The 71734-nt window shown below is 41.7% G+C and overlaps 2 protein-coding genes and 1 long non-coding RNA gene across 7 annotated transcripts in view; 2 read left to right on the forward strand and 1 right to left on the reverse strand.

Annotated features, from left to right (window-relative positions):
• Positions 1-3690: 3690 nt before the first annotated feature.
• On the forward strand, positions 3691-20637 carry TNFAIP3 (TNF alpha induced protein 3). 5 transcript variants are annotated; one of them, XM_015623323.2, is made up of 9 exons: positions 3691-3883; positions 7341-7653; positions 11843-12033; positions 12257-12404; positions 12598-12768; positions 13606-13786; positions 15269-16179; positions 18052-18284; positions 18906-20637. In XM_015623323.2, exons 1-9 carry the CDS (start codon positions 3854-3856, stop codon positions 19185-19187), a joined length of 2460 nt encoding a protein of 819 aa, XP_015478809.1. In that variant the 5' UTR covers positions 3691-3853; the 3' UTR covers positions 19188-20637. The 5 variants fall into 5 exon arrangements, with proteins under 5 accessions (XP_015478809.1, XP_015478810.1, XP_015478811.1 ...); XM_015623324.2 differs by lacking the exon at positions 3691-3883 and adding an exon at positions 4093-4278; XM_015623325.3 differs by lacking the exon at positions 3691-3883 and adding an exon at positions 4500-5433.
• A 22627-nt stretch (positions 20638-43264) lies between these two features.
• Positions 43265-57354, forward strand: LOC107201111. Its single transcript, XR_001520007.2, has 3 exons — positions 43265-43613; positions 53134-54417; positions 56285-57354. It is a non-coding gene; the product is annotated as an uncharacterized LOC107201111 (long non-coding RNA).
• A 5347-nt stretch (positions 57355-62701) lies between these two features.
• LOC107201114 (p53 apoptosis effector related to PMP-22-like) overlaps positions 62702-71734 on the reverse strand; it is a 16195-nt gene continuing 7162 nt past the window's right edge. Inside the window, exons 2-3 of the mRNA XM_015620308.2 lie at positions 64925-65068; positions 62702-64672 (exon numbers count right to left, since the gene is read on the reverse strand). Coding sequence (XP_015475794.1) covers positions 64458-64672; positions 64925-65068 — 359 coding nt within the window. The 3' untranslated portion in view covers positions 62702-64457. The remainder of the gene's footprint in view (positions 64673-64924; positions 65069-71734) is intronic.

The raw sequence follows: 71734 nt of genomic DNA on the forward strand, positions 1-71734 counted from the left end.
GCTTTCCTAAGAAGAAATAATGTTGGTCTTCCCCTTACTTGTTGTTGGGGCCTTGTTAAAATTCTCTGTACCGTGCACGAGAGGGTCAGTAACACTGGGTTGTGCTGCTGTCTCAAATGAAGCTGTACATAGCTATGCCTGCAGTTATTTGGGGCCCTGAGGCTTGCTGCAGTATCTACAGATATCAGAAGAATACAAAACAAGTTACAAAAATTTTATCATCATCTCTTAGACTATTTAATGCATTTCACAGACAACAGTGCTGAAATTTTCCTCCAGACCAGGAGTTAAGTATGGCTAAGGCCAGGCTTCTGTGTGATTAATGCCATATTTAATCCCCTTACAGGTAATAAAACCTGTTCTTAAAAATGTCCAGTGTTTTCTTCATAGCTCATTTTTCACACTGTTTCACCAGCCTTAATGGGAGAAAACCACCCTTACAGTTTAACCTTCAGGTTAACAAAAGGGGCTAAGGCAAGATTTGAACTTTCAGCCTCTTTGAACCCTCTGCAGTTCCAGCCCTTTACGTCTGACACTTCTATCACAGATATTGAAAAGAAGAAGAAAATGAGCACACACACACACCAAAAAAAAAAAAAAAAAAAGCAGAGTAAGCTTTGACCCAGGGGCATAAATAAGAATCCATACTTCCAGTACAGTCACTTGCCAGTATACCCTGGTAAAAGTCTTCTTGGAAATCTGTAGTTTCTTTTACTGTATTCAGATTAGTATAATGGAAAAAAAAAATCACAAAACCGGTTCAGCTCTGGCTTTCTAAATGGCAGATGTGATTTGGGGTTTTTTGGTTTTTGTTTTTTTTTTTTTTACTGTCATTACTTGATTCAGTAATAAGCACCATCTTTCTATCTGATAGATGTTTAGGGGATTTTCCCCCCTCTCTTTCCTTTGCACTGACAAGCTCTTATCACTTCTCCACCAGGAAAAGAAGCAACTGAACGGCTCCTGGAAGACAGAAGTGCTGAACTCAAGCATGACCTCAAGCACTGCTGTTGCATTAAAAGTGATTTCCCTTTAATGATCCTTTTCCTCCCTTCTAGATTAATCACACCTCTTACAGAATTATCTGATGTTAAGACGCAGCAAATGATTGAACTATTAAAAGTCTGAATGTTACTAACCATAAATATTACTATAGTCATCATCCTAGCATTTAACATTATATAAGTACTGTCTTAACAATGAGTCTTTCCTAGTGCAACCTCTGAAACATTTGGCGATGGTGTTCTGAACACTCTGAGGTCTTGGTTTAATTTAGTGAGACTGAGCTACTCCTTCCTGAACAGTAAAAAGAAGCAAAGTAATTAAAATAATTTAGAGATACAGAGGTGTTTGGGGCCTTGAGAGATTTCTTCTTTTTCCCAAATACAATAAAGAATTGTTATTGATTGATGCGCATGAAACTGATTACTTAAATTTTCACAAAAAAATGGATATTCTGCAATTCTTAATGACAGCTTTCTCCAGGGTTATGTAAACATTACCACTTGCAAGGGTGCACTGTTTCATCCTTATGCTTAACCAGAATGTAGATAGCTGAAAATTAAAGTATTTCATATTCTGTCCTTAATGTCAAGAACTTCCCTCTTCCCTCCAGAGATACAGACATGCATATATACCTAAAAATATGTGTGTGCATGTAAGTAGTTACATATGTGTGCATGTGCACATATTTACACACACTTCAAAGAAGAAAATCTTCCTTTACTTTATACATATGTATATATTTTTATGTTTCATGTAATATAAGCATTATACCATAAATGATGAGATAAACTATCAGGTATAACTACAAAAGACCCAGAAGTCATTCAAAAAAGAGGAACGTATATTCATACACTGTGTAATTACTGATGTTGCTGATGTTTTTAATGTATTCCCACATTGCTGAGGAGTTATGGTTGACAAGACAGAACTTCATTTTGTGCTGTGCAAACTCAGATCAAATAAATTCCTGCCATCCTGCTCAGACCTGTTTGATAAACATCAGCTGTAGCAATGTGTAATCAACTTTCAGTTTATCAAGGTAAACAGTAATTATTAATATTCAGACGTGCTTACCATGTAGAAAACAAAAATAAGCTGTTGTCTTTTCAAGTTTTCCTGGGTCTCAGCATCTTCATCAGGGCTAGAACTACTGGTTAATTTATTTGCTGCAGTTTCCTATACAAAGCAGGGTACAATTCAGCTCTCCTTTCCCTACCTCCTACCTTAGCTCATCATTCCTACTCCACAGCAAAACGCTCCATCACTTCAAGTACTCTCTGTAAAACTCTCTGAGGGGCTGGGCTTCATATCACGTGAGAAAAATGTTTTGGATAAAAACTTTTTTTTTTCTTTTTCTCTAATCAGATCACTTCAGTAATCTGCTACCTCAGTCCCCATGAGAGGACAGGGGAAAATGCCCAGGAGAAGGGAACGGCAAGATGCTGACAGAAACATATACTGTGGAAATCACAGCACAGATGCTGGCTACTGATCATTAAATGTGGATCCTTCCTACACAGCTATACTTTCCAAGGCAGCAGAGAGGCTAGGGGGACACAAAGAAAAAAAAACAACAAACCAACACACCCACAAAACTCTTTAAAAGAAACCTCTCCAAGGAGAGGAGGAAAAACAATTAGAAGGGATTATTATTTTTCCAGCCACATCCCTGACTTCTTTTTGAACAAAGGCAGAGTAGAAGGATGGCCTGCTGTGCAGAGCCAGCACAGGCCTGTAAACCCTGGGAAAGATCATGTTGCCACGTAACCCTGCTGTGTGACACAAGCGCATGATCTGCGCCAGCTGCTGCTACTGGAGGTGAGGTGAAGGAGTTCAAAGCTGAATTCTTCCAAAATACACCTGTTCTGAAGGAGTCAGCATTTAAGACCTGATTTCAAGGTGTAAGCAACCCTGGCTTCTCATCCTGCCAGTGGGAGGAACAGGCAGAATCTTATCATGTGAGAAGATTAAGTCTTTTAATAATATAAGAAACTTTGTTGCACTATGTTTCATTTCTGCGTGCCTTCAGGTTGTAAGGCTGTTGAGAAAGAAATTGCCCCTTTTCCAGCATAAATCCCACCCACAAATCATATTAACAGGCCTTAAATATTGGGGATTTATTCAGTGAGTTTTTTCACTGCACAGATATTAGCACATTGTTTAAAGGTGTGCATTGTTTACAATAATTAAATTTAATGATTCAAACAAACTGCTAGTTGCAGCCAAGAATTTACAAACATATTCAGACACTAAGATCTCCCTGACTTGATAGTTCTAGCTCAAGGTTCTGCCCTTTACCTGCAACAATCCAACCTCGACCAGGGCTGGATTAAAGCACATTTAATATCTCCTGCTGAAAATGCCAGCATATTTGGATTATGGGGTTATACACTGGCCTAACCTCTAATTTGAAGAAATGAAGTCACTTGTGGTTACTTACAATACGGACCCAAAACTGTGGAGCTCATACAAGCTAAACGAAAAAAATAAATACTTATTTGGTCTGAAAACCGTCTGGAAGAGCAATACTTTTCCCGAGACGGGCTCCCTCAATGTCCTGCTGGGACGCTGGGGCAGGGATGTGGGCATTTACAGCCTGTGTGCGAGGGCAGGCGCTGCCACGCGTGCCCGTGTGGGTGAGGCCACGGCAAGGGCTCCTGGGGCAGCCGCCTCCCACAGCCGGCCTTCACAGCCTGCGGGCCACGGCCTGCGCGCCGCTCTGCGCAGGGACACGGAGCTCTTCCGGACACAGCCACGCGGCACCGCGCCGGCCCGTGAGCGGAGCGAAGCCTGCGGGACGCAATGGGCAAGCCCCAGGCCGGGGGGGAGAGGAATAAGGAAGGAAGAAATGACATCCCGGCTCCCGAAAATCCCGCGGGTGAGTCACGGCCAGCGGGGAGGCGGCGGCGCCCCCTGGTGGCGGCGGGCGCGGCGGTTGTCACAGGCCGGAAAGTCCCTGCGCTCTGCCGGTGGAAATCCCCGGTGGGGGTTTCTGTGTTGTGCTTTCAACCTCCTTCTTTTTTTTTTTTTTTCCTCACCCGGGCGCTTAAACAGAAAGGGAAAAAAAACAAGAGGCTGGGCTCAGCCCTTCATTCCGCATCGGCAGCAGCAGCAGCAGCAGCAGCTCCGGCGGGGAGAGGGTGGAGAGAAGGGAAGGAAGGAGCCCCGGCGCGGTGGGCTTTGATGGATCCCGAGCGCGGCTCCGTCCCATCGCCTCAGCCTCGCTGCTGAGCAGCAGCCGGATCGGCCGGAGGAGGAGCCCGCCGCGGAGAGGTGAGCGCCGCTCTGGGCAGGGCTCGGCGGAGCCCGGGCACTTGAGGAGGAGGGCGCCGCGGGGACCAGGCGGACTGGCGGCGGCCTCCGGCCTGTCCTGCCCCGTGTGCCGGCCCCCGGCCGGGCCGTGCCGCTGTGCCCGCTGCTGCCGGCCCAGCCCGGCCCCGCTGGGGCTCGGCGGGCGCTGGGGCTCGCAGAGCGGGCGGGCTTGCTGCGAGTGCCGCGGGGAAATCCGCTCTGGAGCTTCGGGCTCCTTCTCCTGGGAAGCTGGCGGGCCGTACTGTGTCCTTTCCATGCCCAGCCTCCAGCGGAGCAGCAGGTCAGGGAACTAAGAACGCGGAACGTTTACTGTGTGTAAACCAGTCCTGGAGGATTTAAAAGAGCCTCAGTCCTCATCTTCTGATTTGGTGTAGTACTGTGTTTTGGTTTGTACCGGGCAAAGACCCAAGCAGAAAAATCTGTTTGCTTAAAAGGGTGTTTTAGAATTTTTAGCAATTTATGGAGAAGTTTATTATTTGCTGTTCTTCAGATAGAGGACAGAAAATGAAAATAATTTTATGAAACCATTGGCAGATCTCAGAACAGTATTCAGCTTTCCCGAGCCCAGCATCCTCAGCATTATACGTTTGGAAAGGATGCTGTCCCTAATTATTGTTTACAGCTGTTCCTTTCTGGGAATTCCTAGTCATTACTTGCCAGAAGGTTAAAGTAGCATAGCACACGGCAAAGCACTATAGACTAATAAAACTGTAGCTCAATTTCTACTTTCAAATCTCCGGGTTAGTTGGCTATTGAGTTGTGTTTGTTTCATCACTTTGATTTTGAAAATAAGGGTTGCTTGGCTTTTGTCTTGATTGACATTTATGACTGTAAATAGCACAAGCTGTAATTTCCACGTGTGGAGGGGAAAAAATGCCGGTAGAACATAGTATCGAATAATGTAGTTTCAGTGAGTGCTTCTGTAAACTCAGTACTTTTTGTTACTTAAAGCTGGAAATAACCATTTCAAGGGTCCATGCCGGTAGTGCTTAGTCATGTGATTAGTCTTCATTCGTGTAAAAAAAATCCCATTGACTCAGTGTTTCTACTAACATAAGTAAGGAATTCAGTGTTTTGGTCATCTCAGAACAAAGTACAGCTGTGGTTATCATACAGGTAAGGGGTTGTTTATATTTCCTTTTTAGAATAATTCATACATTTAAATACAGGATTGCATAAATAGAATGTGTAAAACTGTATTGGTGAGGAGAGTGGATAAGTAAATGTGTTATTTTCATTTTAAGGCTGTTTGCTGCTGGGGGAATGGTAAGAATATGCCATCTTTATTACCTAAAGGAAAGCTTTACCATATGTTGCAAGATGTGACAGCTCTGAGCACAATCCCAGGTGCTTTTAGGGTGTGTGAATGACACCAACCTAAAGTAGGACTTCATAGCATCACCTGTTTCATCTGCCTTTATTTAGGGCTTGTTGAGATATCCACTGCATCTCTCCATCAGCTGGTTCTCAGAGTGGTTATAGAAGTCAGCTCTTGGCACCTGGAGTTTGAGGTCCCCTCTCACCCTGAGAGGGTTTTGCTGAAAACTTTTGGGCGTTTGGAGGTGCATGTTGCCAATGGAAAAGTCTGGGTGAAGAGGAGAGAGCAGCTGTTTCCCTGTGGGGAAGGGGATTCTAAAGCCTTCCTGTGCAAGAGGGGTCTTCTTCCTCCATAGACCAGGAAATGCCTTCCTGGTCAGTCTGTCAGATTGGAGTTCTTCTTCCTCTCTCTCTGCCTCCTGACTCCCACCTCCGTGAGAAAACTTCCTAATAGTTGCATAAACAATTTTTAGTTGCTTCTTGTTTCCTTGTACTTGATATCCAGAGATTGATACACATATATGGCTTGATACTTGTCCCTAGATTCACAGTCACAATGGTGGGTTCTCCTAATGTGACTACTTGTACTCTAAACATTTTAGGCATGCATACTTCTGTCTTGATACAAAAATTTTGCTTTGTTTTTAAACAAAGCAAGAATGTTTGTGGACAGCATGGAGAGTCTCTCCCTGTAAAAATTTGTATTGTTGTTATTTTATTGTTGTTCTTACTGCAGTGCACAGGGGTTTTGAGGCTTTTTTTTTTTTTTTTTTTTTTTCTTCTTGCTGTACCCATGAGGCCAGAGTTACTGAAGAAAGGGATGCAGGGCAGTGAACATTACATGTCCTACTGTGGAAATATTTTAGGGGTTTTGAGCCAAATGGAAATGCTTTTTCAGCTCTGTTGACTTACCACTGAGTAATAGTGGCACTGCAGGCTTCACCCCCACACACAGCAGAAGCACTTCTGAGCCATAGCTCTACCACTCACAAAATACAAAGAGCTTCAAGAAAAGTAACCTAAGTCTGTCCCCAAGTGACAATATCCTCATCTACCATATCTGGCCATTGTAAGTATGTGACTGATGCTAGCACAGCTTTCAATTCTTTGTGCTCTTTCTGTACTCTACTGACCATCACTGCTCAGAATGTATGGGCTGTGGAAATCTGACATGGTCATTAACTGCCTTTTTTTTTTTTTTGGGCATGTTATCTATGCAAAAGCTTTAAATGTGCTTAAATTCAGCAAGTGCATATGGGATTACATTGTGCAATTATCAATTAGTTAAGTTTCCAGGATAATTTTCTCTTCCCTTGATCCTGCCTTCTCTTACGCTTACTTTGATTTAAATGCTTTTTTTGAATGATGATGGAGTTTCCTTAGTTATGCATAAATCCTCTTTAATATCACAGTAAATTATATCAGCAAATGAGTGGGATAAACTGATCAGTGTCTGTATCTGAGTAATGCAGAGAAGTTAGTGAATATGAGCTTTAAAAAAACTTTATAGTTACTATTTATAAAAACTTTATATATTCTTTATAAAGGCTTAATTGGATTGTATTCACTCCGTGCTTGATTCAAGCAAAACTTCTTCCAGAATCCCACCCTGAAAGTGCTTTCTCAACCTCTGCAGAAGTGTGATAGAAGGGAACTGTGATAGAAGGGAACTAACATGCGAATAAAAGGATCCTTTTTCATTTCAGATGTCTTCTAGAAACATGGCTGGCCAACACATCCTTCCTCAAGCTTTATATCAGAGCAATATGCTGAAGGCTATGAAGATCAGAGAGAGGACACCTGAGGATCTAGTCAGACCTCCCAGTGGAATAATTCATCACTTCAGGACTATGCACAGATACACCATTGAAATGTTCAGAATGTGCCAGTTTTGTCCCCAGTTTCGGGAAACACTTCAGAAGTCCCTGACTGACCAGGCTACCCAGACATCACTGGAGCGCCAGAGGAAGCTCAACTGGTGCAGGGAAGTTCGGAGACTTGTTCCTTTGAAGACTAATGGTAAGTTACGAGCAGGTCTTTGCACTCACAGTAAAACAGGTCATACTAATGTAGCATCTTTATTTATAGCATCTGAGTTCACATTACTGAAACAGAAGCACATGGCTTTAAAAATGTGCTGTCTTGTAATCTTAGTTTTGAAAATTAAAATTCTTTCCATGTGATGTATGGTCCTGAGGCTGTAACAGACCCTTGCCCATACCACAGTATGTGAATATTGAAAAATTTCACAGATATTTTCATAATGTCAGTAACCTGTGGCTCTTCAGAGTCAAGAACAAGGTAGGGAAATTTGATTTGGAACCCATTGCCTTCCCGTGAATCTGACCGCTACATATCAGCTGCTTTATCGGAAGTGCCAAACATCCTTTAATGCCAGTCAAGAGGAGCCTTCAGATGCTTTGAGTGACCAGGGATGCATTTCCATGTATATTTAGCAGAAGCTAATATCCTTCCAATAAGCCCTGCTGTTGTAGCTGGCAGGCAATGCTTGTGTGCTGATCCAGCTTTAACAACAGTGACAGCAATAGCACTCAAAACATGGAGTCTCTGGGGACCCTGACACTGCTCTTCCTGGGGTCAGCACCCCACACTGGGGCTGCTCCCTCATCCTCAGCTCCCTGCCTGGGTTTGCCAGCTCTTGCCTTCCCTCAGGGCCCACCAGTAACTCCTGTGTTGTGTGACTGACACCCATCTTTGTGCAGCAAAAATTTTGCAGTGCTCTTTTCTTTCAACAGTCATTGCTGGTTTCAGGACTTGGCTTTTGGGTTACTGTGTGTGTATTGCATCAAGTGCTATAAATGAAAATGCACAGCAGTAGAGCAAAGATTTCCTGAACAGGTTATGTTTGTCCAGAGTCTTGAGCAGGAAACCTTGGCACATGACTGTAAGAGTCACCAGGCATTTCACATTCAGTGGAGAAAAGATTCGGAAAGATTCTGTGACTTATGGTCATGCAGCTGCAAACTTGGACTCGGGATTCCTTACAGTACAGGTTGCCCCTAACCAGCAAGAATAGACTGGGACAGCGAGGACTTTAAGAAGATGAAAAATACGTACACTTCGCTCTAGGAGCAGATCACAGCAGTTAGAGCAACACTGGGTGTGGTGGACCTGTAACATTGTTGAAGTCCATGTTGTGTTCTGTGTTTGCTTCTTTTCATATCTGCTTGTATACACATCGCCCTTATCTTCCTAGTCCACACTTTTCCCTTTCCAAGTTCTGCCATATTTCTTAGTCTGACTGAGAAACAACACAGATGTGTTGTACAGAAACCATAAAAATAGACCCATTGGGTAGATGTCACTGCCCAACCTAAAGCCTGATGTTGATGTGTGTGTCTGTAACTGTTGCAGAGGCACTGAACTTCTGGCAGGCTTTTTGGGCTGCCTCTGCTTTGGTGTACAATTCTCATGACTGCAATTAGGGGTGAGCACGGAAGTCGTGGAATCTTGAGCTTTGAAAGGACCAGAGCTGCAGCTAGGGCAGGCATCACTTTGCAGGTACTGGGAAGGTAACATCGCTCCAAGTGTTGCATCTTAAAAACTCCACTCAAACGGATTTTCTAGGAAAATGGACAATGCGCACAATTTTTGCCCAGGGCAAAGAGTAGCAGTTTTAGAGCCCCCTGTCTCCAGTCAATACAAATCCTGCAGGGGTTAACACTGCCTTGGGCAGACCCTTGTTGGTGACCACATAACATTCAGCAACACTGACCTCCTTTGTCTGATGACCATTGGCCTGTGTTACACATGGGAATAGTGTGGACTTGGATCCCACCCACGAGCAGGCGTACCAGTATATGAGATGCTGAAATATTAGGGCAGGTTGAGGGAAGGGAAGGCAAATCAAGGTTTGTGGTCTCCCCATAAACTGAGCAGACAAAGAACTTGGCTTCATTTCATTGCTTCAGGGTCATTAAGTGCATGAGTAGGAGTGGCTTTGGAAACCTGTGAGTTATGCAAAGTAGTTGCATTGAAAGACCTGTGCAGGAGAAGGTAGATTGGACTGTAGGAGAGAATCTCTGAAAGAAGTGCAGAAGTCTGGAGAAGCCCTCTATTATTCCAGAAAACAACTTTTTTTTTTTCCTCCTATGTGGTATAAAAAATATTTTTTAAACACTTAGCTGCTTAACCCATAGATGTGGGAGGAATATGTTAGTTCTCTCAGTCAGCAGTGGGCTTGCTTCAGAAAATTCTGGGGTTTTTTCTGATTAAAGTTGTAGTTGTTGAAAAGAGAGAAAGTATCTCCTACAGGATCTTTTGATGTATATTTTACTTAATATGTTTGTGAATCTGCGGAGTGATGGGGTTTTCTTAATTAAAAAAGACGTTTTGGATCACCACATATTTCTTTGCAGACATTTGAATGGATGATAGAAGGAAAGCAGTAGGAGGTACAAAAATCAAAACTGTTTGGGATTTTTTCTTTTTTTTTTTTTTATTTAAAAATTCCAGCATCTATTGGCTGTAGAGATTTCACTTGTATAATGAACTGGCATTCATTCCAGCTCGCCCAGCCACACCCCCTGGGAAAGTCCGAGGGAGGCCACACTTCACCCGCAGAACAAAAAGTACAACTGTTGCTCAATTGCTAATCAAACGGTGTGGGGGAATTCCAAGTGCTGTATAAGGAATTTTGGGCAGTGCTTCTAAATAAAGAACCGAAAGTGAGCTCTCAGAGAGAGAAAAATTTTAATCTTATCTTTGCTCTAGATTTTGCAAAGGGAAAATTTTAATGGGATTAATATGTCATCTTTCTTGGTCAGAAGGAGAAACCCCGTCAGTTTTTCTGTCTTTTTGGTTGTTCCCTGATTTTTGAGTTCAAGTAAGCAACCTGCAGAATTGAAGTAAACTTTGCAAGACAGCATTCAGAAAATAGAAGGCAGTTGCAGGAACTTGATATGCACCAATCCCATGACAATTTATGAAGCATTGAGTAGATTTCAAATGGTGTCTTATTTGGGAACTGGAGTCTGTTGTAGGCTTTTCCCTGCAATTTCACAGACTAAATAGCAGAAGTGTTCACAAATGGTATAATTGAACTCAAAATGTGTGTGGCAAACTGGGTTTAATTCTTTTGTGGGAGTTCTTTGGGTGGATTTGTTTGGGTTTTTTTTTCACGTGAGAAAAATCTACTAGCTTTACCAGGGTTGATGTCTTCTATTCCAAGAAAATTGCTATGGTTTCTTAGCATTGGGTAAATCTGTTTACCACTGTGGTAAAATATCAGAGCTAGTTTTGCCTCTGAGCACATGACAGTAATGATTCTTGATGTCTCCCTTTCAGGGGAGGCATTTGCTTTTGAAGAAGGTGGCTAGAGATACAATTTGAAACCCAGGCATAGATGTATTTTTTTGTCACGCCTTTTAATTAAGTTATCTCCTCTGAGTCTCAGTTTCCCCTCTGAAACTGCAGAATATCACAATCCTTCCTATCTGTAAAGAGGAATTTTTCAATGCAAGGAGATTGTGTAAATGAAAATCCAATCACTGTTTTTCATTTACTCAGTTTTGATTTTGTGTTTTAAAAACCAGTCCTCTAAATAATATATGTAGCAAACCAATTTGCTGTCATTTCTGAGAGGAAGGCCAGAGGTGTTCCTATGATTGCTTTACATAAATCACCTCCCATTCCCTTTCTGTCTCCTTTTTTTATTACCATTCCTCGATCAAGCACAGCCAAGTGCCAAGCAGTGCTCATCATGGATTGTGAGGCTATAGTTGGTGTTACTATAATATTTTCTTAGTGGTTTCCATTATCTCAGTCATTTGGTGTATATTTCTATAAACACCAATGAGGGAGATTGACATCTTTTTTTGTAAATTTAAGTTGACTTTGTTGTGTTTAAAAAGCTATTTCAGCTGTGTTTGACATTTAGAGTTGACATCAAAATTTAGTTTGTGGTATCAGTCAAAATTAAGTAAGATAGGTAAGGGGCATTGCTGGATGGCAGCTTAACTTGGACTGGTACAGAGACAGAAACAGTAGGGAGGGAAGTTTTCTTTTTCTGTCTCTGAACAGAGATCATAACTCTGATCTCCTTCTTCACAACCCTTCTGTCTGAGGCTTAGAGAGAAGTGCACAGGGAATATGCTTATGTGCAGTGTAATTCTACATCTCACAGGCTTGCGGCGTTTTATGTAAGTAGCCATTTGAAAATAATGCACTCTTTCTTCTTTTTTTGCAGGTGATGGAAATTGCCTTATGCATGCTGCCTCGCAGTACATGTGGGGTATTGAAGATATCGACCTTGTCTTAAGAAAAACATTGTTTAGTGCTCTCAGGGAGATTGACACACGGAACTTCAAGCTCCGCTGGCAGCGGGAGGCTGTTAAATCCCAGGAGTTTGTAGAAACGGGACTCCATTATGATACCCGGGTAAGGCAGCCTGAGGGAATGGTGCTGTTTTCAGAGTTTTTCTGCCTTGCCTTGCTGATTCTGTTTGCTTTGTGGCTTCATGGATTCTGTCATTAATGGAGAGCAGAAATAGTCTTCCTTTGGAGGAAATGGGAAAATGTGATTATTTGGGCACTGCTGTGCTGCAGCTGGCTCCTGACCTCCATGTCTTTGAACCATTGGTGACAGCTGTTTCTTTCCTCAGAACTGGGAGGAGGAGTGGGAATACCTCATTGAAATGACCTCCCCAGAAGTATCTGGGGCTCGAAACAGGCTTCCCTATAATGCACTGGAAGAAATCCACATCTTCATCCTTGCTAACATCCTCAGAAGGCCAGTCATTGTCCTTGCAGGTGAGTTGTCTGGCCAGTCATCCCATTGTGTTACTCTTGTGCTGTGTTAGTAATCTTAGTCAACAGCTGTTGTTTTCAGGTGGATGCATTTCAGAAAACGGTGTTTCCAGCAATTATTCCAAAACCGCCAGCATACATTTTCTCTTCCCTGTAGCACATACTTATTTGTGTTTTCTTTTTCTTCTTCATGTAGATAAAGTGGTTAGAAGTTTAGAGTCAGGCTCCAGTTTTGCTCCTCTGAATGTTGGTGGTGTTTACTTGCCTCTCCTGTGGCCATCTGAAGAATGCTACAGATACCCAATTGTGCTTGGCTATGACAACATGCATTTTACACCACTGGTGACTCTGAAGGACAGTGGGCCAGGTATTTTTCAAGAACTTCATTTGGTATTTATGTTCCTTCTTCAAAACCACTGTGTTGGTAATGCATTTGAAATATGATCTGGTTTAGATTTGCATTTTTAAAGTTAAATAAGATTAATTTGCAATATATTTGTAAAATGTGAGCAGAAAGAGCTTTGATTTTTTGAGTCTGTGAATCTGAGTAGGAACTAAAGGTTACCTTTAAGTTCAACCAACTAAAGGTTGAAAGTAGAGTGCAACTCACTGCAGGCTGGAATTGGTCGAAGTGTAGCCTCTGCTTTATTGTGTTCTGGCCTCCTTTCTACATCATGAGAGAAGAAGCTTTGAAGGATGCAGTCTCACTGCAGGTATCACTGGCTGGCAGGAATAATGAAATATATGCTTTACCATTTTTAATGCATCTCTTCTGAGTGGACAGCAGTTCTCTAGATTCAGGTTACAGCATCGTCCCACCAAAAGGCATAACAAAGATCTACAATCCTGTTCACATGGAGAAGATAGTTGCTATGGGGACATTAAAACTACTGTTGGATTGGGCTAAATTTGTGATGTAGCTGTGTCTGCAACCTCCCTCAGTGGTACCACATAGAAACTGATTGCTCTCCCCAGCCGTTCTCCTTTCTCTCAAAAATTTAATGGTGATATCTCCAAGTATTGCATTTTATGGTTATTCCTAACTGCCTGGTCATGTGTGTGTGTATGAATATACATATATATATGTGTGTATATATATATGTGTGTGTGTGTGTGTATGTATGTGTGTATATATATATATTTATCTATACATATCTATATCTATCTGTGTGTGTATGTGTTAATCCGTCTTGTTTCCCCACAGAAATCCGGGCTGTCCCTCTGGTTACCACTGAACAAGGCAGATTTGAGGATTTGAATGTGCACTTTCTGACAGATGCAGAAGAGAGGGAGAAAGAGCAGCTGCTAAAAGACTACTTGATAGTGATAGAAATTCCAGTGCAAGGCTGGGATCATGGTACAACTCATCTAATTAATGCTGCAAAGTGAGTGTCATTCCTGTTTCCTCAAAGTTATCTTGTTTACAGGGGTGAGACAAGCTGGGCAGCCCAGTGAGTTCTTTTGGTCTTTCCTTCCTTCCTAGGTGGCCCATGTGTTTACTATCTGAAATATGAAATATTGTCATTATTGCTGATATGTTTTGAAGTAGTATGAGCTGAGGCCAGTCTCAAATTTAAAGGCAAAAATGTGTTCAAACTTAACAAACTGAAACTAGCATTTTTGAAGAAAAATCCATTTTATCAGTTTCACTGACTTACGGATTTCACAGGAAGGTGGCTGAAAAGTAGTTAAATGCAGGAACTAGTTAGCCCAAGCTCTTGTGCTTTGTGTAAGGGCACATTGCATAATGGGCAGTTGGTGTAACTTTAGCTGCCCTGGGGAAAGTACTTGGCAGTATGTTCTGAGCACAGATGCTTCAACACCCTGGGCTGTTCTGTGTGGCAGCTGGCAGGAAGCTGTGGCCGGTGGAGGAACTGGTGTCTCTGCTTGTCCCCCTGATGGCTGAGCATCAATGGCATGGCAGGGAACAGCTGGCAACACCCATCAGCTTCTCATATTCAATGGACGGTGGCAGTGATGCCCAACCAGTCCCCTCAGAACTGATGGAGGGAAGTAACTCCCTGTGTCCCCTGCCTTTGCTTCTACTACCACACAGAAAGGAATCTTTATGCTGTTGGCTAGTTCTGGTGTAGGGGCGTTGAAAATTGAAGTCTTTCTATCCAGAGGATATATGCACATGTGAAGGGTAGCACTGGAGCTTCCCTAGTTGCTCTGCCTAGTTGTGTTCTGGAGCATTGCCAGAAATGTTAGCTCCTCATCCTACCAACTATGGCATGGTGATACTCCAGTGTAGGGTTTTCCCTGTAGCTGTAGGCAGAGTAAGGATGGTGTGAGATGGGTGCACCACACTGAAGCCCCACAGTTTGTTAGAAGAATTCTGCTGTTAGATACAGACCCAACAGGGCAGAACCAGGAGCAGATTTCATGATGAACTGTCTCATGAAATGCTGAGCCCATTGTAGGAGGGGCTTGTTCTTCGTGTGTGTTGGTAAAGAAAGGGGTCTTCTACTCTAACCTCTGCTCAGCTGAGCACTGTTTCTGAGAAAAATTCACCATTTGTGGGACTTTCTGCTTCTGAGAGATTACACATATTCTTTGTGCAAACATCTCTTAGAAAACCTTCACCTACAAAGCCTTTTAAAAAGACTACTGTTTAGCATTGTTTCAGGGCATTTATTTCAGATGTGAAAGTCTCCATCACTGAACACCTGCTTTTAAAATAATTTCCATTTACAGCAAAAGCGTAACATCGCAGATCTTCTGTCTGAGTAAAATTAAACTTGTATTAAATTGCATAAAATTGCATTAAATCTGTATTTCCTTCCCACCATTGCTTGTATTTGCTTCCACTCCCACCATCTGCTCCTTTCAACCACTGATGCAGTCTTCTTTTTTTTGGCTGTCAGGTTAGATGAAGGCAACCTACCCAAAGAAATAAACCTCGTGGAAGATTACTTTCAACTGGTACAGCATGAGTACAAGAAGTGGCAGGAGAATGCTGAACCTTCAAGAAGAGAGACATGTTCCAGGAACAGACAGGAACTGTCACTTTCCCAGCTCTCCCTCTTACAGATGAAATGTGAAACGCCAAATTGCCCTTTCTACATGTCTGTGAACACCCAGCCCTACTGCCATGAATGCTTTGAGCAGAGATCCCAAGGGAAAAAAGGCAGAAAGCAGATCTCCAAATCAGCACCTGAGAAGCTGAAGGCAGCTGGGTCAGGCTCCTCCCGTGGGGATATTTGTGAACCTGGGGCATGGACATCTGAAGGGCCTGTAACAGAGCCTCGCTCTGCACCTCCGACCGCTCCAAGCCTTTTTCTGTACAGTGAAACCACAGCCATGAAGTGCAGGACCCCAGACTGCCCCTTCACATTGAATGTGCAGCACAATGGGCTCTGCGAACGCTGCTACAACTCCAGACAGCTCAGTCCCTGCAACAACTTGGATGACCAGAGACACTTGGACTATGCCACATGCAAAATGTGCCGTCAGAAGGCCAAGAGGACCTTCAATGGTATATGCAGCACTTGCTTCAAAAGGTCTACAGAGCAGTCCTCAAATGGCAGTCCCGCTTTTCTGCCCACCTGCCACCAGAGATCAACATCTGACCCGTCCCAGATCTCACAGATGCTGCACCAGCACTCCTGCCATCAGGCTCCCAACAGCCATGGCAAGGAGCCCCCGCCACCAGCACTGCCCCCAGCGGAGAGCAGGGAAGGCACCCTCTGTAGGAAACCTGGTTGCAAGTTTTTTGGGACATCACAAAATGAGGGCTTTTGCACGCTCTGTTTCTTTGAGTACAGGGAAAACCATGGTAAGTGGAAATTGAGTGAGCTTTGGCACACTTTGGCTGCAGATGAGCCTCCTCGAACTGTGGCGTTCTGTGTGTACTGGGTATAGAAGGGCGGGGGTAATGAAAACAGTGTGAGGAGAAGGTGATTTTCTGTCTGTTATTATCCCATTGTCATGGTTAACCCCAGCCAGCAACCAAGCCCCACACAGCTGCTCGCTCACTCTCCTACCATTGGGCTCAGGTAGAGAATCAGAAGCGTAGAAGCTGGAGAACTTGTGGGCTGGGATAAAAACACTTTGATAGGAAAAGCAAAAACTGCATACACAAGCAAAGCAAAATAAAGAACTAATTCATTGCTTGCCATGGGCTGGCAGGTGTTCAGGCTGTGTCTTCTCCCAACCTCCCATGCACCCTTGCCAGTAGGGCAGTGTGAAGATCAGGAAAGGCCTTGTCTTTGCGTAGGCCCTGCTCAGCAATAACAAAAATATCTCAATATTTTCAACCTTGTACTCAGCACAAATCCAAACCACAGCCCCATACCAGCCACTCTTTTTTACCCCAGACAAAACCAGCATACCATAAAGGGGCACATGGCAGCAGTGTGAGAAAGCTGTGAAATCTCATGTAAAACTACATTTCAGCTTTGATGGAAGCAAAACCAACTCAAGAGGGGTTGGCTTTTGATACCTCCCTGTCATCCACTGCAGTCACAGTTTGGTATGAATTTTCTTCACAGCTAGACAAGTTGTAGAGGCCAGTGAAGGAACTGCTGTAAATGTACGGAAGTTACTGAAAATCAGTTATGTTAGCAAGGTGTTTAAAAAGCCTTGAAGAATCAGTAGATCTCTATCTGTTCTGGGTGTAACAGGTATAATGCTCTGGAGGAACCGCTGTAGTTACCTTGACAAGCAGAGCAAGTAGAAGTTGACTGTAGATAATTAGCTTGTATTTTGGAGTAACTTAGGAGTGTGTTGTTATACTCTACCTCGAAATCTTCCGTGGTAATACCCTGTGTGTGCATGCACGTGTGTTTAAAGACTGACCTTCAAAAAGGCAATAGTCTCTGAATAAATCACAGCATGAATTCTTCATCTTTCATGCGACTGCCCTGTTTCACAGGTAAAGAGCCCTTAGGTATAGAGCCTGAAAGGCACATGTAAGAAAGAATTATTATTTATCTCTTCAGACTATTTTATTGCTGATAAGTTTGCTGATACAAATAAAGAAACATGGAATAGGTTGGGTTGGAAGGGACCCTTAAAGATCATCTAATTCAACCCCCCTGCTGTTGGCAGAGACATCTTTCACAACAATGATCTTTCCACATGTGTTCAGTTTAGGGAACTTCTGTGCCAGCTTGCAATAATACCTTATTTTCCAGCATTGCTCATAATGAAATTTTTTTTCCTTCTGATTCTGGAACATATAAGATTGCTTCATGAGACTGAAAAGTATAATGCACTTCTTCCCCTTAAGCTCTGTACCACTGTACTTCAATTATCTGATGTGACTGAAATGGGGGAGGCTGAAATGGGGGAGGCTGAAATGGGTAGGTCACAGGTGACAGTCAAAACAAAGTCACAGGTGAAATTTGTCTTGACTTCAGTGGGATCTAGGCTTCCCACTTAGGGCAAGTTTTTCCCAAATCATCTGTTTCAACAACTTTCATGAAAATCAGGCTGCATTGGCACTCTTATTTATGTAACATGAAGGAAGATGTACCAACTGGGTTGGGAGGGTGGTCCTCAGGATTGTCAAAAACCGATGTTTGAGGCTAGTTGAGCTTTTTAATTTATTTTCATTTTTAGAGGTGGGGAGCTTTTTATAGCTGCTTTGGGTCATCAGATCTATTGGGCACATTCAAACTGCTCCTGTTCACGCTTTGCATTACAGACAGTGTTTTGCTACGCCACCAGAGGAGATCTCAGAGGAAGTCTTCGGCAGCAGATCAGGCAGGGAGCTCTGCTGCCGGCTTCCGTAACACTGTGTCCTGTCAGCGGCGTGACTGCGGCACCCTGGGCAGCACCATGCTCGAGGGGTACTGCCAGAACTGCTTCATTATAGCCCAGAACCAGCGATTCCAAGAAGCCAGAAGGACAGAAGAACAGCTGGTGAGACAGCCAGAAGTAAGTGTGAACTTCTCAAAATCTTCCTCTTGTTTAGCACTGCATGTTCTTCCCTTGTGGGAACAGCTTGGGATCCATACTAGAAAAACCTCAAATGACTGCATCTTTACTATCATGGAAAGACGAACATAGAGCATATGATTTTTTTTCTGCTGTAAAAAGTCATTCTTAGTTTATGTTTGTTATGGCCATGCTCTGTTTTACCTCAGCTAGGATTTTACCAGCAATTTCAGTGGAAGCAATTGGACCAACAGCTAGGTTATTTTGTTGATTGGGCAGATTTTCATTCTTACCCTTTGAGCTGTGCAGCTGTGTCAAGGGGTTCAAGCTGCATTTTTGATTGAGTCCATCACAGAGATAAGGCTTTTTAAAATTTGGTTTGTTTTGGTCCTTTTAGAACTGAGGGTTGCCAAAGATAAAAAAAACTATATTTTTTCCTAAGAAATGACAGAATTTCTTTGGTAAAACTCAACTTGGCTCTTGGTATTGCACTTTGTAGGAGCACCTGTGAACAATCCCCAAGTGGTTACCTATACAAACCACGAACAGACTAGAAAGGAAATGAAAGGATGTTTGTGCTACCGGCACCGTGACTGACAATGTGTTTTAATATTTTTCAAGAGAACAGGGCAGCACAGAGATGTGCAGCGAGCAGCACTGAGTACCCAGAAGAGACAGTGTTCTGTGGCTTCGTGTAGAAACAACATGGCCTGCAGAAGTGATGATCTGTGCCCGGAGTGCCGGCGCCTTGGTCAGCTGCCACCATCGAGGAGTGCCAGGGAGCCGGTGGCACAGGAGCCTCCCAAGCAACGCTGCCGAGCCCCTGCCTGTGACCACTATGGCAATGCCAAGTGCAACGGCTACTGCAATGAATGCTACCAGTTCAAACAGATCTATGGCTAGTGGGGAACAAGAAAGCAATACTAGCTACTTCCTTCCCTGAAATGGTGCTACATCCAAAACACTTAACAGTCCTGGGAGTGGGAGGGTGGGGGGAATCATAAGCTGTCTGCTCAGATCATGTTTATTCCCAAGAATGGGAATAAATTTCTACTTCCTCTAAACACTGCATACAAGGACTGCTGAGAACGTCACGTTGCCTTCTGCACAGAGCTCTCGTTCATGACTAAGCTCCTACAGTGCCATATTTAATTCTTGGACTTCCCAGGAGGAAGTGTGAAGCATTTGAATCCAAAGAACTTCCCAGTTCTGCCTCTTTCTCAATACATCCCCTCTCCCAGGCAAGGAGCCATGTCTACTGTCGGAGGTGCAGGACCTTTTTATGTTTGCATACGTCAGTCAGGGGCAAGTCCTTCCTGAATGGGAATTACCCAGGACAGACTTGCACAATTTCCAGCTGGCATCTGAAGAAAAGTGGTTTGATTTGCCCGTGTCCTTGCTGTTCCTACAGAGCTCGCCAGGGCAGGAGCTTCCGTGGGGATTTAGGGTGATAACAGCAAGCAGTTCTGTGTTTGCAGAGCCCTCAGCAAACCACAGCCAGAAACAAGACCAGCACAGGTCTGCTCCATGTGCTTTAACATGCTTAACCTACCCAGCATTTAGACCCTTTCCCCAGATCCCAAGACAACTGGAAAGACAGAAGCTGCAGAAGAAATGCATGTGATGGAGAAAATGAATCCTGCCATTTCTCACTTGAGTGGAAGGAATTACCTCCAACAGACAGGAAAAACCCCAAAGCCCTTTGTCTTCACTTCTGAAACAAGATTGACTCTTGTCTCTCTTGCACTGCAACTGTCAGGAGTACGTGTGTGCTGTTCATACCCTCCCTCCCCATGTCTGTCACACTTTATGTCATCCTTAATGTGATTCTGTTACCATGCAAACAGCTGGGAGCTCAGTAACAAGAGTTCTTCAGAGCTGAGATTTTACTTCTGAAGTTTATGCATCCACTGAGCAATCTGCAATACTTTCTTTAGCAACCTCAGCTTTACCACTGTGCCTGTTACCTGCTTCTCTCTTCTCCTTTTACACCTTTTAAGTTTTCAGCATCTGTTTTGCTGCTATGATTTTGGAGGTGATACCTCTTCTAATTTGCTTCTCAAGTTTAGAAGCTTTTTCTTTTTCTAGTTACTAAAAAAAACCCAGTTACTAAAAAGAAAAAAAAATTAAATAACTCATGACTTATTTCTGTTAAATTTTATATATTTTGTGAACCTTAATGTGAACGTATGTTTTATTAAAATATTTATATTATTTGAAACAATGCAATTTGAAATTTGCACAGCCAGGTTTTTTTTTACATCTATTTACTCTAGTGTTGAAAGTTACAGACTTAAATGTATAATAGAAAAACTTTCTCTGGTAAAAAGAAATAAATTATTGAAGGATTGAATTTGTTATTTTTATATCCATGCGAGAAAGCACAGCTGAGGATGGGACACCCCCTGAAGGAAGCATTCCTGTTCAGCTGTACCATTCAGCATGCTACTGTGACTGCTCCTTGGTGCAGATGATACAGCTTTGAAGAGGTGATAACTTGCTGAAAGTGGTTGTTCTCTCAGGAAGGCCTCTTGGTTCTGTTGAAAGACCTGGGCATAAGGAGTTGGCTCCTGTGGGTGCAGAGTATTTTCAGTCCCCAGAAGAATGAGTGTGGGAGAGTATGGATGGTGCAGGAGCAGACTGCAACAAAACCTAAGCTACACTGTCTTGCCTTGGCTTTCTGTGTTAATCCATCCGTTATTCCAGGAATTCCCAATAAGTGGTACTTGAGTGCCACCCTGGGAGGTGGTGATGGCAGCACACTATCCCAGCCTCCACAGCTGTGTGTGCAGCCCCAAAGGCACAGAGCAGGCCTACAGCCTTCCCTCTGCCAGGGACAGCAGGGAAGCCTTGGCATCAGAGTTGCTCAGTAGTTCATGAAGAGCAAGTTGCCAACTGCTGTTTGAAAAACTACATGAAAGCAATGTTTTCGTCTCATCCCGAGCTCAGCCCAACCAAGCCTCCCTGCCAGGGGATTTCTGCACTGTAACTCCTGTACTGGCACTCAGGTGTTTCAGACCACTGCCTAGACAGGCAGTACTGTGTACTATCATGGCTCGTAGGTGTTGCTTGTGACCTGAAAGAAAAATATGAGTCAAGGCTGCAAACATCCCTGTGCAGTCGAGGACACTTTCCTAAGAGGCTGACCTCTCAGCTCAGTTGCTGTCTATCCTGGTTAAATCTTTAATCCATAGCCCAGCTCCCTCTGCGCTCACAGAGCTTACCTCTGCTTTCAGAGCATAAAACCTCGAAGTCAGCCTACATCCCACAGATCAGAGCCTGCTAGACCTACCAACCTCATCTCTACAGCATATTGCTCTTTTACAGAATCTGCCTCTGTTGACCAGAGATACCCACCTCACCCTTTCTTTACAGCTCATGCAGCTCACATGTCCCTGTGATTCATTTGCACCAGGCAGGCACCTCAGCAGTGAAAGAGCAGGCAAAGATTGGGAGGGATGTCTGCAGCCAGGTAGCAGCGATGGAGGCAGCTCATGGCATCCACTCTCAGCAGCCACAAGCCCCTGCTCACTGGAAAGACAGAACCTCCATCATGTCAATGCCATCTCCTCAGTGTCAGGAGGCTGAATTACTCCACTTGCTGTTAATTGCAACTTCTGCAGAGAGGAAGGGTTTCTGATCGAATGCCCCAGATCCCACTGATTCTTGTTGCTGTTTTCTGGGCCCATTACTCATAACCCTTGTGTCACATGAAGCTGGTCTCATTCTGAAGCTCCCATGTAAATGAATGCCCAGCCTATCTCTTGTGATTTACTTGTGTGGGAACATTAAAGCTGGTGGGGCCTTTTTTTTTTTTAAATACTTTGGTATTTCCCTTATGTCCTTAGGGGATTTTGACCCTCCTGATGCTTTCTGCTCTTTGCCTAGACAGCTCTTCAAGTTCATATTTTTCCTTCCTGTTCTGCATGAGAGAACTTTTATTTGGAGTGTCCCTTTTTGTGACCACTTCACTTAGGAAGGAAGGCTTTTCTAAGTCTTTTCTAAGACACATATATTTGATAACTAGAGATTTTTTTTCTTAGCAGAAAGGCAAAACTAGTAGAGAATCATAGAACTGTTAAGATTTAATGAAATCACCAAGATCACCTAATACCACTAAACCATGTCCCCAGGTACCACATCCACACCTTTTTTGAACACTCCCAGAGATAGAGACTCAAACATTTTCCTGGGCAGGCTATTCTGATGCCTGATAATCATTTCAGTGAGGGAATTTTTCCTGTTACCTAATCTGAAACTGCACTGGTGCATTAGAAGACATTTACTCTCGTCCTGTCACTTTTACCTGGGAGAAGAGACTGACTCTCAACCTGGAGACAACCTCCCTTCATGAAGTTGTAGAGCATTTTCTCCAGGCTAAACAGTCCCAATATAAAACAAATGGCTTAATGACTACTTATATTATACTGGAATTCCTTGTAATATAGTGCAGGAAGGGGTTGCTGTACAGGCTTACACATTCATTTTATTTGGGGAAGGGATACTTCAGATGAATATAAGATGATCAGAATATTATCTATGTTTCTGGATTTCCCAGGGATATAACCACTCAATTTACAGATAACATGATAAAGAAAGCACTTAGTACATTTTCAGTGTAGAGAGTACATAGATTTATCTTTTGATATTTCAGTGCTCTGCCTGGCAAGTCTTTGGCACAATCTGAACTGCTAGGCCACTTAACAGGTTTGGGATCATGAAACAACATGTGCTGTGTTAGATTGAAACATTTAACACTGAGCTACTGACCTGATAGCTGCTCTCTTTCATCCTGATGTCCCTGCACTTGCTGCAGACTGTCCTAATCTCTACCACTCCATTCCTCAGTGTCTGAAGTCAACTAAACCACTCTTACCTGGCAGCTATGGCCTTTATACTGCCAGTGATAGGCATAGGAGAAAGGGTAGTTCAGTGATCAGGATAAACACACAAAAATAGGTCCCCTTCACAAGACCAAAGCTCTTGGGATATTCTGAGGTGTTTTTCCCACCTGGGATTGGGATACTGGATGCTCAGCTCTTCTTCTGAACAGGCACGGCAGGGACTTTTGAGCAGCTATGTCAAGAAGATAGTCAACCTACTGAACAAAAATTATAAACTTACCCTGTTCATCTCTACCTGTCTTTTGGAGGCAATGAGTAGGCAGGGATATCTGGTAGAACCAAGACCTGGCAGTCCATGTGTCCAGGTTGATGCTTGGTTTGACAGCCTTGCTGAGACTTTGGCAGCAGAAATGCTTGTGCAGTCTGGGACACAGACCCACCACAGATATCCTCCAGATACCTGGAGATTTTACTGACAGAGCTGATGAAAGACTTTTGGAGCTGAAGGCAGTATTTGAGAGGATTCATGGAGACTTTCCTAGTGTTTAGATGTTGACTATGTTTCAGGTACAAATCCCCCCAAAAATAATGCTAAGCATAATTTTGTGCACATCAGTTCATCATGGTGATATAATGTATGGTTCGTTCAGACGGGAGCCACAGGGGAGGAGTGGCTGCACAATCTTATCCTGCATACTTGAGTAGGAGGTTGTAGTGTAATATGTACACCAAAAGAGAAAACCACAACACAAAAAAGTTATAATTTCAGACTATATTAAACTGCAAAGGCCCTTTAAAATCTGGAATTAAAAGTACACTGGAGTGGTCCATTCCTTAGGCACCACATCTGACATACAGAGCAGCAAATGTAGTTCCCTGTCACTGATAGGAACAGATTCAATGGACTAAACTAAACTTGTTCAGTCATATTCCTGTGCTGACCCTTTCTCCCACATCAGTGATAAATACTTTTAGCATCAACCCTTGCCTGGTTCAGAAGGGTTGTTCTACCTGAGTAGTAAGAAAGACAAAGGGTTTAATTGAGCTGCTGTTTCATTAACTCCCCGTTCCTAGACCATGCATGGTTATTTTGGAAAAGACTGTCTCTAGCTCTCAGAGGTGGGTTATTGATCTAGCTGTTCAATGCAGTAGGACACACGTAGGTACCTCAGAGCCCAGTCCTGCACCTACACAAATGTTATCACTTCTCAAGCTGTGGTCAAGCCAGCTCAATGAGGCTGCCCATGTTCAGCAGCTGCCTGCTGCTGCTGTCTGGTCAGAGCCATGGCTGTCCATCCACTGCCTCCCAGGCAGCCCAGCACCCTTGCCAAGGGCTCTTGCAGCCCTTTTCCACCAAACAGCCGCTGTAGGAAACCTGGTCAGCCCCATGTGGTTACATCTCCATTTGTCAAGATGAATGTCAATTGGAAAAAAGCCTCTATGTATGTATACATATATCTATACTAAAAAACCTCTTGTACTGTCAGTCAAAGACAAATCTAAAATTAGAGCAGGTAATTTTGCTTGGGAGTTTTATGATGATTTCTTTTTGTACTAATCTTAATTTTAAAAAACATTCCCTCTGTCTAATACTGAAAGACAGTCTACAGCATGATATCCAGACTACCCCCTCCTCCAGCCTCACCAAAGTGAATGTTACGAATGCAAACTCTCCTCCCTCCCACCACCCCTGATCTCTGACAGAAATGATGCTTTTTGTTACTGGTTTGGCTGTTTTTTCCCCCAGAAGAAGTTTTTTTTTTGGGGTTAAGCTCTAGTACACATTCATATTGTTGGGCAGGAATTCAGATTTCCCCTGGTAAATTACCAGGGAAGGGGAAACCTTAGGTTTTGTTCTCTGTTTGTGGCTTGATGTCAAGGGATTCATATGAGCTCATAGAAATGCACATGATGAGTTAGTCCAGCTCCTAGCCAGTACTGTTTTCTAAAAAAGTCACTACTGGCTGTCATGACAAGACAAGGAGTCAAAATCCCCTTCTCATTTACAATGTAAAGCAAAGCCAGTGAGCTGGGGATCTGCTAAGAGGAGCACAGCTCCGTGTGATGCTTTGTGCTTTGAAAACAATGCTTTTCCTACTGACCTCTGTCAGATATGCTGCTGAGCACTGTGGGACAGAATTTGGTAAAGGCATGAAGTATGACATAGCATGATATTGTCTATTCAGAGATCCCACATGCTAACATTATTTTCTGCTGGACTCATTTAATTTCCTGTTGCCTGACACTGGTGAGAGAAGAGTGTAAACTGCTGGATAAATGTCTTGCTGCAAAGTCCAGTAACATTCGTATTCATGTAAAGCTGTAATAATTCAATTTGTTTCTACAACTTTACTCCAGGTGTTCTGCTGGGGATTTGGTCAGTTGTTGTACAAAAATAGTCTGTTATTTCTTTTATATGTTCTGGAGTGAAAATATGCACTCCCATTTACTCACACCTTCACAATGGGGAATAGAATCAGAAAAAAAAATTAAAACTCAAAGGTTGAGATAAGAACAGTGAAACAAATAATTCATAATATAACAAATAAATAATATCTAATAAATGAAACAAAATAAAATATACTACTACTACCAAAAAACAAAATAATAATAATAATAATAATAAATAATAATAATAATAAAAAACTTAAGAAAAGTAAGTGATGCACGATACTGCTCACCACTGACCAATGTTCAGCCAGCCCCTGAGTAATGAGATATTCTGTAGAATAAATACGATGGAAATTTGGTCAGATAACATTTAAAAAATAGTCTCTTACTTCCTTTTCTACATTCTGGAGGGAAAAGATACACCTTTTAAATTTCTGCTGTTGGTACCCTCATGCCACAAAGGCATGCCTACCTGAACAAGCCTCATTCTTAAAGTCATTGCATTTAAATAGATGCATGTCTTGCTGGATTGCTACAGTTTAATGGGAACTAGGTGTTTTAGCCTTTACTGTGGTCCTGAGTGCATTGCTACTTAAAAGACAACAAAAGTAGCTGAACTGATATTTCAGCATGATAGATTAAAGTTTATTTATCCTGTAATTTATTACCTGCAATGAGGACAAAGCTCCTTTTTTTTGGTGGGAAATTATATTGCATAGCTTTTTCACAATTATGGGTATGTCTAGATCAGCCTACATTTGCCTAAAGGAAAAGTCATCATTTCCAGAGACATTTTTTTTAAAAGGGAAGTTTAGGCAGTTGTGATAGAACAATAAATGATAACCCCTGGCAGAGCCCTTCTCTTTGAAAGCTCGTGCCAGATCAGGTGCTTGGAGACAGGAAAGCCTGCGGTGCTTGCTGGCACTCCTGTGCATTTGAGTCATATCAGAAATGTGCACCATTAAAGTTCAAAATGCATTACTCACACCAAACATGTAGCTCAACCCCATCAGGCCCAGCCAAACTAAGTCTATATGAATGTCAAATTTAACATATTCATCACCAGAATTTCTTCCTCTCGCTTTTTCTTTTGTGCACTCAGCGAAGAGGACCTATCAAGGTAGAATTTCTTGTCACCGGGCTTTCATGATTTAATTAACCAGCTTTCAGTTCAGATATCTTGGTTTTGCATCAGACCTTTATCTTTGCTCATCTCCTCTGCAAAGGGGCTGCACCAGCTTTCCACCCTGAGCACCGTGATACACCGAATTCTCCTCAGAGTGGTAAGATTTTTTCTGAGGATTTGGTTGGTTTGTGCACCTGCACACTGTAAATTGACTTCCATCCACAATGTTGAGCTGTATCACTGCCACATGTCTGTCCTCTGATACAAGCTCACTTTCCCCTCCCAGAAGAGAAACTTGTCATCAGCTGGGATCAGGAGCAGTATGATCTTTAACATGCAGAACTTTGTTGTATTTTCCACATCTTCACGTGCTAAATTGATGACACAGCATTTCCAGCTTTAGCCAACTTCCCAAGGTACCTGTGACTGCATTTTGCCTGTTTTCCCACTATCATGCTGGTCTAGGTGCATCTTTGTTTGCTCCCATTGTTGAGCCGGCTCCTAGGACATCATGTTCTTCTATTCCCTGAGGCTTTGGAAAAGATGAGGGTCATAAATGCAGCTTCCTGAAAATTTCTAGTCCCTAAGGCTCCTCCTTTATGCTTGCCTTCTTTGTCTTGCAGATGGATTTATCTGTAGAAATGCAGAAGTCTGGCCATACTCTGCAAAGTGCTGACATTCCCAATTTCACAGTATATTCTTTTTGAGTTAACAGTAAACAACTTCAAATGAAGCTCTCACCGAAGTCCAGCAGCAAACACAGCAGTTGTATCTCTTTTCTTCTTGTCAAGAATGAAATCTCAGTCTGTAATAATATCTGTATTATAGCTGCCAGAGGTGTGCTTAATATTTTATTTTAAGCTTAAACTTAATCTTTTAAATATACTTTTATTTTAAATTATGTTTTTAATAACAGATATTTACAATATATGTTGTAATTCAGGGTGTAACTCAATATTTTCAGCTCCAGAGAAAGTTCAGCTAGATCACATTGTGATTTATTTTTCCCCAGCCAAAAAGACATATACTATTTAAAAATACTTGCTAATGCATAAAAGATTGACTAAATCTCTATTTTAATTCTTTAATGATGAAAATATCATCAGCAGATAAAGTTAATCCAGAAAAGCCTACAGTAAATGGAAGATAAGCACAGGACATCAGAGGCATCATGGAAATGAGAAAATGATGAGTTTATAGGCACATGGAGCCAGTATATGTTTAAAATCTCTTTGTTTTGAGCTGGTTGAAGCAGAGGCAAGTAGACACAAGAAAAAGCACAAATGAGTGCTTTATTCTGAAACTGAATTAGAACAGTAGAGATAACATCAAGGGCTGTGTGGAAATCCCCTGGATATGTTTTGTCATATTTTCCAGTGAATTTCTGTATATCAAGGGTAAGTGGATGACCACAGCTGGGGAAGGTTGTGTTTTGGTATTCCGCTTTTGCGGTGCAGACACACAGGGTGGAATTCATCTCTGTTGTCTTACCCTTCCTTGACTGCCAGGAGTGTCCAGGTGATTAGTCCAGATGCAGATATTTACACTGTAAAAGTGACTCGTTTGATGAGCTGAATCTCTCAACCCATTTCTAAGAAGATGTTTCATCTTAGAGAAAGTTAGAAAATCAAGGCAATACACATTCCTGACTAATCAGTTTGATGCAGCTAATGACAGCCACTCAAAATGTATGGCAACGAGCACATCCTGAAATCAATGGGTGTTACGCTTTTTTAAATGCTTTGCATTTCTGGGAAACTAACCTCTGACTTTTTCCATTTATATCTGGAAATAAAATTGGAGAAATAGCGCTCAGCTCTCCTCAGTAGTTATGAGATTAAATTAATTGGTGATTACAATGTGCATTGGCATTCTGAGGTGAAAGGTCTGATATGTAAATTACAGTAATTATTTCTATCTGCATTGAGGATGTACTCACTGCACACTAACAATCCCATAACTCTGGGATCAACTGAGTCTCACTTTTTGGAGACAATTCCATTTTTCAGAAGTCACTTTGTCTTGTTTTCTTTCAGGTACTCCATGAGATATAGAGGAATCAAAATTAAATTTGTCCAAAGGGAGCATGCGAAACCACATGCATGTCTCTGAACTGGACAACATCTAAATACTAGTGAATTACCATTCATTACCATTGTTTTATTACCATTCCCTTGGTTATTTTCAAGGTCTAGAAATGTATTTGAATTCTCAAAAAAATTCCTAGTTCAGGGCCAACATGTTCTCATTGTAGAAAATCAGACCAAATGGAGGTGTATTCAGGACAGGACTGTTTGGAATAAGTGTTAATGGCAAGGCAGTTGTCAAAACCAGTATATCCTCCATGTGCATTAATAATGCATTCAAGAAAATAGGGGTTTCCTCTGTAGTGAATGGAATTGCATCAAAGATCTACCTGGCTCCATTATCAGTTTCTTCTCTGAAAAAACAAAAATCTGAATTTTTTTCAAAAAGCAAGGAAAAGTACTGAGTCACAATTTTCTGTACACCACTTGCAGCTGGCTGCAGATCAGTGTTCAGCTTATTTGAATCATAATACAGTTGAGATGTACCAGGGAATTTGTATCCAGCTTACACTGTGATTAATGTTATAAATTGGGGCAAATAGAGGACCCACTTGTTTACTCTGAGGTTTTCAAGGTTATCAAGGGAGATGAGAATAAACCACTGTGGCATGAACAAGGAAGTGAAGAGAGAAGTTCATCTAGCTGGCTTTTTATCTGTTTCTGTTTTGACTTACTGACATAATCAAGGGATAAACACCCTCTTTGTAGTGGAAAAATATTCTTAATAAAGATAAAATTGTGATTTTAGTGAGACCTGACAAGAAACAGTTAAAAGTTTTAGAATTACTAAATTCTAAGCATGGGGAAAAAAAAAATTCAGCAATGAGAAATACAGGGGCAAGAAACATTTTTTCTGTTAGCTTACCAGGACTTCCCTAAACAGTTTTACCCCTGTAAAACTGTAAGCTCATATTGTGCTATTTTCTCACTGTGCCCCCAATTCTCTTTGTTGCTCTCAGGATGTACCCCACTTTGTACTTTCCTGTACTAAAGTGCATTTGTTTCAGCAGGTCTAGTTTGCTAATCTAGTTATTTTATGCTGTCTGACTCCTCTTCCTCACTCATATTTAGTTTTTCCCAGTTTCTTGGGATCTTTGGTTTGTACCAAAAAATATCAAGTAATGACTTGATATTTCCTTCCTGGACAGAGATGAAAATGTAGAATGAGATCAAATCTGGCACTGATCTTTGCAGAAAATAACTGAAGAAATCATGTGGTAAAGATTTCTTATGGCAAATGTATTATTAATTATGCCAGGGTATCAGTTCTCAGTTTAATGGGCATGGGGTTTTTTGCCAGCAAGTTTCTAGATATTTCTGTCCAAGCATTCTACAACACCAAAACAAATTCCTCACAAAAGTCTATGTATTTGCTTTTATGAACCAGGCCAGAAATTGACACCAGCAAAGCATTGAATCGGTTTATTAAAGGAATTTTTTTTCCTAATAATTAACATGGAATGACACTGGCTGTTTTCCTTCTTCAAGCAACTCTTGTAGGACTTGTGGGTGTAAGTTGCATTCAAGAAGAAGTGATGTTATTTACTTGTACCACATATGAACAATAATTTCCATTATATTTTTATTTAAGGGAAATGTTAGATACAGAATCAAGATGTTTGCTGAACATTTTCTCCTATGCTTAGAATTTTATTATCTCTAAAGGATAATGACTGATATTAATTGGATTATAAAAATCCTTTCTTGCTTTTACATTTCCCTCCATGTGATGCAGGCACAATTCAGATTTGGGAAGATATACAAAATGTTCCTAAAGTCATCCTTGAACTAATATTCATGTTCTGATAAAGAAGAATTCATTGAAAAGGTTTAATCATTTTACGCAGTCCATCAACCTTCAGTTCTGAGCTGTAAGAAGTTTTGACTTCAGACAAAAATTTACCTAGGGAGATCACCTACAGTATAAATGCTCTCCAGTGTCATTAATCTTCAGTTTACCCAGTGTACCTATCTAATCCACAAGAAAAACAAGCAAAATCAAACCCTTGAAAAATTTTCATACTAGGGAAAATTTTTTACCTACCTCTGTGGAAAAGGTGTAAACCACCCTATCTCTTGGCATCTGAAGTTAGACTTCAGGGAGTTTCAATCCCCATATGTGGGAGAGACATGTTCATGCTGTAAACAAGTCAGATGTCAAAAGAACAAATGGATGACACACAGGGTGCTGCTCAGGGTTCAACCGTCAAGTTTTGGCATTATGTGGCAATGGAAAAGTTCCCTACTCCTACATGTCTGCACCCTCCACGCAACTCCTCTGCTGAGCTGCTCCAGCACAGCTGAGGGAAAGACATTTTGCTCCTTCAGGCTGGAAAATGTGATGCTCTTTATTTTTAATTCTACACAATTGCTGTGTTGTATCAGGGCTAAATGAACTGAAAGCACAATATGAGAAAATGGTGTGATGTTAGTTTCCTCCATCAGATCACTGCAAATTTTCAAGAAGACAGCATTAAGTTGGAAAAAGTACTAAGATTTAATAGAAACACAAGTAAAGAACGTAAAGTATATTTGCTACCAGAAGAAAAAATGCCATGTAAGTGAGAATTAAATAGTTATTGGATTATCTTATATGCAGAATGAGAAAAAAAAAAAAGCTTAAGAAAAAATTAAATATTTTTATTTTTCTAATTAAAATAAATAAAATATGACAAATTTAGTAGAGCAATAAGCATCAGCCACTATGCTATGGGGTGCTCTGTGGTGACTAGAATTCAGTATGACTACACCTACACTTGTCTATATGCTTGCTGAATGCTGAGGCAGGTGGCTAGGTTCCCCTTGTCCAGCACAAAGACTCTTTGTGAGCTCAGCCCAGATTCAGGCTGTGTTCAAATGTCATGAGTCCCATCAGCAGCCCTTCCTGTCAGGATCCCAGGCATGGTGCTGCCACAGAGCAGGTGAGATATGTGGCAGCTCACCTAGACAGAGTATAGGAAAGCCCATCCCCAGAAGAGAAATGAAAACCCCTTCTTTTACAGGGGATATTTCTTTCTCTGGGAAAGAAACACACCCTAGCCCCACTCAGTGGTGGGCTGGTGTTGGAGCTGGCCTTGGACATAATCTGGCCTTGGACATAATCCAAGGGAAGTCTGTTAAGACTTTAACTCAAGAGAAACATCCTTTTGGAGTTCCCTGTTACTCTCAGCTCCAAGAACTTTAGTTTGCAGCTTGGAGGGCTAAGGATACCTCAGGAACATTTTTCTTCATCGCATTCATGCCTGATAAGTCTGAAGAGGAATCTTCCCCTTTGGAGGCTCTGTCTGGGGAGAGTCTTGAGAGGTGCTTTTACAAGGTGGTATGCAAAGAGGGGGTTTCCCACTTGTGACCACAGGAGATTACCATACTGCCTGCATAAAAATAGTTACAACAACAGCACCTATTGACTCAGGGCAGACTGCTGGGCAGAATCTGAGTGAACCAGCTGGGGGTCCACACCAGCGCCCAGCTGCTTGGGCAGTGTGGTGGTGCTGGGAGAGCACAGCACACCTCTGTGCACCTGGCACCCGGTCACCTCACCTTTTTCCATGTGAGGAACTTCCTCATCCAGGAAGCAGCAGGTCCTTCTAGGCAGGACTTCCATTTTTAACTCATCTTCATGCATTTTGTATGCCAGCAGACACCAGCACTGCCACTTTACTATGAAGTCCCTATGTTTTTAAGTTGAGGCATTTCCTGGCAGGGTACTCAGGCAGGTCAGGGCATCCATACCTGTCCAGCAATACCCTGAGTGATCCCTGAGTGCAAGAGACAGAGCATTCCCCTTGGGGTCAAAGCAATATACAAAACTGGGAAAGTCAGCTCATTGAATCCTATTTTTACCCCAAGTTCAATGAAGCTCCCATCAGTTCCCCTCATATCACACAAAATAACAGCCCAGGGTCTTTAAGGTACATGGCAAAACCTCTTGAAGTCTCTTCGCTGCTTCCTTAAACACAGTCTTGGCTGAATCTGCTGGGGTTGTTTTTAGGTTTTGTCACATTTTCTGTGAATTTTAAAAGCATATGTCTCAGAAAGTCCACAAACAAGTGTGTTTCCAGCATGGGAGGAAGGAACACTTCAGCAATGTTTCTCCTGCCCAACACAGCCATCTGCCCCAATCCAAAATGTGCAGTGAAGCATGAGTTAGATCTTAGTTTCTAATCACTGACATTGCCCCAGTCATCCACAAATAGACAAGCTTTTTTGCCATTAAAGTCTGGTTCATCCATTCATCTCTTTTCAAAAAGATTGTGTAGAGAGCTGGAGGCATGAATGTGGATGGACACATTTACACTGCACCAGACACTTGGGGCAGACCAAGGTGCAGAGCTCTTTCTTTGCCTTGCTCACAGCAAATGAATCAAGATATCTGTGCCCTAAATAATTCCAGGCTTTGAAATTTCAAGAGAACTGTAATTACAAATTTAAGAGGCAACATTTTGCAGAAGTAACTTTTCCTGAAAAATTCTGTTCAGGGTGAAGAAAGAGAAAGCAGACCGTTTTGTTGCTATGCTGTTTTTTGGAGGTTTTTTTCAGACTGCAGATTATCATTGTAAAGTTATCTCTGTCAAAGCAACATAAGGTTTTTCCAACACCATTGTACATAATGTCAAAACCTTAACATTAAGTCCTTGCCTGGCACAATACAATATTACTGAAAGGCTGGATAAGAGGACAGGGTATATTTGCATTGTACCTTGCCTTCCTCCATAACTAACGTAAGTTACTTAAACCAAAGAAACCAGTAACAGGAAAATGAGGTCTTGCTTACACCATTATTTATCTTGTCACCAGAACCAAGTTTATCATGTCAAGATTACTTCAATTACAAAGCCATCATCTCACTGAATAACAGTGAGAAACAGGAAAAGATAAGTCACACCACACCCAGAAACTTCTCTTGCAGGTGATTTTTTTCCAGCCTTCAAACATTCACTTTAGTCCTCTTCTATCTTAATCAAAGACCATGTGAAAATCTTAATTAAAAAAATTACCCTTAAATACTCACTCATACTGTATGAGTCTGCCTTCATACCCACCAGCATTGCAGTACGTGGACCCCTCTCAGCAGATCTCCCCCTGTCCCACCTCCTCTGCCCCTCCAGGCATGAAGCAATGGGTGGGATGATGTTCCAACAGGCTACATCTCAGCTCCCCTGCTACTTTGCTTGGACTCTCTCCAGAGAAATATTGCTACAAAAGCATATTTTATTTCATTTGATCAATACCCACTTGAGTGTAATGGGGATTACTTCACCAGATGTTCCCTACTTTTCCCCTGGGTATTAATTATGCATATCCTTCCCCACCTCTTCTCAGTAAGACACAGGGGAATCTAGCCACTGGTGATGGCTTATCTGCACAGATTTCACATGGTTTGTCATCACAAGATAGGGTTTAGTAGATTGTGCAGCTTTTTGCTAGACTGCGTGGTTTATTCTGGTTTCTGTCACTTTGCTTTCTTTTGTCCAGAGTCTAGAATTTCCACAGACTGATGTTTTAAAAACAAATTCTGCAAAATTTAGGTGGTATCTTTCCTCCTTAAAGTCTCTCTACTGAAAATCTAAGTTGGAAGTATTTAATGGTTCATTCAACCTCTTCCTTTCCCATGTGAAAGTAGTTCTAGTTCTTCAGACACTTTATCTAAGTACTTTTCACAGTTCTATGTACCTTAGGTGGAAACACTCATACATAAGTCTCAATTATTCTTTAGTTCAGTTCATGATGAGTTGTTTTAGATACACTGTTATCTCCAGCCACATCTCTCAAAGCAACATGAAAATATTGTCATATTTTTTCAAAACGTCACAGGTACTTTCGTACATTTCAAAAGTGATTGTGGCCAGAGATGTCAAACAGGAAGCAGGCCTTTGACTGGAGCAGCACATCCTGCACACTCATCTGGTGTCCTCAATGATGCCTTCAGTTCCCACTGTTCCACTGTCTTCCAGGGGCTGGTGGAGCCCCAGAGCTTTGCTGTGTGCACGGTCTCCCGTCTGCTCTGGCATCACCATGTCTCCCTGATGGTGCTTTCCAGTGGCAGAGACTGTGCCGGGTGACTCTGCTCAGGCATCAGGGCAGTGCCCGCGGTCGGCACAGCTGCTGTCGTGCAGTGAGAGTTGTCACACTGGCAGCTAAAATAAGTTTCCTAGTGGGCAGGTTCTCCTTGCTAGTTCCTCTTTTAGCCTTATCTTTTTTTGCCTCCCCCTTGCTTGTCACAGCCTTCTCCTGCCCGCTTGGCCAGCAGCTGGCCTGCCTGCCTGTCTGCCGCATTTCATCTTCCCCGCTGCAAATGAGCACTTTGCCCTGTCCCAAACACCGGCTTTCCAGCATCAATCCTTGCTGGGGCACCCCGCAGCCGCTCTGGGAAGCCCGCAGCACTTCACAGCGGCTGCCCGCCCCTACTGCATCTCAGCGCTTCTCTCCCTCTTTAAGAAGGTGTGGCATCAAAAGGGAAGAAGCGTTTGCCTTTGTTCTAGGAGGTTATTTAAGGCTGCCTGTTGCATAATTAAGAATGTTTCCACCAAGGGATTAGCAGCCTACCCAGCTGTATCTTTTTTTCACCATGCGCTTGGGAGCACACCCAATCTTTTGCTTTGCGCTGAGCCTTTTGCACTTTTCCCCAGGAAAAAAAAAAAAAAATCAGTGGAAAGGGCCGAAGGCATGCTTGTCTTCCGGGAAGAGCCATGCAGAGGCCCCCGGAAAGGCTGGCTCCAGGTGAGCTGCATCCATTCCCTCGCCCCACATGGGACAGGCAGAAGGGGCTCCATCTCAGCTGGGTAAGGGCAGGGCTGGTTCTCGCACTGCCCCACTGCTCTGTGCTTCAGAGAACGTGATGTGAGTGTATTTCACCTTGTCCCTTGCAAGCCAGAACACCCAGCACTGCAGCTGCTCTGGCACAAGATGAGGTTTTAGTTCTAATCGTAAAAATACAGGGACTTTGCCACATAATGGGCAACGAAAGAAGTAATTCTCTAGACTTCCAAGAGAAACAATCTAGTCATCTGTAACCCTCTACAGACATTTTCTATACCTACCTTTTCTGAGGTATCCCCTCCCCTGAGGCATGCAGGTGCCGTCTCTCCCTCTTCACTCAGACTGTGCAGCGTGTTTCCACGTGCCCCACAGAGCCAGTGCCCCACACGTGTCCTTCGAGAGCTGCTGTGCTCTGCTTACATGGTCAAGGCTAAAAATGGCACAAGTCCTTGGGAGAATTATTCCCTTAAGAACCACTTCCTGACATTTAAATATGCTTTTTTCTGGTTTTTGTTGGGGGTTTTTTTGGTTGTTTTTTTGTTTTGTTTTGTTTTTGTTTTTCCTGGCTTGAGAAGTAACATAGCTACTGTTTGTAAATGTTTCCTCCCTCTTCAATGAAGTTCTCCATGTCTTTCCAGTATCTGTTGAAAGGAGAGGAAAATACCACAGGCTCCAGTGGTATAGTGCATTATAGAGCTCAATAAAACATGATATTAATCCAAGCATGATCGAGCTCAATAAAATATTCACATATCACAACAATGAGCAAGATACAGCAATGAGGGCTACAGTTTCATCATCAGAGCTTCATGAGAAATTTTACCTGTTTCTTTCTAAATGCAAAAAAAAAAAGGGATGATACACTCTATATGAATCAGGTAAACAACCCATACTTCCCCGAGCACTGTGGTCAGCTTGAAGGAGGCAGACAGTCAGTGACAGCTTTCCCACTGAGCAGAGCCACTTGGAAATCATCAGGCTCAAACCCATCACTCTGAGGGCTGGGTTACCAGCGCAGCAAAGGAAGGAACATTTACCTAAGCATCCTCATTCATTGATTAAAACAACAAAAAGAGAAGACCAGAGAGGAATCTCTTCTTAAATTTCATGCAAATTTCAGTGTTGAGACTGGAAATGACCCAAAGGGCCACTAATACTTTTACTGTCCCAAGGGGTATCACAAGCCAGGTAAGATGTTGCTTGTCAACACACTTCAATTCTTCCATAAAGAAGGCCCTAGAAAACCCCACAGCTACACTCTGCCTCTCTGCCTGCAGTTTTACAGCTTGACATTCTTTTCCTTAGGAAGGTGTAACCTTCACCCACTTTCAGAAAACTATGCAGAAACTGACCTGGCCTTACTTTGCAGCTTGAAGTCTTACACTGCCATCCTTAAAATCTAGTTTCAAGAAGCAAGCCTGGATTAAGACTGGATTAAGACTTTCCAAAAAAGCTTCCCCTTCACTTCAAACCTTGATTGCTGGTGGAACAATCCAATACCAAAGATAGTAAATGCTTAAAACTACAAATACAGAGCAGCACAATACAGGGGTATTGTGTGTGGTTGAATAAGGGGAAGTACTTGACCTTGTGGCACCCTTAGTTCCAGATGAGCAGTCCTGAGCCTTTTGAATCAGTATCTGACAGCTTGCTTTTTCGTCAGTGTTCATCCTTGAGGTTATGTGTCATATTTTTAACAAGATAATAATAACTTCATATGAACATTTGCTGATGGGTATTGATGACAGCTGCTAAAGCAATGCAGAACAAGCAGTATGTACCCACAAGAACCACGCTGCAGCTGCTGTGGCCCCTTTAACTTTAAGCCACAGAGAGAAAGAAGGAATTTGAAGAACAAATTCATTTTATGGAGAGAGGAAATAAGCATTGGTGTTTAGTTTCCAAGGAATATAGCATTTAGATGAATCCTTTCTAGAGGCCTGTCTGTGAATAAGATGATTTTGTGAGTTTGGGAGGATGTATGGCAGTTCTTAAGTCTCCCGCAATTTTCTTATATAACCTAGACAAGTCATTTAACCTGTCAATGCTTCAATTGTTAGTGTTTTTTTAAATAGCATTCCCAGTAACACTGATCTGCATAACGTTTTCATACACTAGATCAGGTGTTTAAGATATTCTATACAAATGTATATTATATATGCACACCCCCTCCCATCTTCTAGTGCTGGTGCAGCAAACAAAAATCACCCCCACCTCTTGAAGGTACAATGTTTCTATAAGAGAAGGAGATGGCCAGAAACAGACTCATAGCTGACAAGCACTAAGGGGAGGCTCATAATCACAACTCACTTTCTATTTGGCGTCACAATGGGCAGTTTCATCCAGGACTGACTAAACAGATGCAAGATTAGTTTGACAGCTTGTTAAGAAATCCATCATTTCCCCATTTTAGAAGGCTGCAACTATGTGTTATCTCCAAATTTGCATGAGTCTTGCTCCTGTTACTAGAAACAACAGACAGAACTTAGGACTCTTACTGGCAATTGACAGAAATGGACAAAAAGTTAATTAATAAATCACCACTTGGGGTAAGAAAAGTCTCTAGAGTATGCTTGTGTAACATTTTATTTGCATACTTTGAAATTTATTCTGTTTTATATTGGCATGACATTGATAAATGTTTGAAAGAGTTTTGCACAATTTTGATTAAGTTTTGTAAATAAATTTGTAGTTGCCAGTTTAGATGATATACCCTGGAGAAAGACTAAGATGAAGGTTAAACTTTGATTAAACTACTTCACCCTCAGAAAAATCTCATTATAGACACTTCCAGCTGACCTTAGTAGTTTTATTTTGAATATTGTAGCTAGTAATGTAGATTCATCTCACCACTGGTGAGAGAAAGGTGAGAAAAGGTGTAGCAGAAACACCATTGTCTTCATCAGGGAATTTGTGACAAGATTTTGAAGACAATTATCGTGGTCAACAAGATACACCAATCCCTGTCTGTGGGTCAGTTATTTCAGTAGCTATTGCCTGGCCTGCCTGCCATTCTCCATCACTGATTCTTCTTAACACTGGCAGCACAAATCAGAGTTCCCACCCTGCAGCTCAGCCTTGCTGGGCAGAGAAGGTTTGTGGTCCACATTATTCTTCCAGAAAACCCCAGTGATTAACCCTGTGATGTGCTTACTGCTTACATTTCACTGATTTATGTTAGGAAATAGGAACCTAATTTAAAGACTTTATCAGACACAGATACAAAAGCAAAAATTTCCTATCACTGGTCACTCATCTTAATGCTTGACAACTGGGATGCAGCATTGCTTCAGCTCAGACAGAACTGGCTTGAACTTTGGCTCCTTTCCTAAGATAAACCCACAGTTTTCACATTTTAAATATAAAAGGAACTGTTAAGGATTTTCTATTAAAGAAAAACAAAACAAAACAAAACAAAAAAAAACCAAAAACCCTTACTCTTATTTTTCTAATCTATGTAGAAATAAAACAGCTGTTTTACAAGGGAAAAAAAAAATCCTTAAGTAATTTAGTTGTCTGACCAAGAATGAGACAGGTCAAGGAATCATAGATGGAAAAAACTTGCCATACTGAAGTCAATGATGGATTTTCCTCATCTGTCTGTGAGGCCAGATTTCCATATTCTGCTTGTGAAATCAGCCTGGGTATCATAACAGATCTAAAAAGCAGGTAGTCAGGAAGAAAATGCATTAGAAAAGTAAATAGCATACAAAGTGGCTGAAAAAAACATAACACAACACTTCAGAATTCAAAAGAAGCAATGCTATCAAAGCAATATTCACAATATCATGTCGGTTCTGCCAAAATACTGTTTCACAGGAAGTGAGAAACTCATGACATAATCAGATGATCTGCTTAAAATTCTCACTTAAAACAAATAACACTGAAACTACAGATTTTTGTTAAATAGAAATTTCTGTGTGAATCTGAGCTAGAGTAATTGCAGACCTAGATTTCTTCTGCTGAATTTTTATCAATTATATAGAGTTCTTTGGTGGCAAGTTCAATATTCAATAAAAAAAATTCAAAATCTTTTGTGAAAGAAAGTCTTCAGCCTCTCTTAGTGATTTTTAATTTTCTTTCTCTAAGATTTTTAACATAAGAATTTGATTTTTAAATTGTAATAGAAAAAAAGCCAATGATTAATATGCAATGTTTATTACTTATTCTGCATGTTTTATTTCCCTTATGGAATGGATCAACATTTTCAAATAGGGCAGAGTACAACTTCTGCACACCCTCTCAGAGGCACTGAAGAAATTCCAGATGTGCCCAGGCTGCTCCCAAGGCTGTAGAAATGTTGTGAACCCTTTCCAGTGCACCCAAGGGCAGGTCCTTCACAGTTATCATTAACAGAAGGTTCAAGAACAAGTAGACACACTAGGTATTTCTTTTCCATGATTTCTAGAGGGAGTAGAGCCGAAGGAGGAGGCAAAATGAGGGAGAAGAACCAGAGGGAACATGAGGGTTGGAGAAAGGGGGCAGAGGTGGAATATTGGAGCTCCATATGGGAGCCCATGCAGCTGGCCAGCAGCTCATGGAGGATGCACACTAGAGAACATGAATATTCCTGAAGGACTGCAGCTTGTAGTTAGAGAGCCCACATCAAAACAGATTTTTTTCCTGACAGCAACTGCAGTTCATGGACAAATCAGTGGAGCAGAGGAAGTGTGAGGAGGAAGGACCAGCAGACAGAAACCACTCTGTACTGATGATATCCACCCCTGCCACTCTGCATCATTTGGAGGGGGTAGAAGAGTCTGGATTGAGGGAGTTGAGACTGGAGAAGTGGACATGAAGGGTGTTGTTTTAACGTTCTTCTTTTTGTTTTCACTATTTTAGTTGGCAATAAATGACACTGATTTTCCCTTAAGTAGTCTGTTTTGCCCAGAACAGCAATTGGCAAGCACTGTCCCTGTCTTTATCCTGGCCCATGATCTTTCTCATTCTATTTTCTGCCTGTGTCCTACAGGAGAAGGAGGGGAGGAAGGAGGGAGTGAGGAGCTGGGTGGGTATTTGGCTGTTAGCCAACATTAACCCACCACAGCCTTCTTTTGGCATCCAAGGACTTCTTTGTGGGAAGGGGCAGAGATGTCATACTTTTGCATTACTCTTCCTCTGCCATCCAGAAGCATGGCTGGCACAGCCACTGACAGACCAGTGCTCCATATCTGGGATTTCTAGCAGCATCTCAGACTGGGTCAGGGGTGTCTCCCCTTAGTTCTGGCAGGAAATGTCATCCTTGCCTCTGTTAGAATCAGGCTGGGTCTAGCACTAGGGGACAGCTCAGGATCTACATGCTCAAGCTCCACGCTGTCCAAGCTGTCCTGCTCCAGCTGGTTTTGTGAAGAACTTCGTCAGGGTGGGTTGTCCTGCCTCTTTGGCCTGTCCACATTAATTTTACCATGAAAAGACTAATTTATTTTATAGAAAATGATACTGCAGCCTTAATAGGGGTTATAGCAGAAGGCACGTGTGGCCTTTCGTTGCTGAATACAGCCATCTAGTGGCTCCAGCTTGTTTCGTTTTCAAAAGAGAGCCGTGCCAACAGAAGACCAAGAGAATGACAGGGCACAGAAACTTCCTCGTACCTCACACAGAGGATGTCTTCACCCTGGATGTTTTGGCCCTCTTGGCCACTCGGCCATCTCAACTTGTGGCTATTGCCAGACTTTCTTTAGAAAAAGAGCTATAGTAAGGTCGAGGGACTGAATGTCCATCAATACCAAATGGGTAATGCCTGGCAGAAATGGCAACCGTTCTATTGCTCCTTGGATTAATTCAGGATTTATGTGAACACATAGCTATAAAAACCCCATACACAAACACTTAGCATCCTGGTGTACATTTGATCCTTTTCTTTCACACATAACAGGTTCATTTCCTAAATAAAATACTTTGTTATTTATTTTCTAAAAAAAATCCTAGGCTATTTTAGCATTACCACTTTGGTTCAGAGAAATGTTGACTCGAGAGTCTTAACAGAAATGCACAAAAACTGAAATAATAAAGAACACAAGTATTTAACAGCCTTATTTCATATAAATTGCTTCACACATCCTAAACAGGCCATGTGGGAACACTTACTATTCAGCTAATAGTCAAATCATGAAATAATAAAAATGAGCTGCAGAAGAAACTGCAGAAATGTCTGACAAGTAATTAAATCATGCCCACGCACCATGCAGAGGATGGCAGTGTGAGGAATGGGTGTATTTCAGCCAGACAAAAGGAACAGCAGTTGTGGTCACTTTTGCCCAGCCACAGGTCCCCCACTGCTCCACTGCCTGTGTGCTGGAGGAGCTATTTAGGGGCTACAAAGCTGTAGCACCTCTGAGCAATGCGTGAAAGGAGGCAGGACTCCCCCCACTCCATCTCTTAACGCTATTTGCTTTAACCAGGGACATGCACTGCAGTCTAGATCTTAAAATGTCAAAAATAAAATTAAACAGAGTAACTTTTAGCAGCTATATGTGTATTCTCATGCCAGTGCAGTTTGCTCTACCTTGTGTGGCAATCTGTCTAGAGAAACAAATCAGCATTTTAATATGGGCGCATACTAATGAGCCAAATCCTTTTTTAGCAGATTATAGACACATCATGAAGACAAGCCCTTTAAGGCACAGGTTATTAACATAGAACATATGGTTTTATACATATGGATTTATATATATGGATTATTTATTATACAAGAAGAATGTAGTAATCTAGGCTCAGAGGAAGCATTCCAGTTCCCTGGTTTAACCTCCTGTATCACATCAGCTATTTGTTTCACTGTCAGCCTTTTCTTTGATTGCAAATGAGTGTGAATATTATTCCTGCAATGGGAAATAACAAATTATACTGAGCTGAGAACATCCGACAGTCCTAAGAACGTATTACGGATACAGCGTGATCCTTACATCCAGATTTCCAGTGAGAAGGAAGGATTCAGGGCCTTCCTGTTGAAAGTTCTTCTATTTTGTGCTATTTAGTGTCACTGAGCTTTCAAGCAATATAGGGCTGGCTGGGCACTGACCCCACAGGTGTCTGCGTGTGTGCTCACCTCCTGAAAAAAGCTACAGCCTGAAAAGCTACAGTGAGAGGGGTCACAGCCCACAGCTCCTCTGAGGACAAGGTTCAGCTGCAGGGCTCTTCACATGCAGCCAGACTATGGCATCTTCCTCATCCTGGGGAGAGGCCACCGATCCACTCGTCTGTGCCCACCTGGGGAAGGCTTGGCTTTAAATCCAAGGTACTTCTGGGACCCCGCCCCACGTTTCGTACGAGTAGTGTGTGGCTATCAAGAGGACAAGGCAGTTTCCAAGCTGTTGCCTGGCTGCTGCTAATCCCTTCTTTCAGGCAGATGAGGGCAGGGAAGCCAGGATGGCCGCTCGGGAGCCCAGTGGCTGCCTGGAAGGAGCGCGGTTCCACCGGCCCGCGCCGTGAGAGCTGCTCCTGCCCGGGCCCTCGTGCTGCTTAACACTGCACAGGGAAGCCAAAAGCTCTGCCCGCTGCCCTGCGGCCGTGGGAAAGGCCCAGCCTCGGGCCATCTCTTCCACGGCCGATTGCCCGAAGCGGAAAGGCATCGACCAGCCTTTGCTCCGCCTTTGCCTCGGTGCTGAGGCGGGCCCGGCCCTGCCGCGCCCTACTCGGCCCTGCCCCTCCCTGCCGGGGCCGGCGGTCCCGCGGCTGCTGCGCCGCCGGGCACCGGCAGGGGGCGGGCACCGGCAGGGGGCGGGCACCGGCAGGGGGCGGGCACCGGCAGGGCAGGCCCGGCGGGAAGAGGCCGGGGGCACGCAGCGAGCCAGCGGCAGCAGCAGCAGCCCGGGAACCGCTTCACTCAGCGCTGAGTGCCTGGAGAACACGCTGCTCCGCCCTCTGGCAGAGATGGGCAGGCACTGCCCTCGCTCTCTCCCCCTCGTCTCCTTTCCCCTCCCTTTTCCTCTCCGTCTCCTTCTCTCTCTTCCTCTCTTCCTCTGCTCCTTCCCTGGGCCACTGAAGCATTTTCTCCCAGGCCCTGCCCAGCCCAGACCAGGCCTCCTTTCTGCATGGCAGCTTCTTTGTGTCCGGCTGTAAAGGTTTGCCGACTGTGGTAGCACTGGCCAAGGGAAACATTACTTTGTCACCTAAAAAGGAGCAGGTATGAAACAGTAATTCCAGAGGGACCCTACGGGCTCGACATGTGAACCTCATGGCATTCAGCAAGGTCAAATGCAAGGTCCTGCTTGTGGGTCAGGGCAGTTCTGAGCACAAGTACAGGCTGGGTCAAAAATGGGTTGAGGGCAGCCCTGAGGAGGACTTGGGGGTGTTGGTGGATGGAAAGCTTGATGTGACCTGGCAAAGTGCACTTGCAACCCAGAAAGCCAAATATGTCCTGGCCTGTGTCAAAAGCTGCATGGCCAGCAAGGCCAGAGAGGGGATTCTTCCCCTCTACTCCACTCCCCACCTGGAGTACTACACCCAGTTCTGGAGCCCCCCACATAAGAAGGCCATGGACCTGTTGGAGTGAGTTCAGAGAAGGGTTACAAATAAGATCAGAGGGATGGAGCCTCTCTTCCGTGAAGACAGGGTAAGAGAGTTGGGGTTATTCAGCCAAGAGAAGAAAGAGACCTGAAGAAAGAGAAGGCTCTGGGGAGACTTTGCAGCATCCTTCCAGTACCTAAAGGGGACCTACAATAGAGCTAGAGAGGGACATTTTACAAGGGCATGGGGAATGGCTTAAAGCTGAAAGTAAGTTTAGGTTAGATATAAGGAAAAAATTTACTTTGAGGGTGGTGAGGCACTGGCACATTTTGCTCAGAGTTGTAGATGGCCCATCCTTGGAAGAATTCAAGGCCAGTTGGATGGGGCTTTGAGCAATCTGGTCTAGTGGAAAGTGTCCCTGCCTATGGTGGGATGCTTGGAACTGGATGATCTTTAAGGTCCCTTCAAACCCAAACCATTGTATGATCTTACATCAAAAAATATCATGCCATTTTGCATGGCAAATCTCCCCATGGTATCTCTCAGAATTCAGAAACTATTTCCACAAAAGCTGAAAGTGGCACTTGCTGCAGTCTGTGACACCTTCAAAGTGCAGCTCACCGTTTAAGTGCCTCACTGTGATGGCTGTGACGGAGTTGCTGTGGGCTTAGTTTGTGATATGTGAGCTATCACATAAATTCATAATCCTTCAGTATATTTATGCATGCAGTTTGCTCATAAATATTCTCTGCACTTTTGTATCATAGCTAACGTCAAGGACTCTGAGCTGGGAGCCTGAAGTAATTATTTCTCTAACAAACATAATAATCAGAATTAAGTATGTCAAGGACACTGTCCTAAAGCAAACAAGGCCTTGCATGGAAAAGTGATTCAAATTAGTTTGGTGAATGACTGATTTAACCATGTTAGGAAGATTGCGGCTTTTCACGCAGTGTAAGCCCTTAGGGTCACCATCATGTATTTCTCCAGGCAAAGGAAATAATCCAGTTTTTTTGTCAAATTCCAATCTGGGTTACTTCATCCAGTGTAGGGGAAGTTCCCCTGCAGGTTCAACCACCTTGTTGCTTCTAATGCAACATAAAGATACTTTCCCACTTCTCCCACTGCTGTGGTATGCTATCAATCAGCTCCTTTATTATAACCTGCCGTGTAGAGAGATGAGAAATAAATTCCTGTACAAATTGGTGATACTGGCCTTTGAAAGAGAGCTGCTACTGTGGACACACTTTTGCAAATCTTTTCCAAAGAGATGTGCAGGCACAAAATAAATCCCCAGTGCCAAATCCAGGCCACCTTGTTCCTTTCCTGAGTCTGGCCTAAGTCCAGAGTTAGGGCAGTGGAGTGTGACTGTCAGAAAAGTGAGATGAAGAAACAGTATTTCAGTGTGAAGTTGCAACTCTTTGTACAAATCCCTTTGATCTTGTTCTCCCTCCTGCACGGGGGCGAGGCAGCGTGCTGTGAGCATGGCTCCAACAAAGGGAGGCAGAGACTAATCTCAAATCACTCAGCCACTTTATCTTTTCTTCAGCCTATGAACATGCCTAACCAATTTGAGGAGACATCAGCTTCCACCAAGGATATAATCATGGGTAATTGCCTCAGTGCAGAGCAGCTCAGGAGTTGGAGAGCTGTACATGATTTCTGCTTTCTGTGCATGTGGCAAGGCAGGACAGGCAGACTGACAGGTGCTTTCTGTCTGAAACCACCCCAGTTTGGGTGGAGCAGGCTTCACATGGCTTCAGTTGGCAGATTCACTCTGTTTCAAAGCCAGTGGAAGCAAATTAAGCTGCCTGGAGTTTCTACAAATAGATATTAATCTCTGCCTCGATTATGATTAACTCCTTAATGCCATGCTGCCTTACCAAACAATTTGTTAATCAGCCATAAACATGGGTCTCTAACAGCTCACTGCCCCTCCTGCAAGCACGCAAGCAGTGACTCTTCTTCCCAAGTCCATGGCTTTTGTCATCACAGGGACTTGACAGAAATGGTACCGTCTCCTTGCCCCAGGACTAGCACAGAGCTCCAGTCAGAGGCAGTAGCTGAAGGAGACACCTGCTCCAGGAGAGAGGATATATCCAGTAGAGATGGAGATCTCCATCACAGTTCTTAAAGTGCTTTTAGAATAAAGGCAGTATAGTTTTAGAATAAAGACAGTGTTTGCTCATGCTTCTTTCTTGCCTTTGGGAGGTCTGAAGCTGATTCCCTGAGCAACAGATAATCAAAATAGAGTTATGACATGGTTAAGATTTTCAGTAACTGGACAGGAGCCAGAATGTGTCTATACAAGCTGAATTTGTATCATTAGACGTGATTAATGTTGTTCTTGCATTGGTTGGAAAGGAATCACTTAGGTAACTACTTTATCCCCAGTTCGGGCAGCACAACATGTTAAGTGATTTTGTTCTTATATCTGTAATTTTGCAACCTTTCGGTTTGCTTATGCCGGCAGTTTACTCATAGTCTCTCTCTTCAGTATTGGGCAGAAAGATGGATATAAAAAAAACATAGGTAATAAATGATGCACTGTCAGAATGAAGCACACATGTTCAGATAAACAAACTCCTGTTCAGCTGCTCTCTGTTTCTGAAGGTTTCTAAATACCATAAGTGCCTTTTTTTTGGGCATGCTCCAGCAGGTAGAGTTGTCACAATGCCCAGGGAGCCTGAGGTTCAGCTGTCTCCCACAAAATACATGGCCATAGCACTTTCTCTCATGCTGAGTCTTCACATCCCACTGGTCTGCAGAATTGTGACAATTCTGCAGCACAGTGTTGAAGGTGCTCATGTGGCAGAGAAGGGAGAGAACCAGGAAGCTGAATTATCACCACCCTTGTCCAGGCACACAAATATATGCACATAATCATGTCATGTACCAGTCCTTAATTGTATAACCAGCACTTAGAGAAAAGACAGAATCTTAGACAGAATCCCTAAGACATGCAAGGCATGCTGATCTCTGAGACTAGGGCACATCCCTTCAATCTCTTGCTTTGCTGTTTTATTTATGTTCATTCTTCCTCAGTGTCCCCACCTCGGGAGGGAGTGTAAATGCTACCTGGCAAGAGAGATGCAGTGTTTAAAACCACCCCGCACCATGTACTAGCTGTACGTGCCCATGTAAAATGTTGTTCTCCCTCTCTTTTACAAACTTCCTTTAGCTACTGGAAAGCCCCAGTGAGATGTTCCTGGAGCCTTCTCCAGGCTGAACAACCCGAGCTCTCTCAGCCTTTCCTCCAAGGAGAGGTGCTTCAGCATTCTGATCACGTTCATGGCCCTCCTCTAGACCTGCTCCAACAGATCTGTGTCAAACCACTCCATGATTCTATGATCTTTACTTCTGTTATTTCACCTCAGTGGCACCAAACTGCATAAATGACGTTTATTCCTCTGATAAATAGTGCAGACAACACACCTATTGAGCATGACTCCCTTCCAGCACCGAGTGCAACCTGCTCATTTGTGGCACCAGTCTGACCACATCACTCTTTGTGTGTTTGTACAGGTCACTCTCCCTCACACACAAACACGCAACACATTCTGCATCAGCAAGTTTGGAAAACTGAATCTTCCCTTCTCTAATCTGCTGAATAAAAGTGGATTGTAGAATGGCACTGTAACTTCCTTTACCTGCAAGAGCTTAATAGCTCTAAATGTGTTAACAGCATTATTTTTATGTGACGTGAAGGAGGGAAACAACGCTCTCACCTGTTACAAATGTGTGAATCTTGTAAACAATGTGGACACGTGCCCACCAAGTGGCACATGATGACAGGACTTGGCCAGTCCATTAAATGATTCACTGTCAACTGCTTGAAACCAGAACTGAGAAACTGAGCCTTGGTTTCAGCATGAGGGTCTAGCACTTTTGATCTACCCTGGAAAATGTGTCAGAGAATACATGGATAAGGAGATTATGTACCTCTGTCTGTCTAAACAATTGATTGATAATATCACAGCTCTGTGTGTTGGTCTGCTTCTGGCTCCAATCATCTGAGGTTTTGCTGTGTGTTTGAGTGTGGACAACATGAAACCAAATTTAGACACGTTACAACAGCTCTGTGTGCAGGTTTTAGGCCTCTGGGAACTTTCAACCTTCTTGATCACCATGGTCACGTTCAAAAAACACCCAGGTCATGCATGGAACCTGCAACCTGGGCACTGGCAACAAAACCACCTGCTACCAAAGGAGGCAGAGAAGCCACTCTGTCTGTCACTACAACATTTCTGTCATCCTTTCCTCTATGGGATAAGAAGTGATTTTGTTTACACAAAAGGAAGTAATTCCATTTTATAGAACAATGAAAGCTGATCTGTTTACCAAATTTACTCCTAAACGTCAAACTCACCATACCATTGAGTCTTCTACATTTCTTATTAAAAACTCAGTGTAAGCTGTTTCAGGCAAATGTCCATTGAAAAAGGCTAAAATTGTCTATAAGGGCAGGTGAATGGAATATTTAGAGCTTACAAGACAGTTAAAATGCAGATGGCCCAAATATTATATAGGAATGGTCTAAAATAGTAGCAGTGGAGGCAGGCTTCTCAAAGGACCTGAAGGGAACTGGGAGCCCAGTTGTCTTAAAAATTAATAGGAATGGGGAAAATTTGCAAACCTCTGTTTAAAAATCCATTTTTTCTCTTTTATTTTCAAATATATTTTTTTTTCAGTTTAATGCCAAAAGGGACATAAGACAGTTCGATAATGACTGGCTACTGGAACCTTCTAGGAATTTTTCCAGATTTCCAACTGAATTTTTAAATGTTGGGGCTGAGAATCTTAAGTCTCCCTAAGACCATTGGACCATCTGCACTAATGTTTACAGCCCCTCTTTCCAAAAACCAGTGCACCTTTATAGCCACAAGGTCTAATTGGCCCTGTCCACTGGGGAAACAAGCTGAGAGCAGATGCTTATAGTTTGCCAGATAATCACTGGCAGGGATTACAGCCTCCTTCCTAGAAAAACTGCATCTCCAGAAATTAAATTAAAACGGGCCAGTGTAGCCACTAATAATAGAGAAAGCTAAGGTTACTTTCCAAAAAACTGAGAAAAATATAAATTCAGCCAGCCACCTCATCAAAAACTAAGCTGTGATCCTCAATAGAATTTTACATGGGATGACCCACCAATCAATTTTAGAGTTGTTATAGCTTTACATAGCAAATTATTATTTTTCCTATACAATAACTAACCTCTTACTTGCAAAATGCTGTCACTACTATTCTGGATGTTGTACTCAAACTAGAAATCAGACTGCCTCTTCCAGAGCAGTTTCAAAAGGGTAAGATCCGTGAGATTATTTTGAGATATTTTGAGGAGAGCCCTTGAAAGTCCTAGAACTTTTCTACCAGAAAGATAAAATTTCCTGGTACAAGAGTATTAATAAATATTAATCCGTTGTACCTTCTGATTAAGTCCCATACCCATGCACATCTAGTTATTGTTTACCTGGATTTATTTAGGATAAATTTCAAAAAAAATCCAGAGCATGGTAAGCTGGAGCTGAACTTGTGAGTCTTCCTAGTGAAAAGTGTTTCTAAACCCTGTCTTTTAACTATTTTGTGCAATAAAAGAAAAATCAACACAGAGTGGGATAGGTCTGTTGGTAGTCTGTTATATCTGCAGAAAGCTGGCTTGTAGGCCTTTCTAATAACAAGTTTGCACCTAAGGTTGCTCGTACCTATACCAGGTGGTATCAGTGCCAGTAAGTGTTGGTAGCCTTTCTGAATGCTGCTGTTCATTCTTTCTCTTATGTGCTCTCCCCTACTAACTGTAATGTCTATGGCAGGGGGTCTCAGTGGGTTCTGGGGGATTTTTTTTTTAATGAATGAATGAATAAATGGAAAATTCCATCCATAAGATTGGTTAAGCTCATTGGAGTGGATAGCAAGGAACCAAAGTAAAGAGCTCCTGTGCTGTGTCTGTGGCTGCAGGATTAATTTACAGTTACATTATGGAGCTCTGGCTGAAGAAAGCAGGGTCACATCATCTCTGGAGAAGGAGATTTTAATGAACCATTGAGCTGCTGTCCATAAAATGTAGTCAGAGGGGGTTTTGCAATTCACTTTCACTGGGAAGAGGCCTGCAAGAAGCTGCAGGGACCACAAATGCAGAATCACTTACATGCTAACCCACAGGAGTTAGCAGTGCTGTGCTTCCTGGCAGCCTGGTTGAAGTAGGCTTCCTCAGCTGCTGGGGAGCACTGTAGAGGTGGCTGTGCTAGAATTCAGCAATGTCACCAGCTCTCAGGGATAGAAGCCTAAAAATTCAAGAAAGAAGTTTTCAGTTCTTTGCTTTACACCCCATTGATCTCAGCCTTTTTAGCTCTTAGAGAAAAAAATTATCCCAGTCTTACGGCTTATGACTTTAAACAGCAGAGGACAAGTGACTTGTTATAATTTTCCCAGTGAAGGCACTGAAACCAAATCTTTTCAGTTCTTCCTTTATTTTACAGGCCTTCTGTGCCCAAGGTCTACTAATGACTGAGCCCCTTCCCTACAGAATAAATGGAGACTCATCCCTCCTGCCTGAGAATTCCTGATCCTCAGAGTGTCACCCCCAGCTTGTTCCAGGATAGGAAATCCCAATCCTCTGTGACAAGAGGTCTCAGCAAAGTGTTGGATCATGAGGCCCAGATCGCTGTGAGAACTCAGTCTCAAGCTGATCCCAACTCAACAGTATGGAAAAAAAGCTGTGAAGTCTGAGCAGCATTTTCTTCCCACCTTAAGATGATACAGTATTTAGAACAAGCAAAGAGGTTTTGCTTAGTTTTGTTTCAGTTTATTTTCTCCTGTTAATTCTTCAAAAGAGTAAGCATTTAAGAAGTTGAAAGAGTGATATAAAGTCTCACTATAAAGGCTGAGTTTGGCAGTATTGACATTTTATTCATTAAAAAATAACATTATTTGTTGTGTCATGCAAGAGGCAAGACTGTAGTGTTAAGTCTTACAGACTTGAAATCTGAGATCACTAACATTGATCCATGAATTAAGGGAAAATGAGTCAGACATATAGACTGCTTAACCTCTCTCAGGCAATCTGCATGTTTCCCAAATTGGTACTAAATTTCAAAGCTTCTAATTCTTGCAGAAGCCCTAAAATCCATTAAAGATACTGTTTCTGCCAAAAGCTGTTGGCTGGATCCTGTTAGTCTCTCTATGTTCATCTCCACACACACACACGCACACACACACACACACAAAATATAATTTGTGCACAGCACCTCTGTCTGTGAAGCCAGGGGATTTTTCCTGTGAGTAGACTGTAGTTTATTGCACAGGCTGGTCCCTGACCTTGACAATAACAACACTAGTGTTTTCTTGGATCTGTACAGGATTTATTAGGCTTCCTTGTTTAGTGCTTTCCCCAAGCCAAACCCTGCTAAGCCTGAACAACACCCTCATGATTCATCATCCCCCCATGCAGTAGCAATGTGTTGCTCAGTTACCAGAACAAACCAACATCTGCCACGCCGCAACTTCCAAGACAGCCCGAGTAATCACTGCTGTGCCATAAACTGGGAGGGGAGTGACAACACTTGCACTGCTAATGCCACAAGGATTGTTATTCTGGCATCCTTGGGCCACTGGACCACTGCTGCTGATCACAGAGGGGTAGGCTTCAACCTCTCTAGCTTAAAGAGCTTGAACGTTTAACCAGGTCTGCAAAAACAAGTGATGCTGGTTTCTGCTGGAACATACACAACTCCCAAACAGTTCTCAGGCTGCTCCCTCCAGAAAAGTTGAAATATTGAAAATATTCTTGGTATTTTGAATATGCTCCTAATGAAATAATTTTCAGCTATCACAATTGCTCTCTCTAAAACATGGGAAAGGACATAAAAGGCAGTATTGCTTCACCTGCTTCAATTGGTGTCTGATGTAATCAAATTGGGATGAGAGGACAGAGAGGACTAAGAGGAAGACAAGCAGCTTCTTCCTTTCTTTTCAAATCAGGGTGTTGGTTTTGTTGCCTTGGGTGTTGCGTTTGAGGAGTGGCATCCTGAGGAACAACAGGCTGAGACTGTTTGCCAGCTTTAGAAATCAGTTAAATTGAAAAAACATCCACAGTTTCAGTGTACCTTTCAAATATGCATCCTTTTAACAACCCTGCAAAAGGTGGCTGTCCCTATTTTACATAGAAACACATGTTTGGAGGAGGGAATTGACAGTGGAAGATTCCAGCATTGTTCCTGCACTCACTGAGTTATTGGACATGCTTTTCTGTTCATCCTTCATATCCTTATGTAGGCAAAATTGAGGTTCCCACTCAAAATAATAGCTAAGGCCAAGCCCCCATGGGTTCTCTTTCCTCCTAAACCCTCACCACAACAAACTGCTGAAAGATGATGACTTTCCTGAAGCAAACTATAACACTGAAATCCCAGATTGCACATTTAGCTCACTAAAATCTTTCCCCACAGTACATCCACATGAATCACAAACTGCAGCAGTAACAAGATGCAACTGGAAAATAACATTAAGAGCAAATTTGGAATTTTGGTGTTTCACATCAGGATTAGCTGCCATTTCATCCTCTTCTTGAACTGCTCCCTCAATGTCACATTTTTCTTAGAAAAGACTCTCAGGATGGCCTCCTCATCAGCATCAGTCTCTTCTTCTGTAGCTCACTTACTGACCTGACCAATCACAGTCACTCTGCATTTTCTGGAGGAAAGTAAAAAAAAAAAAAAAAATTAACTCACAATCTTTTTTATATTTTCTCTGTGGTTTCAAGGTTTTCTTCACTAAGACACCTAGGGTTATGAGTTTCTGGTCTCAGAGGACTTCAAGTGTAATGAGACAATAGCAGATAAAAATGTAGATTAATATTAACTAATTGAAACTGGAATGACTCTTGTCTAGAGCATGTGCCTTTGTCCTTTGATCCCACATCTTTCTTGATTGATGGCTGAAAGATTTCCAATCAGAGCAGCTGATAATTACTCAGTCCACTTTTTAGTCTAGAGTAGCTTGAAAAAGTTTTAACATTAATAAAAAGCTGTAACATTAATAAATCCTGAAGAGCTATGAGCAAGAACTTACGTGAGAAATGGCTCCTTGTTTGTGCTGCTATAAAAGCTGCTACTAAATTAGTAACATTTCAACATATATAATTTGCTAATTGTACAATTAATAGTCTTCCCTTTGCTTGTAATCCATCTTGTACTACACAGGGAGCAAAGGAAATGTCATGGATTCCACCCTGGGACTGAAGAAGAAGCCAGTACTTCACAACATATTATCTTCAGCAGTAGCAGCCGCGTCGGTCAGAAACTGGTCGTGTTGCAACACCTTCTGCTCCAAAGAAAGAGGAAGACCTGGATTCAGCTTTGTGTCCCCAACAGCCTTGTCCCAAGACTTTTCCCCATGTAGACCTAAGGATGTGCCAGGTGCAAGCAGTGCAGATGGTGCTGAGCACGGCTTCGCTTTAAGGCAGTGTCTGAGCTACACAAAGAGGCTGCAGCCCCACTGACAGAGCTCAAGGTTTGGTCCTCACTCTTCAAATGGACAGGGCATTCACTGTCCCTCCAGGATGGACATTTCTTCTACCTTTTCATTTCATTACATGTAACTGCAAGAATATTTATCTTTTCCACATTTACGCCCTTTTTCCTCTACAGAAGCTCCTTAATGAAAACCAAGTCATGGTTATTCATCAAAATCAAAACTTCCATAAAACTGATCCCTAAAAATTCCATTTATTGACAGTAGTCAATGAAGAAATTCCTTTTCTACTATTTATGTTTTAATGTTTTTATATTTCCATCTGTTATGAGATAAATCTAAAAAAATCTATAGGAAAAGTTATTTAGAAACATAAACTAAGGATTTACTGAAGTGATTTTCATAAATCCTCTTTTTTTATGAAATATTTCATCTCATTAAGTATTGCTTTTGTTGTTCCACAAGGATAAAAGGAATATAATAATTAAGTGCCTAAGTTTGCAAATGGAGTGTTACAGTCTTATTTTGTCCAGATCTGCTTTTTCCAGTGGGAAAGGTTTCTATATGATTTTTTTTTTTTATTTTCTGTTTTAATGGCCATACAGGCTCTTATCAGCTGCAAAAACAAACAAGAAAAGTGCAATGCCTAGAAACAGAAGCAGGCTGGTAAAGGTTTAATACAAGCCCATAAATCTCTAATTATATAAATTATATTTGTTGATAAAAACACATTCTGTTAGTCACAGTTGATGGAATAAGGACTATTAAAGTTAAAAGGAAACTCTATTACACAGAGGTAGAGAGAAACATCCTTTTAAGATCCTATAGGAAATACTAAATTATTATTATTATTACAATGGGCAAAGTTGTTGCTTTAAGTGGCACTCATGAGATTATGGTCTTTCCTTAATTTAAACCCACATGAAAAGAATGGGTGCTGCAGAGTTGTGAGCAAATGAGCATGCAAATGAGGAGGAGGAGGAGACAATGTCAGAGGAAGATCTGTGCGTTGGGTAAGAGATGTTTTCTTCACAGCTGCAACCTACTGACCAAGTAACATAACCCACGAGGGGAGGAAGACCTGTTCAGATGTGATAAATCAGAGGGCTCTTAGCAGCTACATGCACCTTTCTTCCTTGTTAAAGCAGGTGCTGCCAGCCTCCATCACAAGTCTAACCACAAGTTTCTTCTGTGCCATTTGGCATTCAGAACAGTTTACTGGTCATTTAAAGCTACTAGGAAATTTCTATTGGCAAACTTTTGGAGATGAAAAGGTAGCTCTTACATATTCTGAATCTGAATCAGAAGTTGCCAACACTTGAAAAAAAATATATATAAACCTTCAGTTTATAAAAACTAGGTTTATAAAAGTTTATAAAAACTAGGAGACTGTTCACAAAGCTTAAGTGAAGAAGTATATTAAAATATTATTAGTTGTAGAGTTTTGATGTTCTATCTTTCAAAAGATCAAATTACTGAATAGCATTGGTTTCTAGGTGCAGTATCTGGGTCACCTAAGATGAGGTAAGGGTAAAGAGAGGAGACCTACAGAGAAGACACTAACACCTAGGTATGATTAGGAAAACAAACTTGTAAAAGAATATCTCTTGCTGATACATCCAGCCTAGCACTCCACTCTAGACAGTCACAGCTGGCTGACAGTAAGAATAGCATCCAGACTGAAGCATTGCAGTTTTTCCACTGCTTTGTTTCCCCTCACCTTTTGTTCGACTACATTTCCATTCCACCCACTGTCCATTTTTCCTTTTGGCTTTAAATACACCGTCAGTAAGTCTAGAAGAGAAAATTAATTAGGTGACGAAGCTGAGTAGCTGCTGGTTGTGGCATAAAAGTAATTTCTCCAGGTTGCTGTCTACTACTGATTTACACAGAATGGTCCTTCCTGGCCTCCTCCCCCTGTTTGTAGGATGTTTGCAATCTCTCCTGGGAAGGGTACAACTTTAATTGGAAATTAGGGCAAGAGGGTGGAGGCTCCTAAAACATAATTATAAAGCACCCTGCTATGTCCCAGCACAGCCATGGGAAAGCAGCCTGTAAATTTAATTTCGGTGCCGTGATGGCTTCTCTGCCAACTGTCTCAATGCCCTCAAGCGATTGCAGAGGAGCTGCTCCCAGCACCAAGCACACTGGATGACTGTGCCTCCTGTCTCCTTGCCAAGGAGGCTTGGAGGAGCCCAGCCCTAGCCCGAGGGGCATTTTCTACCCAAGAACTGATACTGAATGTCTCATCACCAGCGTCTCAGCCCAGGGTTTTCTGCCGATTCAGCTCCTTAGGACAGCACAGTGTATTTCTTAATCTCTTGTGACAGTAGAAATACACTGGCTGCCCTAAAGCTGGAAGAGAGGCTTTCTGTTGCCCAGACTAACTGCTTCATGCTGAGCTTAATTTCATGTGAGTAGATGTTCTAGAGGCCTACTATTTGCATCTATATAGTATTTTGTCAGTCCCAAAGACTGATGGGAATTGTCCTTTGAGGGATATTAATTCATATAATTTTTGTTTGCAAGAGGTGGATAATACTCCTACTACCCATAGCCATGGGGGAAGAAGGAAGCACGATGATAAAACTCTGTGAGACTGACAACACAAGCACTTCATTTTTTAACATCCCTTGCATGTTAGTTCATTCATTTTTTTATTGCTAGGCCAGCCTACATTTTCATTATATTAATACAGATAAAATGAAGCACCCTTACATTAGAAAACTAAAACACCTGTAGATCTGTAGCAAGGCACAGGTCACATTTTCAGTGGTAGGAGCATAAGGCGGAGGCAATGTGTTATTTTACGTTTTTCTGCCTTCAAAATGTTTTTCACAGGCTGTCAAAAAGTCTTTGTGTTTGTGTTTTACTTGGCAGGGACTCAAAACCAGGAGAGTAAATGTGGAGGAGCCCTGGTACAAGCCCAGTCATCTGTAACTTGGTTTAGTCCTCTGTGATCTCTCATCTGATAACCTTCAAAGCCTCTGTTTGGATGGTGACTTGAAAGAATCTCTTTGGATTACATTAGCTTTACATTAGCTGTACTACTGTTTTTAATAGCAAAGCAGCTACTGTATTTACAATAGAACCAGGCCAGTTCTGGGGCAAATAGTTTACTCACTACAAATCAAATCAGATCTCAGCTTCTCAGATCTCTTTAAACCTTCAAATTTGTGATTTAATACTATTTTCATGCACTAGAAAATAAAAATTAAATGTACAAAAGGCCATGCCTACATGCTTTGGAAGAAAGTCCAAATTTTTCATTTCAAAATTTTATTATTCTAAAATTTGGGGAAAAATACAGCAGGAAAAGGAAGCTGAAATAGGTATTTTGTTTTGGGATGATGTTCATGAAAATAAGCTAAATTTAAAAAAAATTCCCTGAAGAATCAATCATTCAAGGCAAACAATATCATACTTCTGAGTTTTTTTATGCAGTAAGCTACAAACACAGCTCAGACTGAAGCTGCTTTGATGATACAAGGTTGATGAATATCAAGCCAAATTTCCAATATTAATCCAAGCTGGTACACCAGCTGTAGCAATGTTTACTACATTAGTACAAAGCGTTCTTTTCCAAAACACACACTGTATATGATCTGTGTAATCTTCTGTGTAAACAAATATTATATAGAGGAGGTGATAGTCCACTACGATGCCTGAAGCCACCTTTCCTCCTCAGAACTATTCTCGTTTGATTCTTTGTGTTAGTTACACTCCTGTTGCTGATTCCAGAGCAAGCTTTGAGTTGCTTCAGCAGGAGGAGGTGGAAATGTATGTGAAGAAGAATTCTTTCCACTTTCTTTGAACCTTTAAAGGACTCATTCCTGCAAGCACCACGGTTCCCAAGTGCCCTCAGGAGCTTGGGAGGTGAAGGCAGAACGTGTCATTTCAAGTTCAGCACTGCAAAAAAGAGGTTTAGCAAAGAGTTCTTGTGTCCTTACTTGTGTTTACTGTGAAGATGGAGAACCAAAAAAGTTTGGTTTAACATTTTTTATTTTTTTTTCAATGCTCCATGCTCCCCCATGCTGGCTTTGATGCTCTTTAGGCATGCATTGTCACAAAAATGAGCAAGGCTCCCCTCCAGCCTTCTCACACAGCCAGGGTGAGGAGTGCTCCAAATCTGGCTGCTGCATGGCCAGCTGAGAATAGTTGTGCTCTAGGCTGGGCAAGAGAAAGGAGAGACGTAAAGGATGCCCAAGACACTTCTGGGGATGAAAGTAATTACCCTTTGTGGCAGTCATGGGAAATGAGGCAGCAGCTGAGACAGGAGCACAGATTTGGAACACAGTCTGCTGCTTGGGGAAGAATGGTTTTAAAGGAATGGAGCACACAAAATGAAAGTTTTTGCGGTTGAAACAAAAAGTTGTGCTGGAGGAAGCTCAGCATTGTCACTCAGAGGTGACAGTGCTGCCCCTGGATATTGCCATAGGCAATGCCAAAAATTTAGGTGCTCTTGTTGTCTGGCTAGTGATACGTGTTGGATGGAAATCAGAGGCTGACCCTCAGACAGTTTTCCAGAGCAGCCCCCTATGACAGATGGATGGCAAAGCAGAGCTGGAATAAGACAATGAACAAGATGATAAGTAATTTTCTCTGCTAGCCAGAGACAACACTTGGTGACTCAGGAGATCCTCACCTGTGCTGTGACTCAGGGCAAAGGGTAAAGTTTCACCTCTTTGTACTCATCATCCTGTTACTACCACAGAGTATTTCTTGGTGTCAAAGCATCAGGCCTAACAATAATGAACATAAATAGGTGTGTCTATTCCCTCCCTTTTTCTGTGTATTATATATGGGAGTATTTTAAGGAAGGTTGTAAATCTTGACACAGTAAATCCTTGTTTGCAAAATTCTTGGGCTAACCACTATGAGTCTCCAAATCTCTAACCTTCCTCTGCTCCCACAGAAAAAAACTATGAAAAAGATGGCAGTTTCAACTTGCTAGGAACTTGTTTGGGACTGTAGGATAAAGCAGAAGGAAACTTTCCACTTGGGTGGGCAACCATCCCATCCTGCCATGAAGACACCAGCCATGTCACACAAGGGCCAAATGAGTCCTTTGGGCTTCTGCTTTCAATGTCCTTTCCCTGGGTACTGTAGGAGGCAGACACAATGGGCAGCTCCTCCTTCTGCATACTGGTGCATTCCAAAACCAATGCCCAGAAAATTTGTAGATGCTACTGAAAAACTGCAAGGCAACAGAAACTACACACTCACATGAAGGAGGGGCTGCAAAGATTATTTGGATGCTAATCACCCCAAGCCATTTTGCTGTCAGGACTGCAAGTAGATTTTGGGATACTGTTTTTGTACTGGACTGAGGCTTTCTCTTGAACCTCAGTTCTTGCATCTCTCTTCTTTTGAGGGTTAATTCTAAAACAGCTCTAGAAAATCTCCGTTCTTCTAATTTTCCTAATGTCAGCAGGATTTTATTACTTCAAGTCTTTTTATTTAAGAAGAAAAGAAGGAGGGTTAAGGGATAAAAGCCTAGTTGCACTAATATTTTGTATAAGCTTCAGATATGAGCCTGTCAAGCACGTGTGTGCTTGTCAAGACAGGGTGTGATAGAATCAGGACAGCTTATGAAAAAAGCAGTAAGGCTTTACAGAAGTGAAGTGAGAATTCCATATGGGAAAATATAAGAATGAAAAACTGGAAATAACAGTGCAGCCCCAGCCTTGATTTACACAACTTTGGTCCATCCTCGTTTGCACTGAGGTCAACAATGGACTAAATTGTGATACTATGTAATTATATATACTATATACATATATACACATATATATATACACATATATATATATATATAAATACATACAACTATGTACTATTGTGATACTATGTTCATGTAAATACTTTATGAAATATTTTTCCTTCATTTTTCATGTTTGCATTTTACTTGTTTGATGTTCTCCTGAGGGCAAGGTTCTAGGGCACCAGTTACTTTGTAAGAAATGGGGACCTGGGCATGTAAGCCAGGTCTACAGCCAATAATTAAATCTTCTGGGTTTACACTATCTGTGGAAAAATCCTACAGACAACATCTGCCTCTCTGTTTGATCTGCATTTGAACAATCAAGGGCAATTTAAAGTGCTTTTTGATGGATTCTCTATGGATACCTAATATAATTTCCTTTCATTATGATACTAGAGTAGGTTTTCACAAAACTGTTTTTACAAAAAAACAGATGGCTTGGGCAAACTAGGGCACAAGTAAAAGGATGTATCATAAAAGCTACCCAAGAGAGGACAGTTTAATCTAATCTCACCACATTCATCTTAAACAGGAAAACTGTGCAAGTTTGAAATTTTGCAGGTTCCTGTAAATTTTCCTCACTTCCTGCAGTCACATGCAAAATCCTATGATACCTCCACATTTTCACTTTGATAATGAAAAATGAAAAGCAAAATTGAAAAAAAAGAATTAATTTGCACATCACTTCACGTTCAGGAAATCTGTGGAACTAACCACTGTGTGCAGATGAGCATATGAGCTCTAATATGTCAAGTCATTTAAGGAACCATCTATGAAAACAGCTCTGATGGCCCCATCAGAATCATCTGCAGCCTTAAGGTTATTCAGGTGCTTGTTTGCATTTTGGCACTTAGCGCTGAAGAATATTGCAGATAAAACTGAGGCCCAGACATTCCTATGGAGCTGCACCAAAGCAACAATTCTTTTCTTAAAAACAAAATTTCTGGCAAAAGCAGTATTTTGACAGTGTAGAAAAAGATAAAGGAAAACCAGACTGATTTCATCTCTCTTTCCCTATTATTATCAGTCTTTTAAATCTCAGGATGGAATTTTGAATAAGATTCAGAAGGAACTCTTTGTTCATTCAGATCACTATCCTAACAAGATGGTTTGAATCCCACTTTCTGACAGAGTATGCAAATGGCCAATCCCTTTTTCCCTTATCACAAGCTTGATTGTTTCATTCTTTTCCTAAACCTGCTTATCTTCAGAACACAGAGAAATCCACTGGATATAGAAATGTTCCAAGAGATTGAATTATAAGAAGTAATAACTGTCACACAGCTGAGATGTGCCAAAAGGAAAAATGAACCTTTTCATGTGACCATGTTGTGCATCTAGCAAATGTGATTTAATTATACCCAAATTCTGCTAATCTTACACACATTGACTTATCCTTTATTTTGGAAATGATATGTCAGCTGTAACTCTTGTTTCTTACCTCATACCTACCAGCATCCTATTTCAGAAGTAAACAGAGCTGCTGAATGGAGGATGCATTAGAGATATTATTAATTCTGAAAACATATAAAATAAAGGGTATGCACTTCAATAATGAAATATCACACTGACAAAAACAAATTAATGTTTTGCAAGTGATGTCAATGGGGTCAAAACTTCAGTCTTCTCAGTAGTTCCTACAGAAAATACGCACAACAAATACAATTGCAAACTAGATGGCATTTGAATTACTGATCAAGAAGGACGGATTTTAAGACCAAGTGGCAGATGCCTGAGAAATGTAAAGTGAATATGGACATATTTGCAGAGAAAATTGAAAAGACTAAGATATTCAAGCTCTGGCAGAAACACCAGAAATTAAATTGAACATATTAACTTACCAGCAGGAAGTTCTCATTATTTCTTTTGTTTCAGTTTGTACCTGTAGGGCTGACATTCTACTTGTTTTCAACACAATTTCTTCATTGCTTTTCAGCAGTGAAGTTGAATTAGATAAAACAAGTTTGTTGAAGGATGTTTCCCTTATTCTTAATTTGACAGGAATAGTACAAATGCCTTTGGCAGTCATCTTTATTTCTGTTGTTGTAGCAGACTTAATGTTCCCAAAAGCTTCAGACATCTGTTCTTCCTGCACTTTCTTTAGCATTGCCATTGGGCACAATGAAACTTTAAGTCCTTTATTGTGCTGCCCTTAGTGTTTCAGTGTCCTTTTCTCTTACAGACGAGACTTGGATCGAGCACCCTGGCTAAAGGAGATGTCTCCTCTTTCTCTAACTTCTCCTTCGCTTGAAAACCCAAACTTTGACTGTGACTTAGCTCAAATCAATCTAACAATTTGCTTAGTTAACACTGTAATTGATTTTAAATTAACTAATTTAACAATTTTGTTCAAAATCTAGCAGTTGATAGTTAATAATCTAATAAATTGAGGCACATCCTTGGCTCCTGGATTCAGCTTCCTTTTCTGTCAGAACCGATTTTATTTTGCACGCTGTTTTTGCCACGCACCCCTGTTGCAGAATTCGCAGGAAACAACACTGCCATCTGTAAAACAATTTTATCCTTCTTCACACTGTTTTTCTGCTGCAGAGTTCAAGATGTGTTTTTCTAGCAACCTGTGTTGAACTGGCCTGGCGTGACTGGAAGCAAACTATCCCAAAGACGGGATTTTACTTGAGTACTAGTACCTGTGCTAATTCTGCTTTTTGGGTACCCAGCCACCCACCCACCTTGTTCTTTAAGGGAAAGCCTTTCCAGTGAGGGCCTGGGGCAGGGAGCCAGGCTACAGTGCCTGATGCTGTGCTGGGGTCAGCAAGTTGCTTCATTCATCCCCCGTCCCAGGAATGAAAGGTGGCAGTGGGAAATGGGAACTGGAACTGTGTCCTGCAGTCACCTGCCCAGTCACTGCTCAAACACCTTTAGGGAGGAGGAGGAGGAGGAAAAGAGAAGAGAGGAGGTGGTGAAATTGCCAAGATCAGCAAGGAAGAAGAGAAGAAGGGGGATGATCACTGTTGATTTTCCTTGCGTTTTAATTATGCTCTGCTGTCTCATCAAGGTTGGAGTCACACTCCTAAACCTTGTTTTGTGCACCTTTCCCCACCTCCAGGTGTTTTGTCAGTGTCCAGCTAATGCAAAAGAAACTGTAAGTGCAAACGGTGGTTGCTTAAGTTCTCTTTAACTTCCTCAGGGGATTGCCACATCTGTTGGAGCAAAAGCACTGAGCAGGACCATGCTGGTTTCCCATTGGGTGAACACAAGTGCATTACTGTCTGTGCCAAAATGAGCTGTAGCACATAATGGCACAGAATCATGTGTGTAGGCACTCAGCACCAAAAGCCCATAAGCAAACAGAGCAGTCCATAAGTGTCCACTATTCTCATGTTCTTGTGAACAAGGCCTTGGGAGGCAGGCAGCAACAGGACTGAAGAATAACACAAGCTGTAGTTGTCATGCTGCATGTCAAATTTCAGCCAGCATACTCAGGTACTCTGAGGTGGTGCCTGAGAAGAGGAGGCTTTGGGGGCTTCCACAATTCCCCACTCTCAATAGAGAACAAAAGTTAAGAGTCATTTTTGAAACAATAACATAGATACCGTCTTTTATTAGGTAATAAGCATAACGAAAATATTTATGATAAGTTTTTTCTCCTGAATGGGTAATATTACACAAAGAATTGCAAGTCATTTTATACAAACTGTGTTCTCTATATTTCACTTTGCTTTTCTTCCAGCTAGGAAACATTTTTAAAGAGTATTTACATGTTCTTGTCTAATTATTCCTTACTATCCCTATACTCTCCCCACTGTTTATACTCTACCCATCTCTCACTCTTCTTGATCAAAGTTAGGAGATACTCCATAAAAGTGAATGGAATTAACTGCTTAAAAAACCCAACCAATCAACCAACCAAGCAAGCAAAAAACTCCAAACAACCCAGGTGAAGCTCTGTGTCTTTATTAATTTTAGCTACCAAAATGTTTTAACTAAAAAAATTTCCACCTCTAATTCATTGAAACAAAGAACACTTGGCAGGGCATTTCATAGTACACATAGTTACAAAATTGCAGATGTAAACCTCAATATGAAGGATTTAGATGAGACTCCTTTTCCACATTACATATTACCTTTTTTTTTTTTTCACTTAAGAGATTAAATGGAATGTTATAAAGTTAGGTTTAACAAGGCAGAAACCAGCAGTCTTGATTGCTTCATTGCTCACAGTATATTGAGGCTTGAGGCACCGTGGAGTATAGGATGCTGGAAGATACTTTATGATGTGATTTTCTCTATGAGAGCTTTAGTTTGAGATGGTAAGGGGTATTTATGCACTTTACAGTTGCATATGACAGTATACAATTTCCACTTTAAAAACACTTAAGAACACCACATGAAGAAAAAAGGGGCCTTTTAGCAGCTGTATAAAACTTACACTGCTCCAGCCCAATTCCTGAGGTGCAGGGAAATCATACCTGACCTTTCTATACTGGATAAAAAAGCTGGACAGTATAACAGAGCATTTTAAAGTCATACATTTTGATACAGGAGAAAAAAATGTGTCAAGATACCCAAGAAGAAGGCCACACCAGGAGCTTTATCAAACCAGGTCTGCAGGTTGCAGGGGTGGCTTGAAATCCCTTCTGCCTCTGCCCACTCTGTACTTGCACTAGCAGTGGCACACCAGGATTCTTAAGGCTTTACTGGCGTTCCTTTCTTACTCTTGCAAATATTTAGAAATAAATACATTCCAAATGAATGAGGAAAAGTCAAGATGCTGGCTCTGGTAGGGAGCTTTAATCCCTTTACTCTGTCCTTGTGGCTTAAGTGAAAGAATAAAAAATAGAAGCAAAATTGTGAAGTGCTGGCTGACTAATTTACTACTTTGGCAGTCAGTGGGTAAATGTATTTGACTTTTTGAAAATTGTGTAAAATCTTCAGGTTAAAGATGATACATACAAAATGGGATTTTTTTGAGTAGCTTTCCTTCAGAAAGATATGTGGTTTCAGTTTGTTGCCAGTTTAATAAGCTTTTCTGAATTTCATTAAAATTGTGAATGTTTTTAAAATGCAATGGAATTCACATAAACCCCACGCATGGGAATGAATGAGGAAAACCAAGGGGTTTTAATATTTGTGCTTTAGCTAACCAACCCACATCAGATATGAAGGTCCAAAATACAGTAGATAACTTTATTTCAGATGCCAGTGCCATATTTCTACACACATTAGAAAAGTTTCCAGCCTTTTCTACGAACATCTGATGACAATATTCTGAAAAACGTAGCTAGTCTGTCAGGTATCTCTGGAATATGAACACATTTTTCCTGGTGCTTATGGGGAAGAGTAAAAATATGTGGGCTTGACATTACCCAAGATCTGATCTTCATAGTTAGGAAGGCAGCAGAAGAAGAATCCCAAGCATATTTCCATAATGGCGGTGGTCCAGCCAAAGCCATAGGCCCAGCTGAACATATTGATTCCTGTCATTTCAATTTCAGATGAGAACTTTACTGGATAAATGACCAGGCCCATGACGGAGAACACAGCTGAAGAAACAGGAGAAAACAAAAGAATGTTTAACACCCAGCACCACCGCGTTCCTCCATAATCCCTGTAGCTAACCCCATCCATGTTGTGGAGGGTCTGAGAATCGATCCAGTGCCATGACAGACTTTGATTTTCATAGAGAGCTCAGCTACACTCAGGAGAGAGTTTGGTATAGAATCAGCTGAGGAAAATATCAGTTCTAGTATAGATGTATCTGCACAAGCTAAACTTGACTCCACATGCTGCCTTACCAGCCACAAAAAGCAAGCCTCCAATCCCACGAATGAAGTTGAACCGAAGTGTGTCAATGGCAAATGCGATGATGGCCAGTGCAAAACAGATGACTAGAAGTAGAAAGCCAACCAGGTATGTGGCAGCAGCAGCTCTTCCCCAGGCTGAAATCAGAAGGAAGATACTTTAGAAAGGAACAAAAGCAAAAACAAAGGCTGGTTTCCTCTGGTTAGTAATTAAAGGTTCATTTTAAAACTTGTGAAAGGAGGATCATCTCCCAAGAAAGAAAGCATGGGAGCTTTCTCTCCTCTTATATGTGAACATTTCAGTTCCACAAGAAGTCATGCACTAAGTGCAGAATGCATGAAAACTCCAGCTTTTCTTCTCATGCAGAAGCAGAGGGCTTGGGTGTGAGCTTACTGTTTAGTTTTAATGATTACAAATTAAGATAGAAATGGCTTTAAAGATATAAAAATGGATGTTGTCCTTCAATAACAAATATTACCTCAGCAGATGCCATAAAACCAACCTCCTTTTGCACAGACAAGGAGAATTAAACTGTCCCTGGAATTAATAAAAATCTTCCTTTGAAACAAAGTGTTTATAAAACCAGTCTGACAAACTTAAAGGTATGGAAATAGTCCATAAATGTTAAAATTCAGTGAGTTCTGTCTTTCAGCCTTAGTTTAGCTCCGTGTCCTAAATGGAGCTAAATATTTGGAATCTTTTTTATAGGAAAATTGGATCTCTGATTTTGGTCCAAATTTAGAACCAATTCAAAAAGCTTGCTCAGGTATTAATTCTTTCATTTTCAAATTATAAAATTTTATAACATGTTAATGCAAAGCATTTTGCATTGGAATAACAACTGGGAAAATAATATTTATTTAATATTTCAAGATTAAGGAGCAACTACTGCTCAAAGAGATCAAAGTGTCTCTTCTTCTGGATGTAAAAAAGCCACTTCGACACATTTTAAATTGTGTATTAAATTGAGTAAGCACTTAAAGTCTGCTAGGCTTCTACAGACTTCATCCCTTCATCTAGCCACTATGCCTTTGTCAAGTGCTGGCTTCTAACCAAATATATGCAACAGCAGTGCCAAAAAATTATCACAGCCCAAACAGCTCTGACAACAATTACAATTCAACTTAAATGCAGTGCATGCTGTTCAGTAAAAGTTCCATCTGAAATTGAGCAAACCTATCGATGGGTTTGCTTTAAGCATGGAAGTAATAAAATGCAAAATGTCCTGCCTTTCCCTTGACCAGAGTCAGGTAAGCACAAAAGCAAACATCCTGTCCCCAGTGAGTGGCAGCTTGGTGTTCGATCTCTCTTTCCCCAGGGCCCACACCACCACTACTATTAAGCAAGAAAAATGGATCAGGATTCTCCACCTATCCTTTTCTATCCCTCAGCCCATCAAAACTAATTTCCCTTTCCTTTGCTTTTCAGCATTCTCCCTGCTTTATGATCCCTGCTTCTTTCTAGCTTCAGTTTTATGCCACGTCTATTCTCTTTCTAATTCCACAGAGTTTCTGTCTGCTTATAGTGTTTTCACAGTAAACAGGCAGCTGCCTGGGAAGAGTGAAAGGGACAGCAAAAGTGTTCTTGCATTACATTTTCTAGCCCAGTGTTTTATCCCAAACTCTTCTCTCTAGGAGTTTACAGGGGTAGATTTCAGAGGCAGAGTATGCAGTGTGGAGGCACAGGAGGGAGAACAGCACATCAGGAAGAAGAAACAGACAAGAAGAGGAATTTCTTATACTGCTCAATATACCCCATTGTCTCTCTGTTACCCCTGTAAAACAAAAAAAAAGGGCATCTGGCGGTAAGAGAAGTTTCTCAGCAATGGTGGCCTCACTGTTCTTGGATAAAATAATTGTGGATACTTCTGGCAAAAGGGTGAAAAGACAGGAACACCTAGAGGTGATGTTCTTTCTTAGGTACACAACTGCTTGTGGTTAGATACAAAACTCCCAGGCAAAGGAGCAGACTCAGAGCACAGCTGCCTGCCCAGCAAGTTCTGAGACACTAGGAGTCCTGGGGGTTCCCCCTGCACCGCTGCCCAAGCTCAGCCTTGCTTCTCAAGAGCAGCTGATGGTATAGCACCAAGCCCTGGGGTGAGAACAGCACCTGGGCTGGGGCTCAGGGGGCTGTGCCTGGTGACTGCAGACATGTGCGGTGGCACCTTGCCCGTGCCATCACCTCCCTCCTCCGCCAGGCTCACCCAGGTGTTTTCCTGAAGAAGTGTTCCAAATGCTCTGACTGTATGGAAGCAGATTGAGCGCACGCCCGGCCCTCTGGGCACTGGCTATGTGGCAAGAAGAGACATGCTTGTTGCAGGATGCTTACAGCATTTGGAGGCATTGCTTAATCTCCTAACAGCCAATTTTGTGGCTCTCAGTTCTACAAAAGAGAAAAAAATAACCCTCAATGTTGGAAGAAAAGCAATACACAGCTCCAAGGCAGTAGAGCAAGATGGAAGAGTGAGTCTCTACAGGGTTTTCTTGAAGAAAAGTATTCTGAGTTCATCTGTCCTTTACAAAAAGCGTCAGCTATCAGTAGTCTAAGACGACAGTGTGTAAACATCTTACCTTTCTAGAGTAAAAGGTAACAAAGGCTTTGTGCAGCAATAATTGCAACTGTTTCTATATTTGAGATTCTTATTTTATCTTGTGCCAGCCAGGAGTACTAGAGTAACTTAGTTCTTCAAGAATAGAACTAAGACTTAAAATTACTTTAAAATGTCAGAATTAGAAGAATTAAATTGCTCAAAAAACACTGACAAGCAAGTGGCTTATTTGGTCTCAAATATTTTCTTATCCTCCAATATTGTGGGAGTTTTTGTCTTTAACATGGAGTAAAAATAATAATAAAATGTTCTATCTGCAAAGCTTTTTCTTAAAAATGTGAACTCCAGCCCAAAGACTCCTCACAGGAGCAACACCAATTCAGTGTATTCTTGTCTGTAAAGTGAGGGTAATTAAAAGCTGAAAGGGCTCAGTCCATCTGTCACCAAATCAAAAATTGAAACAGAGGGAGCAGCAGGTTACAGGATAGCAAACTGAGTTTGTAAAAGTATTCAGCAGTTTTGGAGATCTGTTTTTCAGCCCCAAAAATGGTGGTGAGCTTTTGGCTGTTTAAGAGTTAAAATGTGCTTGTAAGGAAAGAAACTTTATATTTTAAGTGTCCTTGAATACCAGAAGCATCCTGTAATGCTTTGGTGCCAGTCCCATTTCTCCCTTTTTCAGTTCCTGCATCAGCTGAATGAACATCACTGAACACTGTGAAAGGGTTTATGGGCAGCTACACACCAAAACTCATTCTGACTGGCAATTTTCTGAGCAATTTGGTCTTGAACAAGACATTGCTATCCCAAACAGGCAAGAGGAACCCATGTTTTCACATCTGTCTCAAGTAGAGCAAGGACAATGTTTCTGATAACAGCGTTTTGTATGTCAATAGCAATGATTTGTGAGATCTGGGCTATCCAAAGTAAATACAGTAATATGTTACCACTGGAAAATGAAAATAAGTGCCTGACTTCTATAACTCCCTACTGTGTGGGAAAAGCTCCAAGCAAATTTACAGATCAGAAAGAGCCCTTCATGCCAGGACAGTGCTCATGATATCTTATGAGCTACATAATTCACTAAGACAGAATTAAATAATAACACTTATTTATTCCTCTGCTATTAAAGCTAACTCAGTTTGAAGGCAGCATGACTACCTCTTGTATTGCACCATATAAACACCTTCTGATTATCCTATATCTGGCTGCAGCCATAGGGAAGCTGATGGACTTAATCAGACATCCAGGTCTAAGAATAATTCCAGTTTCCAGCCTTCCTGATTTTAGTCCCTCACACATCTTAGAGTTTAAGAAAGTGTAAACACTATCTGTGCTTCACACAAAAGAAACAAACTTTCTTGCTCAGCAGTAAGTTGAGCCAAAACTTTGAACCACCAAACCTAGTATTTCCTTAGCCTGCCATCTTTCATGCTCCAAATGGTGCCTTCAAAAAAAAGAATTGTTGTGTCTTAAAAATAGCATATGACTTCTGCTTCCTCCATGACAAATACAAATGCCCATGTTTCTGGTATATATGTTTCAAAACATGGGAGAACATTCACAATAACATTCTCGTGTTTTTCTTGATCTGGTACTCCCACACCACATAAACTGCTAAGTCTCCCCTTGGGTGACATTTTCTGAAAGCGACCCCAGAGAGTTCAGAAGTACTGCTCCTTGTATAATCAATAAGAACATATTTCTCCAAATTTTTCTCTTGGCTTGAAGCTAAACACAACTAGCATTGGAAAGAAAAACAAATATTTATTGCCAGCTCAAAGACACCAGCAATTATCTAGAGGTTCTTACTGACTGATCATTGTCACACTGCAGTGAATTGTGCAGCAATTTGAGAAAGGGTAGCTTTAATTCACAAGAACCAGGGAGGGGTGAAAGAAAATGTAACAGACTAATATTTTGCTCTTGTCCTTCATACCACTGAGGGAAAGAAACATAAACCCTGCAGTTCTAGCTACAGTCTTGCAAAGCGATTCTTAGGAGAGCTAAAATCTGCAGCAGTAGGGATTCATCTCTGTGTTGTACATAATGAGAATGTTTCTAGGCTGAGTTTGCAGAGCCCAACCTGTTTAACATCCCTCTGATTAAAGGGAAAGAGCATTATTTTGGAAACAAAGCTGAACTCACTTGAGTTTCTCAACCTGGCGTTCTTTGTCAGGGTGTGGCAAACACTGCAGAACACATGGTTCACTTTGAAAAGGAACTGCTTTGGCCAGGTTTTACCCATTTCCCTTTAGTTTGTTCTCCTCAAGAAAGTTTCCATGTGAAAATGCACATGTTTGCAGCAGAACTCGTGTTCCCTTAGCATGACTCTCAAGGTGGTCCATCAAACCCATTAACCCACAATCTCTACCAGCCAAAGGGTTACTAGCTGCTGGTGTACATGCATGCCACTGTCATCAGGACTCTGGATTTCCTGTGCTACCTGTGCAACACTACACAGTGCAAAATCCAGTCTTCTGGAAATACTGCCTCTGTAACATGCCAGCTACGGGGAATTTCTGCACTCTTCCTGGAAACAAATGCACACTATAATCTCTGTAATTGTTTGCTGAACACGTGAGCTGGCATTGAAATACTAGCGTGCATGAGTTTGTATACAGCCAAGATAAATCAGAAATTATCAAAAGCAACTTCTTATGAATAAACTCCACGTGCAGACTGAAAGCCATTGACTGAAAATTATTTCAAAAGAAGTTGTACCAATGAGAAAAAAAAAATCACATATTAGTCATGGATAATTTATGAACAAAATAAAACAAGGAAAATAGCATCAAAGGTGTGGTTGGATATGTAGTATTTCTGAGTTTCTGTCTTCACTGCCTCTGGATCATTCTTAAAAGAACTTCATTCTATGTATATCTTTCACATGGGTAGTCAGTACTGGAGGTTTTTCTTTGGATTATTTTTTTTGTGTGAACTTACATCTTTTGCAGTGAAATGCAGATTTTTTAGTCTTTCTATATGCCATCCTCTTTGGCAACTCTGTTCTTTTCCTCCTACCATTAGTTTTTTAGAATTCATTGGCTGTTAATATGGATTTCTCATTTAATAACAGAGTATTATCTTATAAAAATCATTTTTGTGTGAGCCAGAACCAGTTTTTAGCTTGCCATTATTTAAAAGACAACCATGGAAACAGAGAATGACCTATTTAGGTTCACACTAGGATAATGCCATTGCCAAAGTTTCTCAATGATTAGTAACAGGTCCCATATAAATGAGAAAGGATTAGGACTTTAGGACAATTACCTCATAAAAATGATTTAAATGACAACATTAAGGAAAAGAACCTTTATGAGTATGAGTTATTCTATCAATAAAGTACAGTATATATTAGCAGAAAGCAGTTTTTGTCCATAAGCTGCATGCTAAAGTGATAGCTCAGTGTGGCTTGGTGGGCTTTAACTCCTTTAAAGGAAAAACCTATTAATTCCTCACCACTGACTTCACCCAAAAACAAACACAGGCAAAACCTTTATGTAATCTGCAACCCTCCTTTCTTACTCAGGCAAGCAATTAAACTTAGAAGCTATTCTGACTTGAATTTGAGGGGAGGAGCAGTTACGTCTTGAGGGAGTGGTTCAAATTCATCTCATCATAAGCTCGGGCATGTACAAGCTTGAGTTAGAAGCTGGCTTCTGCAAATCTTGTATTAATGAGGGCTGATCCCTGATGCTTACTTAGTGCTGGGAAGGCAGAAGGGGCAGAGAGGGTGTAGAGCCATCATCAAAGGGAGTACCAAGGGAGTAAGTTAGCTATTAAATATAATGCACACACAGTGCCTCAAAATTAAAGGTTTGCTCATGAGAGAGTCAGGGAGTACCCCTATCTCACATTATCTTCAGAAGCAGTTGCACACACTGAGAAAATCTCAGGATTAAAGCTCAGCCTCATACACTTCAATGCTATAACATTTTTCTTCCTATTTTTTCCTATTTATTTTAAATTAAGGCAGGATTACTTATACTTGGACGTGTACATGGGGTTTGGGAGTGCCAGATAAATAAAACAGGTAAGGTATTGATTAATCAGTTCATTTACATAAGCTCAGTTAATGAGAATAGCAAGATGTACCTGCTCTCTAATTACCCCAGAGTGGGTTGAAATATTTAATGTGAATTAAACAGAATCAATTTCCATGATAACACAGGCTATGAACTAGGACTTTTAATCAAAACAGTAGAGTGGAACCTTTCCAAAAAAAAAAGCTCTTTTAAAGTTTTATATTCCCAGA

This window comes from Parus major, chromosome 3 (assembly GCF_001522545.3).
Source record: "Parus major isolate Abel chromosome 3, Parus_major1.1, whole genome shotgun sequence".
Classification (NCBI taxonomy): domain Eukaryota; kingdom Metazoa; phylum Chordata; class Aves; order Passeriformes; family Paridae; genus Parus; species Parus major.

Excerpts from the sequence above, each read along its gene's own strand:
- TNFAIP3 (XM_015623323.2), top strand. The coding sequence starts at position 3,854 with ATGACATCCCGGCTCCCGAAAATCCCGCGG. Across the intron at positions 16,180-18,051 it reads TGAGTACAGGGAAAACCATG|ACAGTGTTTTGCTACGCCAC; the intron begins GTAAGTGGAAAT and ends TTTGCATTACAG. Across the intron at positions 18,285-18,905 it reads AGCTGGTGAGACAGCCAGAA|AGAACAGGGCAGCACAGAGA; the intron begins GTAAGTGTGAAC and ends ATATTTTTCAAG.